A 72,089-nucleotide genomic window follows, 5' to 3' on the forward strand; every position below is an offset into this window, starting at 1 on the left:
GAAAAATCAACGGGAGTGGTGGATGATGAAGAAGTTCCATGTCTGAAATTTAGGCTCAAGAATGAAGAGAAAGTAATCACCTATGGAGAAATAGGAAGTTTGCTCGGATTCAAAAGTAATGCATATGAAATGGTGCAAGTTGAAGATGGAGAGCTTGATGAATTTTGGACAAAAATAGCAAAAGATGTCAACCGCCAAAGGAAGAATATTAGTAATGTGACCCTCCAAATTTTCCACTCTTGGTTGAGCAAGAGAATTCTCGGGAGGATGAGAGAATCGAAGGTCACCGACCAAGAATTAAATTGGATGTATGCTGCATTGGTGAAGAAGCAAGTAATTGATCCCACCTACATCATGGTTGAAAGGTGGCTTTGTGAATCATCATCTGGCACGGGAGAAGTTGGTTCGGGATGTTATCTCACAATGATAGCCTGAGCCATGAATCCGAGGTTACGAGTGAACCAAAAATTTTATGTCCCGGGAAGAGATATTGGAATTGATCATTTGAGGCAGGGTCATTATATCGGAGGGGATGAAAAGAAGGGATTCACTATTTCTGAGATGGATATTTCCCTCCCCGATCAAAGGCTAAAATTATTTGCAAGAGCGAGAACTGATTGGCGAGTTGAAAATATTGGAAAAAAGGTGAAGAAATCAAAAAGAGAAAGGTTAATTGAAGGGACATCGGCATCAGCACAACAAGAAGACTTGGAAGTAAACCTTCCACCGCCAAGTTCCGCCTATTGGAGTAATGAATTTCAAGGTGCATCAAGTGGACAGGGATACCCGCAAGGATGGACGAGTCAATGGGAAGGAAGCCAAGAACAAGCATGGGGGCACGCTGCGGCGGCGCCCCCACCATTTAGCAACTACGGCTACCCACCCTCGTCATACCAAGGAGAGATGCCCGACCCGTCATTTGGAGCACAATATTTTGACCTCCCTCAACCAGAACAAGGAATGAGAATCATGGGTGCCTATGCAAGAAGAAACATGGAAGATATAGACGCCATCCGGAGGCACACAACCCAACTAGAAGATGGAACCACGGGAATTGCATATCAAATGGGACTTCTAGGCCTGGCGCCACCGGAACAATTTAATGGAGGAGCATTTCAGCAGTATTATGACCAAGGATACAACGCAAGAGCCAATCAAGGAGATTGATCGACAGCAAGACCATGAATAAAATGCTCGCACGTGTGGTTTGGATTTTTCTATTTCTTTTCATTTATTTTCAGCATGTGTGCAAGCTTGTGTGTGCGTAGCAATTTTCTGTTTTTATTTTTCAACATGTGTGCAAATTGTTTTCTTTTGCTTTCATCACCATGATAAATAAATGCAGCACACACGCTTTAATGTTATGGTTAGTAATGATGATAGAAAGTTTGTGCCATGATAAAATATGATGATCGTTGCCGCTTTGTCTACTTTCTTGTGCTTGGTTTATGCATGATTAAACTAATGCTCTCTCTAACATGATCTGAAAAGTAATTAAATGCCGGCTAATTCAATTGTGGAGGTTACGATAAATTAAGACCCATATCTTTTATTCTTGCTCTCTTACTTAAGCTTGCCAAGAAAAATTTAATTTGGATTTAATTCTGAGCTAACCTTGTCAATGATACTTTTTGCAATTGCTCTACCCTTCTACAAGCCTAAATGATATATCATAACAAACCATACAGCAAGAATTATTTTCAGGTGAATTAATTCTGGATTTATCTTCTTTGGTACGAGACTAAGAAGCTGACCATTCCATATTTTTGCGTACCTCTCTTTTGCTAGCCATTCTATCCATGCATTGTGTGTTTCTATACCGGGAACATCGCAAACCTCGCTGGATATCCACCCTTAACCAAAAACATCTTTTTGTGAAACACCTCCTTGACCACAACCTATATATTGAGTATATATTTATTTTGATGGCAAAACAGTGGAATCAAGAGCAAAATTCAGTAAAACATAAGCTTGGTAAGCATCAAAGAGTTGGAAGAAGAAGAATCAGAAGAAGTGGAGGCCTACAGGCAGTAGGCCGGCCGGCCCAACACCCCTAGGTCGGCCGGCCTGCCCCTTTTCCTCCTCTGTTGGCTTCAATCTTTCACGAGGAGATGCTCCATTGAATTCCAATGTTGAGTCCAGAGAATTGATAAAGGTTTTGTGCACTCACTCCATCAAGTTATCATCACTTCATTGCTTGAGGACAAGCAAAAGTTCAAGCATGGGGGGAGGTGGAGTAAGTGCATTGTGTTGCCAATGGTTCTGAGGAGCAAAAAGAAAGAAAGAAAAAAAAGGAGAGAAAAAAAAGAAAAAAATGATGAATGATTATGAAAAGCTCCTCGGTTCCATTAGCTTCATTAAACTCCAGGTACTTTGAAGATTATTCTATACCCAATTATTCCAACCATGTGCAATCCGATAACAAGGACTTCAGTCGTGCCTTGGGTTCAACCGTTGCCATTTGCACATGACCACCATCTAAAGTGTGTGTTCCATTCTCTCCCTCTCCACAAAGAAATTATTTTCCAATGGTCTTTTTGATGAGTCTCGGTAAATCCATAAGAAGTATTTCTTGTTTTGATAATATCTTGATTATAACATCTTTTGTTAGGACTAACCTTTCCAGAGTTCCAGATAAAGCCTCACATATACATATGAGAGAAAGAAAGGATGTAGTTCTAGCATGTTTGAGAAACAAGATGAGCTGAGAGTTTCCATGAGAAAATTGCAATGAGGTTTAAATTATTGATCTTGGTTTAGCATTACTTATGGAACTTACTTTCTTAATTCTGAGACTTGTTTAATTTTGAGAGCATGTGCTTAATAATTGTGGGGAAGCATTTAACTTGTATCTTCCTTCCACATTGAAAAAGCTTGTTACAACTTGAACTATTAACTGCAAAATATTTTTTGGGAGCATTGTGTTTTCTCGTGTATGATCAAGTGTAGGGATTGGACACTGAAAGGCAGCACTGATTTTAATCAAAGACTTACTCGAGGACGAGCAAGGTTTAAGCATGGGGGGAATGTTGGCGCTCCTTAAGTATCCATTTTATCCCCTGTTTAACTTTGATAATGGCATGAATTTAATATCAGAATCACTAACCATCCTAACCTCGGCCCAATTATTGGTCGTTTTCGCGTTTGCACATATATTTTGGAGGTACTTCGTTTTTGCAGGTTTTTGACCAATTTTGGAGCATGAAATGGTGAGGCCCACGATCACGCGATGACACAAAGAAAGACAAAGGCCAAAGCCCGAACAAAGGATCGAAGGCCACGATGATTAGAGGCCCGTTCATGCACATCCACCCTCCAATGAAGCCCAAAAGACAAAGCCCACAACATAAGATCAAGATACTTCGGGGCTAAGCAAAGCAAAGAGATATTTAAGGAAGGATTTTCCAACCTATCCTTCTCCTCGAAGAAATCTCGAAGATAACGACGTCTAATGGGGTGCAATCATGAAAGACATAAACTCTAGAAGATTCCAGGAGACTTGGGGAGAAAGATGAACACGAGCCGGCGAAGGAAAGAGCCAGGCCGGCCGGCCTAGGCTCATTGGGCCGGCCGGCCCAGCACTTTTTTAGGTCGGTTCGACCTCCCCTTTGACCGAGGGTTCCCTGAGGCTATTTAAAGACCCCCTCCCCAAGGTTCATGCAAAGATCAATTCGGGAGACGACGCCAAGGAGCATAGAAGATAGAGGGACACCTCTCGGAGAGCTAAGGGTCGTGCTAGTTGTCTAGGGTTTGCCCTAGCCGACGTGGGAAACTTGCAAGGCAGACCACGTCAGAGTTCTGGAGCTAGGATCATCAAGATGAAGGTAGGGCCCCGGTTGTGATCTTGTGATGTACTATCATTTATGGTGAATTTATTTGTGATTCCGAATGTTTATCGACCATGTTCTCTCTTTCGATTTCGTTCTTTTCTTTGGGTTCGCTTCATCCTAGATCTATTATCGAGATAGATCGCTTAGCATGATCTTGTAGTCATGGTGGCTAGAGGTTCATGACGGAACTACCAAAGGGGGTTCGACTTGCTTCAGGGTATTTCGTTCAAAAGGGGGGCGTCGTGACAGGCCGTCTCCACAGAGTAAGCGGAGTATCGAGGGATCGGATTGGAGATTTTGGGTTTAAAGAGGCTTTTCATTGAGATTCACATCTACCTTACTTCACTTCATCTAGCTGGAACTACAACATATGCATGATCTAGGTGATCTAGATTGGTTATCTCTAACTTTGTCTTGCTACCTTCGGTGTTTGTCGTTTTTAGTAGATTAGATTCGTTTTACACCACATCAACACAAAGAAATCTCTATGTTAGTAGATTGTTCCTTGTCTCTTTGGTTCCGTGGATTGATAAACCTTGGGGGAATACTCTGAGGGAAAAGCTACGCAAAACCGTGCGCTTGCGGTATATAAATCGGGGGCGCTAAGGAGCGTCAACAGTCCCAAAGTGTAACACCCTAATTTAAATTTCAGCAATTAATAATAAATTTAATTGGCTTTATTTAATTTTCTAAGGTTTATTATGCTTAGTTTTGCATTTAATCTAATTTTGTATCACAAGTAATTAAAATTTTGGCTAAGGTTAAATTTTTTTGTTGTTGCATTCATGCTGGAGCATCTCTCTTATTTGTTTGAGTGCTAGGGTTGAATTCAAATTTGATTTTGGATTCAAATAGTTGAAAGAGAGAACCCAGCTACGGCCAAGAACCCAGCCAGCCCAGTCCAAGAAACATCGTTGAAATAGGAAAAGTGAAAAGAAATAGAAACCCCAACCAGCCCAAGAACCCAGCTACGGCCCAGCCAGCCTCCTTCTTTCCCTCCCGTTCGGCCCAGCAATCAGCCCAGTCCGGCGCCTCGCTTCCACGTGCGCGCCAGCCTAACGCCCTCACCCCACTTGGCCCGCGCTCTCCCGCACCGCAACGGCCCAGCACTCCGCGCCCCGCTCGCATGTCGCCCTCGGGCCCAACCACGCGCAACGCGCGTCGCCCGCGCATCGTCCCCATCCCTTCCACTGACCGAGCGACCCCACCGGTCATCCCCTTCCCCGCGCCCTCCAATCGCGCAACAGCCATGCTCTTCACGCCGAGATTCCCGGTGGCTTCCATCTAGGGCACGCCTCCCCAAGATCACCTGAGCCGTGTTATAAATGGTGCCCCGCACCCTGGGACCCTATCCTTGCCTCTACAGCGCCGCCCAAACCCTAGCCGCCATGCCGCACAGCTCCGCCGAGCAGAGCAAAGCACTGCGCCGCCGCGCTCTCGCCGATCCACCCTCGCGGTTACTCCTTACCAACGAGATTTTTTGTAAAGGCCTCGTAGTGAGTTTTCTAGTCATCTCATCTAAGGAAGTGTGATGAACAACTAGCGTAGCTCACGACTTGTGGGTAAAGATGTGCAACCTCTGCAGAATGTAAAACTGGTATACTAGCCGTGCTCACGGTCATGAGTGGCCCAGATCCTCCTTTTGTTTAGTGGGGTTATCTTCCTTTGGTTAGGAGGGTTTCCCTGGGTGGTTTGGTTTGGTTTGGTTCTCAGTAGTATCATGATTAATTTTGATTAATTACTATGTAACTGGGTTTATGGTAATTCATCAACTTGTAGTAAATAGCTTTAATAAAATTTTGCCAAGATTAAAAGCTAATGCAGTTGAGTCAGCCAACCTTAGAGCCTCATAGTTTGTGTTATACTTGTTGAGTACAAGTTGTGTACTCACTCTTGCCTACTCTACTCTTTTTCCTCTTGGGGATACTCTACTGCTGCTCAATTCCTGCCGACGCGAGGGAGTTCGCTCAGCGCTACCAGGACTACGAGGACTTCTAGGCGTTCATCTCCCAGTCGACGTCCCTGTGGCGCCCTTCTTCCGAGAGCTTCTCGTATATGTTTTTATGCTTCCGCATACTCTGTATCAGACTTTTGTCATTAATGTAATAAATAACATTCGTACTTGTTTTATTATATCTTTTTACATGATATGTGCTGTGATATATTGTTCATTCTGTTGCATATACGTGTGACTTGATCCTGGCACGTATATGATTGCTCGGTTTATGTTCTTTTATAAACCGGGTGTTACACAAAGGACAGCAGTGGCAAAGGTATTGTACTCAACATTAACCATGACATTGTGCCTCAAGCAATAGGCAATACTCTAACAGGTGTAAGTGCAGATAAAGAATAAGCAAGGGTAATGCGGCACAGCACACATCCACACTCCAAGAGGAAGGAATAAAAGAGAGAAATGACAAAACAAAGGTCTACTCTATCCTACGTCAAGTCAGCTGGAGCTTAGGCTAGGTTAGGTGTCCTAGTGCTTCTATCCAAAGCTGGGGTCATGTTAGATCATGGTTAGGACTGCAGGTGCCAGGAAAATGGGATAGCGTAGAGAAGGTCCCGCACCGGAGTACATCCAGTCCCGTTACCTCTTTGCATGAACTCCTACGTCGAACCCGAACGTCGGGGAGTACGCTAAATGCAACAATGCTATTACGCCGGACGGACAGGGCTGTCACCACCTGCCGTCTACCCCAGTCACACCGTGGAGCACGGTCATATCCGAAGGATCCCGCAAAGCAACCATTTATCAAGATAGTAAAGCAACCATGGCAAAACTCTATATTATGAATAGAAGTCTAACAAGTCGGATACAAAGCCATACCAGGAGCCGAGGATTTCTCAACGACCCCGAGGACGACTTGCTCGCTAAAGAGAACTAGCCTAGCTCCACTACCTAGCTAAGAGAGCAAGAGAGAGGAGAGCCTTCTTGGAGAGAATGGAATGAAGTGGGAGGTGGAGGAGAGGCCTATTTATAGCTCTAGAGGTCGGTTTCCCACCAACGCACATATGGAATGTGATCAGGTGCCTTGGCAGCCACTCCTCCTCGAAGTGCACCTGGACGGGAACCAGGCTAGGTTTGGCCGACCCAGGGGGTCGGCCGACCCCACCTGGCAGCCTCTCGGTCTGATCTTCTGCTAGATGGTATATTCTTGGATCCCTATCCTTATCCTCTGGTGCATATTGCGTGGAGGCCCCGTTTCCTCTGACATGTGGGCCCTCTTTGTAAGGGTGTGACGCCGGATGCGATATTCTGCGTAGTTGTATGGCGTCTGCTGTGTGTTTTCGTCTTATTCCGTTCCTGCTCATATGAAATGTACAAAACTCGAAAACAACTGTGGAGCGATGTAACACCCTAATTTAAATTTCAGTATTTAATAATAAATTTAATTGGCTTTATTTAAATTTCTAAGGTTTATTATGCTTAGCCTTGCATTTAATCTAATTTTCTTTCACAAGTATTTAAAATTTTTCTAGGTTTAAACTTGTTTGTGCATTCATGCTGGTGCATAAGTTTTATTTGGTTGAGTTCTTAGGGTTTGAATTCAAATTTCATTTGAATTCAATTAGATTTGAGTTGGTTTGAAAAAGAAAGGAAAACCAAAAAATAAAAAAAACCGCTTTCAGCCTAGCAGAGCCCAGCCCAACCCGGCTTCCTTCTTTTACCTGACCCAGCCCGCAAAGACCCTCAGCTTCCCCACGTGCATGGCCTGCTTCCATTCGGCCCAATAGATCCGCGCTTCCGCATCCCGCGTCTCGCGCTCGGCCTGCTTCGCTCGCCCTCACCTCAGGCCCACTCGTCAGCACCTTCCCTCCTCCTTCCTTTCTTCCCCCCGGCGCTGGCCGTCCTCTGCTCCGCTCCGCTCGGCCGCCCGCGCCTCGCCTCGCCTGCCCGTGGGCCGTCCTGCCTCTGCAGGTGCACCAGTCAGCCACCGCGCACCCAAACCTTTCTAGAAGCTTCCCCCACACGAGCACGGATCGAGCCCAGAGCCGTTGCCGTGATTCGGTTTCTCTGCTGCCGTGATTGCCACTGCGGATATCTCGGTCACGCACGCCAAGATACCCGGTACCCTCCTTTAAACGCCCCCGCGCCCCTTTGCGCCTCATCTCCACCCCGCAGCCGCTACCCAAACCCTAGTCGCCACCGCATCTTGGAGCTCGGAGCGGAAGCCACCCCTGTGCTGCCATGTACTCGGCGTTCCATAGCACCTCCGCCAACCCAAGCTGTAATACCCTAATCTAAATTTCAATATTTAATAATAAATTTAATTGGATTTATTTAATTTTCTAAGGTTTATATGCTTAGTCTTGTATTTAAATTAATTTTCTTTCACAAGTAACTAAAATTTATTTTAGGTTTAACTTGTTTGTGCATTCATGCTGGTGCATAAGTTTTATTTAGTTGAATGCTTAGGGTTTGAATTCAAATAGTTTGAGTTGAGTTAGAAAAAGAAAAGGAAATAGAAAAGAAGAAGGAAAAGGAGAAAACCAGAACCGGAAAGCAGCCCAACAGCCCAATCAGCCAGTCCAACCCGCGACCTCTCCCTCCTCATCCCAGCACCGCGGCCCAGCTGAGGCCAACCCATGCCTCCGCTCCTTCCCTGTTGGCCTGCTCTGGGCCCGGCCCAGCTTCTCCCCGCTTCAACCGCGCACACGCACCTAACAGCCGAGCCCCATAGCTCAGCGACCCAGCGCTTCTCCCCGCGAACGCAACAGTTGCACCTCCCTCCCTGCTGCTGACAAAGTGCCCCACCTGCCAGAGCCAGCACACGCGCTTCCTCAACAAACTGGGTCACTGCCATCCCGGCCCCCTCTCTCAGTCTCCTAGCGCGCGCGGCCCAGCACCCACATTGGCCCAGCTCGCCAGCGCCGCGTCCTGCTCAGCCCAGCGCCGCGTCGGCCCGCTCGCTCGCCCTCGCTCAACCTCAGGACGCAACCCAGCTTCCACGTCACCCGCGTCCGCCCGCTTCGCTCGCTCGCCTACCGCTGACAGGCGGGGCCTGTTTGTCGGCCTCGTCTTCTCCACCGTAACCGCTCCGAGATCCTCTTGCTGTAATCTCCAACAATCGCCTTCCGTGGCACCGCGCCGCAATCACCGGCCTCCTCCCTTTAAAAACCACCCCGGCCTCCCGTGCGCCGCATCTTGCCCAACTCAGCGCCCCAGAACCCTCGCTCAGCCCTTGCCTCATCGGAACAGAGGCTCTGCGCCGCCGCGGGCACGCCGCTCCGCTGCACTCCAGCCCCACCGGATCCGTGCAGAAGCCTTGCCTCGACTCCAGGAAGTTTGCCGGGCCCTTTGTCCTCGACCACGACCCCTGCTGTGCCGAAATCATACCGGACACCGCCGTAGCAGGTAATCTGTCCGCCACCGGGATTCCTCACCGCCGGCGACTCCTGAGCCCCCCTGGCCCCGGTAGCTCCTCCGCAGGAGCTCCACGAGTCGAATCACGGGATCCAGAGGCCTGGAAGACCCCTGCAGCAGCTTCTTCCCCGACTCCGTCCATGCACCGCCGCCTGTCCGCGACGCCGGCGACCCTGCGTCGAAGCTCCGCCCAATCCAGGCCCTCGGTGAGCACCACCCCGACCTCCTACACCATTTTCACTAGCTGTTATAGCCCCTAGCGAGCCCTAGGTGCTAGAGCACCACACGCCGGTGCGCCGCCGCCGCACGTAGCGCCACTCCGCCATGGCGAGCACGCTACTGCGCAGTAGAACCCCGCGCAAGCCACGTTCAGGCCCGCTCTTGCACCACACGCACTCACTGACTCGATCCTGCCCAGAACCTAGACCGGAAACGCGAGAACACGCGCACGCCGACGAGCTCCGCCGTGCAGAGCCGCCGCCGTCCTTGCGCGCGCTGCCCAGAACCTCGCCGAGCCTTGGTAACACCCCAGGTGGATTACGCGTGTCACGCTGATCCTTCCCGACTCAAACCCGAGCCAACAAGACCCCCAGAGCACCGAGTTCGGTGAAGTCCGGCGACCTACCGAGCCACGCCGCCGCGGTAATAGGTTTCCAGGCGAGCCGCGCCGCCGCCGGCTATCGAGATCGATCCGATCCGCCCAATCAGTAATCAACGCACGGGATTAGATTGAGATCCCATCAAACCCGAGCCACGCGATCGCGATCCAATGGCCGAGAATCACCCATACCGGTTCAGCCTGGCGTTTTTGCTAAAGAACCCCTGAACTTTCCTAGATTCAACCCGCAGTCCCTACTAGTTGAAAAGTAATTCCAAATCCGCCCCTGCTTTTACGTTTTAGACCCTGAGCTTTATAAAAATAGAACCCGCCGTCCAGCCCAGGTCTTTTTGCACGTCAGCCCTCGGATCTTTCCAGTTTTTATAGATAAGTCCCTGGTTTTTGCGGAAAACCCCTAGAAACTTAGTTTTTCTTGCAGAAAAGACCCTAGACCTTGTTTTAAGCCTAATTTTCGCGTTCTAGCTCCGTTTTAGGCATTCTTTATGTCCACGCGATCGTTGTAACATTTAGAATAGTTCTAGCTTTGTTTTATTTGCTGTTTTTATGTATTGTTGTTCTGTTTTTTTAAGTGTTTGAATTTGTTTGCATGTATGTGTATGTGCTGGACTTCTTTTTGGCCATGTCTTCGGGAGTAGACGTTGAGCTACCGGAGGAGCACTAGTACCCGGAGCAGCCACCTTCCTTTGAGTAGTTTGAGTAGCAGGAGAACTTTGAGGAAGGCAAGTATAACATGAACAACACCTATCACCTTTAAATACAAATTCATACTGCATTTTAATGTTGTATGCCTATAAGGACTTTCCTAGCTACTTTATATATATCCCTTGGGTTGCATTTTGGTTACTCGTGCTAGGTGCCGCTCTATAACACACTTGGTCCTTTTTAATTAATTTTATTAATGGTATATGCAACTTAATTCTGGGAGTGGCCCATTTGAGTGGCTCACGTCTCGTTAAAAAGTGTTTTTTCTAGAAACTTGGTTTAGGGGGCTCGCACTGTGTTTTGTGCTAGCTACTCTCCATAAGGACCGTACATCATTAGAGCGACAACCTAGGACAACCGCACAACCACAAGACTGGAATGGGACGGTCTTGGCTTACTAATTAGGTCTTTTTGGTTTGGAGTAACTTACATGTGGGGCAAGGGTGGTTAGCTTCTATGGCCCTCGTACTGAGTGGCCTCGTTTGTGCTTTTGTGTCTTGACGCCCACTAGACCTGCTCCATAGTCGCCAATCCAACCCTCGCGGTTACTCCTTACCAACGAGATTCTTTGTAACGGCCTCATAGTGAGTTTGCTAGTCATCTCACCTACGGAAGTGTGGTGAACAATTAGCGTAGCTCACGACTTATGGGTAAAGATGTGCAAACTCTGCAGAGTGTAAAACTGGTATACTAGCCAAGCTCACGGTCATGAGCGGCCCAGATCCTCCTTTTGATTAGTGGGGTTATTCTCCTTTGATTAGGGGGGTTCCCCGGGTGGTTTGGTTTGGTTTGGTTCTCTGTAGTTCATAATTAATTTTGATTAATTTCTATGTAACTGGGTTTATGGTAATTCATCCACTTGTATTAATTAGCTTTAATAAAATTTTGCTAAGATTAAAAGCTAATGCAGATGAGTTATACAACCTTAGAGCCTCATAGTTTGTGTTATACTTGTTGAGTACAAGTTGTGTACTCACTCTTGCCTACTCTAGTCTTTTGCTCTTGTTCTCTTTGGGGGACACCCTACTGCTGCTCAGTTCCCGGTGATGCGGAGGAGTTCACCCAGAGCTACCAGGAGTATGAGGACTTCTAGGTGGTCGTCTCCCAGTCGATGTCCCTATGGCGCTCAACTTTAGAGAGAGTTTCGTACTTGTTCTACGCTTCCGCATATTTGTAACAGGCATTTTGTCATTAATGTAGTAAATAACATTTGTACTTGTTTTATTATATCTTTTTACGTGATATGTGCTATGATATGCTGTTCATTCTGTTGTATATACGTGTGACTTGATCCTGGCACGTATATGACTGCTCGGTGTATGCCCTTTTGTAAACCGGGTGTTACAGAGTGGTATCAGAGCTATATCGACTGTAGGACGAAAGCCTAGATAGAACTGGTCGAGTTTTAGGTCTTCTTCTCTCTATCCTTGGTTGCTGAAATTATTTTGCTATTATATTCCTTGAATTCTAAATTTCTTGCTCGTCTTCCTTTGATTTTTCTCTATAGAATTAGTTTCCGTAGCTTTGTCCCTGAAGTATCTCACCGACCCTTTTCAGTCTAGGATTCCCTGACCTTAGCACGATAGAACATTTTGCGACGTGTTGTGTTAGTCGAGTCGTGTGCTAACCTCGACTAAAGTGTAAATTTGTATGCTTGTTATTATGCAAATTTTTTATTTGGATCTTTGGTTGATTGCATAGCTTAGTAGTTAAATTTGTTTAGTGAAAATCAGTTCCCAAGTTAAAGTTTAATCAATTAATAAAACTGAGTTACATCGTTGGGATTAAACCATGCACTCTGTTTCCCTCTACCTTATCATGCCTTGGGTTTCTCCTGTCTTGCTTGTTGAGAAGAAGGATAGCACGAAGAGGATGTGATATTCCAGGATTCACTGACGAGGACGTCGGTCTCTGAAGGGGGTAGGGATGTGACACCCCGGCCTACAGATAGTACGGGAGAATTTGAGGATTGCTCTGACGAGGTAGAAGAGTTATGCAAATTTGAGTTGAAGAAGTGCTTGAGAGTGCCAGAAGAACAAGCACCGTTGAAAGGATTGGGTGTGCAAGAAGATCTGACCTATACCGAGCATCCGTTGAAGATACTGGAGACATCAGAGAGAGTTACACGGAACCGGAAGATCAAGGCGTGCAGAATGCAATGGAGTGACCACACCGAGAAGATGAGCTGCGGAAGACCTATCTTGATCCCTTTGCTAGCCAGCCCTTAGAATCTCGGGACGAGATTCCTGTAAGGGGGTAGGATTTGTAACACCCTACTTTAAATTTCAGTATTTAATAATAAATTTAATTGGCTTTATTTAAATTTCTAAGGTTTATTATGCTTAGCCTTGCATTTAATCTAATTTTGTTTCACAAGTAATTAAAATTTTTCTAGGTTTAAACTTGTTTGTGCATTCATGCTGGTGCATAAGTTTTATTTGGTGAGTGCTTTGGGTTTGAATTCAAATTTCATTTGAATTCAATTAGATTTGAGTTGGTTTGAAAAAGAAAGGAAAACCTGAAAAAAAAACCGCTTTCAGCCCAGCAGAGCCCAGCCCAACCCGGCTTCCTTCTTTTACCCGGCTCAGCCCGCAAAGACCCTCAGCTTCCCCGCGTGCATGGCCTGCTTCCGTTCGGCCCAGCAGACCTGCGCTTCCGCAGCCCGCGTCTCGCGCTCGGCCTGCTTCGCTCGCCCTCACATCAGGCCCACTCGTCAGCGCCTTCCCTCCTCCTTCCTTCCCCCCCCCCCGGCGCTGGCCGTCCTCCGCTCCGCTCGGCCGCCCGCGCCTCGCCTCGCCTACCTGTGGGCCGTCCCGCCTCTGCAAGTGCACCAGTCATCCACTGTAACACCCGGTTTATAAAAGGACATAAACCGAGCAATCATATACGTGCCAGGATCAAGTCACACATATATACAACAGAATGAACAATATATCATAGCACATATCACGTAAAAAGATATAATAAAGCGAGTACGAATGTTATTTATTACATTAATGACAAATGTCTGATACAGAGTATGCGGAAGCGTAAAACAAGTACAAAACTCGGAAGTTGGGCGCCACAGGGACGTCGACTAGGAGACGAACGCCTAGAAGTCCTCGTACTCCTGGTAGCTTTGGGTGAACTCCTCCGCGTCGGCAGGAATTGAGCAGCAGTAGGGTGTCCCCAAAGAGAACAAGAGGAAAAGAGTAGAGTAGGCAAGAGTGAGTACACAACTTACTCAACAATAATAACACAAACTATGAGGCTCTAAGGTTGGCTGACTCAACAGCATTAACTTTTAGTCTTGGCAAAAATTTTATTAAAGCTAATTACTACAAGTTGATGAAATTACCATAACCTAGTTGCATAGAAATTAATCAAATTAATTAAGAACTTCTGAGACTACATCGAAACCACCAAGGTAACCCCACTAATCAAAAGGAGGATCCGGCCCACTCATGACCGTGAGCTCGGCTAGTATACCAGTTTTACACTCTGTAGAGGTTGCACATCTTTACCCACAAGTCGTGAGCTACGCTAGTTGTTCATCACACTTCCTTAGGTGAGATGACTAACAAACTCACTACGAGGCCTTTACAAAGAATCTCGTTAGTAAGGAGTAACCGTGAGGGTGGATCGGCGACTATGGAGCAGGTCTAGTGGGCGTCAAGACACAGAAGCACAGACGAGGCCACTCAGTACGAGGGCCATAGAAGCTTACCTCCCCTGCCCCGCAGGTAAGTTACTCCAAACCAAAAAGACCTAATTAGTAAGCCAAGACAGTCCCATTCCAATCTTGTGGTTGTGCGGTTGTCCTAGGTTGTCGCTCTAATAACGTACGGTCCTTATGGAGAGTAGCTAGCACAAAACACAGTGCGAGCCCCCTAAACCAAGTTTCTAGAAAAACCAATTTTTAACGAGACGTGAGCCACTCAAGCGGGCCACTCCCAGAATTTAGTTGCATATACCATTAATCAAATTAATTAAAAAGGACCAAGTGTGTAATAGCGCGGCACCAAGCACAACTAACCAAAATGCAACCCAAGGGATATATATAAGGGATATAATGTGGCTAGGAAAGTCCATATAGGCATACAATATTAAAATGCAGTATGAAAATGTATTTAAAGGCGATAGGTGTTGTTCATGTTATACTTGCCTTCCTCAAACTGCTCATGTTGCTCAAAGTGCTCAGAAGGTGGTGGCTGCTCCGGGTACTGGTACTGGGGCTCCTCCGGTAGCTCAACGTCTACTCACGAACACATGGCCAGAAACAAGGCAACAATATAAACATACATGCAAACAAGAGCAAACACTAAGAAACAGTACAACAATACATAAAAACAGCAAACAAAACTAAGCTAAAACTATTCTACGTGTTACAACGATCGCGTGGACATAAAGAACACCTAAAACGGAGCTAGAACGCGAAAACTAGGCCTAAAACAAGATCCAGGGGCTTAACTGTAAGAAAAATAGAGTTTCTGGGGGTTTTCTACAAAAACCAGGGACCTATACATAATTAACAAGTAGATCCAGGGGCTAACGTGCAAAAACTACTAGGCTAGACTGCGGGTTCAAAAAGGGAAAAGCGCAGGGGTCTAAATGCTAAAAACAGGGCCAAACTGGAATTATTTTTGAACTGGCTGGGACGGCGGGTTGATTCTTAGAAAGCGCAGGGGCTCTTTAGCAAAACAGGCAGCGTTGACCGTTACCTTCTCTGTTTGACCTGGGCTCGGGTTAACGCGGACCGCTAGATTCGCATCGGGCGGTTCAGGAGCGGGGTCGCGAGGGGGCGGCGGCGCTGACCGCCGGAGCATCGCTCCGCAGTGGCGAGCTCACCGGAGATGGCCGATCCAGCGCTATAGGAGTCCGTTCGGGCTGCGGTCTAGTGCAAAAGAACTAGCGCGACACGTGTAGTCCACTGGGGCCTCTTGCGCGGGTTGGGGATGGCCGGAGCGACGTGCGCGGCGAAGTGGGTGGATCTGTGCGGCGGCGCCCGCTGGCGTGCGATGCCTGGGCTGTTCTGGTGCCGGTTAGTGTGTACAAAGTGAGCAGGGAGAACGCGCAGGGCTAAAGCAAAGTGAAACAGGGTTTGTGCGGGGTTGTGCGAGGCTGCAGGGCATCCACCACGGCTGAACCATGGCGCGCGCGGCGGCAGATGTAACACCCGGTTTATAAAAGGACATAAACCGAGCAATCATATACATGCCAGGATCAAGTCACACGTATATACAACAGAATGAACAGTATATTACAGCACATATCATGTAAAAAGATATAATAAAGCAAGTACGAATATTATTTATTGCAATAATGACAAAATGTCTAATACAGAGTATGCGGAAGGGTAAAAACATATACGAGAAACTCTCAGAAGCAGGGCGCCATAGGGACGTCGACTGGGAGACGAATGCCTAAAAGTCCTCGTAGTCCTGGTAGCTCCGGATGAACTCTCTCGCATCGGCAGGAACTGAGCAGCAGTAGAGTATCCCCAAGAGGAAAAAGAGTAGAGTAGGCAAGAGTGAGTACACAACTTGTACTCAACAAGTATAACACAAACTATGAGGCTCTAAGGTTGGCTGACTGACTGCATTAGCTTTTAAGTCTTGGCAAAAATTTATTAAAGCAAATTAATACAAGTTGATGAACTACCATAAACCCAGTTACATAGTAATTAATCAAAATTAATCATGTTACTACTAAGAACCATACCAAACCAAGCCACCCGGGGAACCTTCCTCGTCAAAAGAAGATAACCCCACTAATCAAAAGGAGGATCTGGGCCGCTCATGACCGTGAGCATGGCTATTATACCAGTTTTACACTTTGTAGAGGTTGCACATGTTTACCCACAAGTTGTGAGCTACGTTAGTTGTTCATCACACTTCCGTAGGTGAGATGACTAGCAAACTCACTACGAGGCCTTTACAAAGAATCTCGTTGATAAGGAATAACCGCGAGGGTTGGATCGGCGACTATGGAGCAGTTCTAGTGGGCATCAAGAATACCACAGACGAGGCCACTCAGTACGAGGGCCATAGAAGCTTACCACCCTTGCCCCACAGGTAAGTTACTCCAAACCAAAAAGACCTAAATATTACGCCAAGACCGTCCCATTCCAGTCTTGTCGTAGAGCTGTTGTCCCAGGTTGTCGCTCTAGTGAACCGGTCCTTATGGAGAGTGGCCAACCCAGCAGTAAGCACCGTGCTGTCCCCTAAACCATGTTTCTAATAAAACCATTTTATAACGAGACGTGAGCCACTCAAACGGGTCTCTCTCAAAATTAAGTTGCATATACCATTAATCAAATTAATTAAAAAGGACCAAGTGTGTTATAGCGCGGCACCTAGCACAACTAACCAAAATGCAACCCAAAGGATATATATATAAAGGATATAAAGTGGCTAGGAAAGTCCTTACAGGCATCCAGTATTAAAATGCAGTATGAAAATGTATTTAAAAGTGATAGGTTGTTCATGTTATACTTTCCTTCCTCAAACTGCTCCTGCTGCTGCTCAAACTGGTCTGAAGATGGCTGCTCCGGGTACTGGTACTGGGGCTCCTCAGATGGATCAACGTCTACTCACGAACACATGGCCAAAAACAATGCACAACATAAACATACAAGCAAACAAGAGAAAACACTAAGAAACAGTACAACAATACATAAAAATAGCTAACAAAACTAAGCTAAAACTATTCTACGCGTTACAACGATCGCGTGGACATAAAGAACGCCTAAAACGGAGCTAGAACGCGAAAACTAGGCCTAAAACAAGATCCAGGGGCTTAACTGTAAGAAAAACGGAGTTTCTGGGGGTTTTCTGCAAAAACCGAGGGTCTAAATGTAAAAACTAGAAAGGTCCGAGGGCTGACGCGCAAAAAGGCCCTAACTGGACGGCGGGTACTAATTTGGGAAAGCTCAGGGGTTAAAACAATAAAAATAGGACTAAACTGTAATTACTTTTACACTATTATGGACTGCGGGTTGATAACCAATAAACCGAGGGGCTCTTTTGCAAAAGTACCAGCGAACCGGTACGCTTGTTCTAATCTGGGCTGTTCCCTCAGATCTGACGACCCAGATCAGATCGGCGCGTGTGGCGGCGGCGGAAGGTCGCCGGAGACCAAGCTCCGCGGCGGCGCTGTGCGGGGCCTCGCCGGACTTGGCCAAACTTGGCTGTCCGGGGGTTAAATCGACCCGATTTTGGGTCTTGGGTGACCTACGCAGCACGTGTAGTCCACCTGGGGCCTTTACGGGCCTCGAGGAGGTCCGTGGCGGTGCTAGCAAAGGCGGCGGCGGCTCTGCACGGTGGCGCATCACCGGCGCGCGTGTTTGCGTGGTTCTGGGCCTGGCTCAGGGGTGCAAAGCGTGCGCAAGGGCTCTGTGCAGCACGGGCGAGCCCGTGGGTGACTCGTGCGGGGCTGTGCTGGGTTGCAGAAGGCCCGCCACGGCGAGTTCATGGTGCGGCGGCGACGCTGCACCGGCGTGCCGGTGTTCGGGTACCTGGGGTGCTCTACCAAACCTAATAGCTAGCGCAAAAGGCAGCGGAGGCCGACTGATTGCTCACCGAGGGTCGGTATCAGATTGGGTCAGCGCTCAGGGTCGACGGCGTCGAGTCCAGCGGCGGCGAGGAACAGAGCTTGCGGTCCGAGCGTGGCGTGCCCCTCCGGTCTCCGGATCTACACTGGCGGCCTCGTGGGGTTCCTGCGAACGCGTGCAGGGTGTCAGGAAGGCTCGGAGATGGCCGGCGGCGAGCAATCGCGGTGGCGGGTCGACTTACCGCAGCGGAAACCCGGGAGAAATTCCCGTGAGTGCGTAACAGGAGTCAAGGATGGCTGCCTCGGGGTTGATCCTGGGTAAAAGGTGGAGCCCGCGCGAGGGTTTGCAGGGGCTAGGGCGCTGCGGTGTGGTGGGTTCACGGTGGCGCAGGGGCGTGGCGCGGCGGAGCAAGGTGGCGTGGTGGAGCTAGGGTTTGGGGCGGCACTGGAGTAGTAGATGAGGTGCAGGGGGCCGTTGGGGGTGCGATTTAAGGAGGTGTCCGCTGATCCTGGGCGTCCGTGCCGTTGGGCGCGGGCGAGATCTCCGGCGGGGAGGTCGGGCTCTGCTGGCATGCTGGAGAAGGAAGGGAGCAGGGAGGACGATGAAAGGTGGACCCGGGAGCGTAGCGAGGGAGGCGGGGATGTGGAGACGCGCGTGACGCGGTGACGGGCTGAGAGTGGCGTGTGTGCCGAACGCGTGCGGGTTGGAGCCGGCCCAGGAGAGAGGGAGCGCGGGGTGAAGCTGGTCCGCGGGGTGCTGGGCCCGAGGGGAAGGGAAAGAAGAGGAGGTGGGCTGGGCTCAGGGAATGGTTGGGCTGGGTTGGTGTGGGTTTTTCTTTTCTATTTCTATTTTCCTATTTCAAATACTACTCAAACCTAATTGAATTCAAATACAAATTTGAATTCAACCCTAGCACTCAAACCAATAAAAGAGATGCTCCAGCATGAATGCAACAACCAATTTTAAACTTAGACAAAATTTTAACTACTTGTGATACAAAATTAGATTAAAAGCAAAGCTAATCGTAATAAACCTTAGAAAATTAAATGAAGCCAATTAAATTTATTATAAAATGTTGGAATTTAAATTAGGGTGTTATAGACCCTACCCCCTTAAAGAAATCTCGTCCCCGAGATTTAGCTGGGCTGGCTAGCAAAGAGATCTGGATAGGTCTTCCTCAGCTCATCTTCTCGCTCCCATGTAGACTCAGCTTCACTGTGGTGACTCCACTGAACTCTGCACATCCTGATGCGCTTGTTCCGAGTAACCCTTTTTGATGTCTCCAGAATCTTCACCGGATGCTCAGTATAAGTCAAATCTTCCTGCACATCTACTCCATCCAGTGGTGCCTGCTCCTCGGGTACTCGCAGACACTTCTTCAGCTGAGATATATGGAAGACATCGTGAACTCCTGAGAGGCTGGGAGGTAACTCCAGGCGATAAGCAACTTCGCCTTTCCTCTCTAGCACCTTGAATGGACCAACATACCGAGGTGCTAACTTCCCCTTGACATTAAACCTGCGGATTCCTCTCATTGGAGACACCTTCAGGTATACATGATCACCAACACTGAAAGTCAGGTCTCTCCATTTGCCATCTGCATAGCTCTTTTGCCTACTCTGTGCAATCCTCAGATTTTCCCGCATAGCTTGTACCATCTGCTCTGCATCTTCTATAATGTCAGGGCCAAAGAGCTGCTTCTCACCAATCTGATCCCAATAGAGAGGAGTCCTGCACTTTCTACCATACAATGCCTCGAAGGGGGACTTCTTCAGACTGGCCTGGTAGCTGTTGTTATAGGAGAACTCAGTGTACGACAGGCACTTATCCCAACTAGTACCATACTGAATAGCACAAGCTCTCAGCATATCCTCCAACACTTGGTTGGTTCTCTCTGTCTTCCCATCTGTCTGAGGATGATAGGCGGTACAGAAACGCAGCTTCGTGTGCAGCGAATCATGGAGCTGCTCCTAGAACCGTGAAGTGAACTGAGATCCTCTGTCAGATATGATCTTCTTGGGCACACCATGCAAGCAGACAATCCGGGAGATATACAACTCTGCAAGCCTAGCACCGGAGTAAGTAGTGTTCACCGGTATGAAGTGAGCAACCTTCGTCAAACGATCCACTACTACCCATATAGAGTTGCACCCTTTCTGAGTACGAGGCAATCCAACGATGAAGTCCATAGTGATTTCCTCCCATTTCCACTCTGGAATCTTCAAAGGCTGTAACAGACCTGCTGGCCTCTGATGCTCAACCTTGACACGCTGACAGGTGTCACAAATAGCCACGTACTCTGCCACTAAACGCTTCATTCCATACCACCAGAAACGTTCCTTGAGGTCATAATACATCTTCGTGCTGCCCGGATGAATAGAATAAGCTGTATCACGAGCTTCACTCAGAATCAACTTCCGGAGATCCTTCACATCTGGCACACAGATCCGGTTCTTGTACAACAAGGTACCCTGATCATCCTCTCTGAAATGAGGAGCCTTGCCCTTCTCGAGCAACTCACGGATCTCCTGCAGCTTCTCATCTTCTTTCTGATGCTGCCGGATCTCTGCCTCTAGAGTGGGCACTGCCTCGAATGCTGTACTCGAAGTATGATGCAAGAAACCCAGACTCAACTGCTCAAACTCCTCACATAACTCCTGAGGCATCTGGAAAGCAACAGCCATGTTGACATAGCTTCTTCTGCTCAGAGCATCTGCCACAACATTGGCCTTACCCGGATGATAGTGAATCTCCAGGTCATAATCCTTGACCAGCTCTAACCATCTCCTCTGCCACATGTTCAGTTCATTCTGCGTGAAAATATACTTGAGGCTCTTGTGATCAGTGTAGATATCACACTGCTGCCCATACAAGTCATGCCTCCAAATCTTCAGAGCATGCACAACTGCAGCTAACTCAAGATCATGAGTGGGATAGTTCAGCTCATGCCGACGTAACTACCGTGAAGCATAGGCAATCACTCTGCCCTCCTGCATCAGAATACAACCAAGACCATCCTTCGAAGCATCACAGTACACCGTGAACCTCTTGCTCTGGTCTAGCAGAGTAAGGACTGGCGCCGTAGTCATCCTCTTCTTCAGCTCATCAAAGGCCATCTGATGCTCATCTGTCCATATGAATGCTGCATTCTTCTCTAGCAAGGAAGTCAAGGGCTTCGTGATCTTGGAGAAATTCTCAATGAACCTCCGATAATATACCGCTAAGCCCAAGAAGGACCGGACTTCCTTCACTGTCTGCGGTGTCTCCCACTCGAGTACATCCTTCACCTTGCTCGGATCAACTGCAATACCTCCCTTGGAGATGACATGACCGAGGAATGGAATCTCGTCAATCCAGAACTCGCACTTGCTGAACTTAGCGTACAGCTGATGCTCCCTCAATCTCTGCAACACGAGCCTCAGATGCTCTTTATGCTCTTCCTCTGTCTTCGAGAAGATCAGAATATCATTAATGAAGATCGCCACGAAGACATCCAGATAATCCATGAAAACCATGTTCATCAGATGCATGAAGAAAGCCGGGGCATTAGTCAAGCCGAAGGACATGACCGTGTACTCATACAGCCCGTACTTGCAGGTGAATGCCGTCTTCGGAATATCCTCAGGACGGATCCTCAGCTGAAAATAACCCGAATGCAGATCAATCTTCGAGAATATGCGAGCACCTCAAAGCAGATCAAAGAGATCCTCAATACGGGGCAGTGGATGCTTGTTCTTGATGATAACTGCATTCAGCTCCCGATAATCGACACACATTCTCTTCGAGCCATCCTTCTTATCTACTAGCAACAATGGAAAAGCCCAAGGAGAAAAGCTGCAACGGATATAGCCCTTGGCTAGCAACTCATCAATAGTCTTCTTGACTTCCTCATGCTCTATTGGTGCCATGCGGTAGGGCCGCTTTGCAATAGGAGCTGTGCCAGGCAAGAGATCAATAGAAAACTCAATGTCGCGTTCAGGCGGCATACCTGGCAAATCATCCGGGAAGACATCCGGGAATTCGGACACCACGCGAATACCGTCCGGGGGTCTAGCCTCCATCTGATGAAGAAATCCCGAGGGCTCTGAAGCACTGACTGTCACCTCTTGGCCATCAGATGCTGACAAGTGAACAGTCCGCTGAGCACAATCAATACGGACTCCCCATCTGGTAAGGGTCTCCATGCCCAAAATCACATCTATCCCCGTGGAATCAATGACGATCAAACCAGTGCGGAACTCTGCCCCCCCTTATGACAATACTAATTCTGGAGCATATAGAACATGTGTGTATCTGGCCCCCAGGTGAGGTAACTACCATAGCTGTCCTCATACAAGAAACTGGAATACCATGCTTCTCGGCAAATGACTTGGAAATGAAAGAATGAGTAGCACCGGTATCGAAAAGCACTGTAGCTAGATGAGAGTTGACCATGAACGTACCAATAACCACGTTAGGAGCCTCGGCCACTGACTCGGCCATCACGTGGTTCACACGACCCTGTGCTGGCGCCCTGGGCTGAGCTGGGCGCCCCTGCTGTCCCACCTGCGTCTTTCGGGGGCAAGAGTTGGCGTAGTGCCCCGGCTGGCCGCAGTGATAGCACACGCGAGGAGTTGCTAGAGCCTGCTGTCCGGCAGAAGGAGCTGCCTGCCGTGGAGCCTGAGGTGCTGGCAGAGCTGGTGGAGCGGCACGAGCCGGAGGTGCCGGTAACCTCGGGCCCTGACCTGCCTGCTGCTGTTGTCGAGGCGGGTACTGCTGCGGCCTCTGCTGGTACTGCTGGGGAGGCCTGTACTGCTACTGCTGGTACTGCTGGGGTGGCTGAAGACGAGGATGGGTGTTGCTGCCGGAAGCAACGGGAACAATCTTCATGTTCTTGTCCTCCATCTCCAGGTGCTTGCGCTCTGTGTTGAGCGCGCTGTCAACCAGATGGTTGAAGTCATTGAAGCGGAGGTTGAGCAACGCGTACTGGATGTAGTCCTCCAGTCCCTCCATGAAATGCTCCTGCTTCTCGCGGTCATCCACGACCTCGGCAGGGGCGTAGCGAGCGAGCTGAAGGAAACGATCACGATACTCCGTGACCGTCATAGTTCCCTAAAGTGGAAAAGATAGATGTGTGACGATTGATTAGCTCATGCTTCAAAAAGATAGAACAAGGGGGAATACTAGCTCAAAAGGAAATATTGAATGATATATCTGAGTTTTACCTACTTAAGCGCAAGGAACTCCTTCTTTGTCTTCATAACGCCCGCGGGGACGTTGTGGCTGCAGAACCGCTCCCGGAACTGGATCCAGGTGAAAGCCTCGCGGTCCTGAACTGGGTGGGACTCCCACCAGTCCAATGCTGCCCCTCGCAGCTGTCCTGCTGCGTACAAGACTCGCTCTCGATCATTGCACAAGGCGATGTCCAGCTGGCGCTCCACTGCACGGAGCCAGTCGTCCACCTGGAGTGGGTCAGACGTGTGAGAGAACGTCGGCGGGTGACCCCTCAGGAACTCAACACGCCTGTCACGGTTCTGCGGCGGTGGAGGAGGCGGAGGCTGAGTGTGAGCCTGCTGAAGTGCCTAAACAGTGTTGTTCAGGGTAGCCATCATCTGCATCTGGAGCTGGAAGTACTGCTCCGGGGTCAGAGACGGAGGCATCGGGATCCCAGTACCCTGGTTGTTCTGCCCCTGCTGGTCAAAACCACACCTGGTGTTCACCACCTGATTTTTGGACAAAAGATTTCATGAGTAAAGATATTACAGAAATAAATTCAGATGGATACGATATTTTTCTGCAAGGAAACTTGGGCATGATAAAGTAGACAGGATAGAGTGGACGATTTTACCCCCAACGATCTAACTCGTTTTATTAATTAATTAACTTTAACTTAAAACTGATTTCATTAAACAAAATTTAACTACTAAACTATGCAATCATTCAAAAATCCAAATCAAACATGTAGCATAATAACAAGCATACAAATTTCACAACTTAGCCGAGCTTATCACACGACTCGACTAACGCGTCGCAGAACGTGCTATCGTATTATTATAAAGGGGTCATTTAGCTTGCACCTATGATGGTCAGTCGACTTATTTCAGGCCAGAATCTACGCAAACTATTCTATAGAGAAAAATCAAGACAAGACGAGTAAAAGTTTCAGAATTCAAGGATATAATAGCAAAATAGTTTCAGCAGACAAGGCTAGAGAGAAGAAAACTTAAAACTCGGCCAGTTCTATCTAGGCTTTTGTCCTATGGTCGATACGGCTCTGTTACCACTCTGTAACACCCGGTTTATAAAAGGACATAAACTGAGCAATCATATACGTGCCAGGATCAAGTCACACGTATATACAACAGAATGAATAGTATATCACAGCACATATCACGTAAAAAGATATAATAATGCGAGTACGAATGTTATTTATTACAATAATGACAAAATGTCTGATACAGATTATGCGGAAGGGTAAAAACATATACGAGAAACTCTCGGAAGTAGGGCGCCACAGGGACGTCGACTGGGAGACGAACGCCAAGAAGGCCTCGTAGTCCTGGTAGCTCCGGATGAACTCCCTCGCGTCGGCAGGAACTGAGTAGCAGTAGAGTATCCCCAAGAGGAAAAAGAGTAGAGTAGGCAAGAGTGAGTACACAACTTGTACTCAACAAGTATAACACAAACTATGAGGCTCTAAGGTTGGCTGACTGACTGCATTAGCTTTTAAGTCTTGGCAAAATTTTATTAAAGCTAATTACTACAAGTTGATGAATTACCATAAACCCAGTTACATAGTAATTAATCAAAATTAATCATGTTACTACTGAGAACCATACCAAACCAAGCCACCCGGGGAAACCTGCCTCGTCAAAGGAAGATAACCCCACTAATCAAAAGGAGGATCTGGGCCGCTCATGATCGTGAGCACGGCTAGTATACCAGTTTTACACTCTGCAGAGGTTGCACATCTTTACCCACAAGTCGTGAGCTACGCTAGTTGTTCATCACACTTCCGTAGGTGAGATGACTAGCAAACTCACTACGAGGCCTTTACAAAGAATACCACAGACGAGGCCACTCAGTACGAGGGCCATAGAAGCTTACCACCCTTGTCCCGTAGGTAAGTTACTCCAAACCAAAAAGACCTAATTATTACGCCAAGACCGTCCCATTCCAGTCTTGTGGTAGCGCTGTTGTCTCAGGTTGTCGCTCTATGAACCGGTCCTTATGGAGAGTGGCCAACCCAGCAGTAAGCACCATGCTAGCCCCCTAAATCATGTTTCTAACAAAACCATTTTATAATGAGACGTGAGCCACTCAAACGGGCCACTCTCAGAATTAAGTTGCATATATCATTAATCAAATTAAATGCAGTATGAAAATGTATTTAAAAGTGATATTTAAAATGCGGCACCGAGCACAACTAACCAAAATGTAACCCAAAGGATATTTATATAAAGGATATAAAGTGGCTAGGAAAGTCCTTACAGGCATACAGTATTAAAATGCAGTATGAAAATGTATTTAAAAGTGATAGGTTGTTCATGTTATACTTGCCTTCCTCAAACTGCTCCTACTGCTGCTCAAACTAGTCTGAAGATGGCTGCTCCGGGTACTGGTACTGGGGCTCCTCAGATGGATCAACGTCTACTCACGAACACATGACCAAAAACAATGCACAACATAAACATACAAGAAAACAAGAGCAAACACTAAGAAACAGTACAACAATACATAAAAATAGCTAACAAAACTAAGCTAAAACTATTCTACGCATTACAACGATCATGTGGACATAAAGAACGCCTAAAACGGAGCTAGAACGCGAAAACTAGGCCTAAAACAAGATCCAGGGGCTTAACTATAAGAAAAACAGAGTTTCTGGGGGTTTTCTGCAAAAACCGTGGGCCTAAACATAAAAACTAGAAAGGTCCGAGGGCAAACGCGCAAAAAGGCCCTAACTGGACGGCGGCTACTAATTTGGGAAAGCTCAGGGGTTAAAACAATAAAAACAGGACTAAACTGAAATTACTTTTACACTATTATGGACTGCGGGTTGATAACCAATAAACCGAGGCTCTTATGCAAAAGTACCAGCGAACAGGTACGCTCGTTCTAATCTGGGCCGTTCCCTCAGATCTGATGGCCCAGATCAGATCGGCGCGTGGGGCGGCGGCGGAAGGTCGCCAGACTTGTCCAAACTTGGCTTTTCGTGGGTCAAATCGACCCGATTTCGGGTCTGGGGTGACCTACGCGGCACGTGTAGTCCACCTGGGGCCTTTGCAGGCCTCGGGGAGGTCTGTGGCGGTGCTAGAAAAGGCGGTGGCGCATCACCGGCGCGCGTGGTTGCGTGGTTCTGGGCCTGGCTCAGGGGTGCAAAGCGTGCGCAAGGGCTCTGTGCAGCACGGGCGAGCCCGTGTGTGACTCGTGCGGGGCTGTGCGGGGTTGTAGAAGGCCCGCCACGGCGAGTTCACGGTACGGCGGTGACGCTGCACCGGCGTGCCGGTGTTCGGGTGCCTGGGGTGCTCTACTAACCCTAATAGCTAGCGCAAAAGGCAGCGGAGGCCGAGGGATTGTTCACCGAGGGTCGGGATCAGGTTGGGTCGGCGCTCAGGGTCGACGGTGTCGAGTCCAGCGGCGGCGAGGAATGAAGCTTGTGGTATGGGCGTGGCGTGCCCCTCCGGTCTCCGGATCTACACTAGCGGCCTCGTGGGGTTCCTGCGAACACGTGCAGGGGGTCAAGAAGGCTCGGAGATGGCCGGCGGCGAGCAATCGCAGTGGCGGGTCGACTTACCGCGGCGGAAACCTGGGAGAAATTCCTGTGCGTGCGTAGCGGAAGTCGAGGATGGCTGCCTCGGGGTTGATCCTGGGTCCAAGGCGGAGCTCGCGCGAGGGTTTGCAGGGGCTAGGGCGCTGCGGTGTGGTGGGTTCACGGTGGCGCAGGGGCGTGGCGCGGCGGAGCAAGGCGGCGTGGTGGAGCTAGGGTTTGGGGCAGCACTGGAGTAGGAGATGAGGTGCAGGGGCCGCGGGGGGTGCGATTTAAGGAGGTGGCTGCTGATCTTGGGCGTCCGTGCCGTTGGGCGCGGGCGAGATCTCCGGCGGTGAGGTCGGGCTCTGCTGGCGCGCTGGAGAAGGAAGGGAGCGGGGAGGACGATGACAGGTGGACCCGGGAGCGCAGCGAGGGAGGTGGGGATGCGGTGACGCGCGTGACGGGCCGAGCGTGGCGTGCGGGCCGAACGCGTGCGGGGTGGAGCCGGCCCAGGAGAGAGGGAGCGCAGGGTGAAGCTGGTTCGCGGGGTGCTGGGCCCGAGGGGAAGGGAAAGAAGAGGAGGTGGGCTGGGCTTAGGGAATGGTTGGGCTGGGTTGGTGTGGGTTTTTTCTTTTCTATTTCTATTTTCCTATTTGAAATACTACTCAAACCTAATTGAATTCAAATACAAATTTGAATTCAACCCTAGCACTCAAACCAATAAAAGAGATGCTCCAGCATGAATGCAACAACCAATTTTAAACTTAGACAAAATTTTAACTACTTGTGATACAAAATTAGATTAAAAGCAAAGCTAATCGTAATAAACCTTAGAAAATTAAATGAAGCCAATTAAATTTATTATAAAATGCTGGAATTTAAATTAGGGTGTTACAGCAGAGGACCGGTGGCCGGTGTTCCGGGTGCCGGGGTGGTCTACAGGCTAAGCTACCTAGCGCAATAGAACAAGGGAGGCTCTGGGGTGATTACCGAGGTTCTAGCCCGGGCCGAGACGGCGTGCAGGGCGTCAGCGTCGAGGTCCGGCGTCGGCGTGTGCGGCGGAGCTCGCAGAGGTGGCGTTGCAGCGGTCCTCTAGGCCTCGGGACGTCGCGGATCGAGGCGTGGGGCTCCTGTGAGGGATTCACGGGGGTCAGGATGGCCGGAGGTACACTGGCGGCGAGAAATCGCCACGGCGGACAGAGTTCACCTGAGTTACCCTCTTGTGAAATTCCGACGCGAGCAGGGCCGGGGTCGATGGCAGCGGGCTCGGGGAATCTCCTGGAATCGAGGCGAAGCTCCTGCAGTGGTCGGTGAAGGCTGGGAGGCGGTGGAGTGGTGGGTGCACGGCGGCGCAGGGGCCTCTTCGCGGCGGAGTAGGGCGGCGGGGTGGATCTTGGGCTCCGGGCGGTGCTGGAGTGGAAGTGCGGCGCATGAGGTTGCGAGGGGGAAGGTTTAAAGAGGAAAGCTGGGGATCCTGGGCGTGCATGCCCGGCGTGATCCCAGCGAGGATCGCGGGATTGACTCCGCGCGCGGTGAAAGCGGTTTGAGCCAACGGCCTCGCGCGATCCCGGCTCTGGTGGCGAGGCTTCTAGAAGGAGCGAGCTCGGATGAGTGGTCCACAGGGCAGCGGGGTGAGCGGAGAGGAGCGGAGCGGGCGGAAACAGAGGAGGGAGTCAGCGCGGGGAGAAGAAGGAAGGAGAAAGGAAGGCGCTGACGAGTGGGACCGGTGGGGTCAGACGCAGAGCGGGGTGAACGACGAGCGGGAGGGAGTTGGGCCGCGGGACACGGGCTGTGCGAGAGGGACTGGGCCACGGAAAACGGGCAGGCAGGCCGGGCCAGGGAAGAAAAAGAACAGGCCGAGCCCAGGGGAAAGATTAGAAAGGGTCCGCGAGCGGTTTGGGCCGACTGGGCTGTTTTGCTGGGTTGGGCTTCATTGCTAAAGGGTTGGGTTTTCTATTTTTCTGGTTTTTCTTTCTCTTTTCTTTTCCTAATTCAAACCAAACCAAACCTATTTGAATTCAAATTTGAATTTGAATTCAAACCACACTCAATCAAATAAAATTATGCACCAGCATGAATGCACAAACATGTTTAAACCTAGAAAAATTTTAATTACTTGTGAAAGAAAAATTAAATTAAATACAAGGCTAAGCATATAAACCTTAGAAAATTAAATAATGCCAATTAAATTTATTATTAAATGCTGAAATTTAAATTAGGGTGTTACAAACCCTCCCCCCTTATAGGAATCTCGTCCCCGAGATTCAGCTGGACTGGCTAGCAAAGAGATCTGGATATGTATTTTTCAACTCATCTTCTCACTCCCATGTAGCCTCAGCTTCACTGTGATGACTCCACTGAACTCTGCACATCTTGATGCGCTTGATCCATGTGACTCTCTCCGATGTCTCCAGAATCTTCACCGGATGCTCAATATAGGTCAGATCTTCCTGCACATCTAACCCATCCAGTGGTGCCTGCTCCTCAGGTACTCGCAGACACTTCTTCAACTGAGAAATATGGAAGACATCATGTACTCCAGAGAGATCAGTGGGCAACTCTAGGCAATAAGCAACTTTGCCTTTCCTCTCCAGCACCCTGAATGGACTAATGAACCTTGGTGCTAATTTCCCTTTTATATTAAACCTGCGGATTCCCCACATTGGTGACACCTTTAAGTACACATAATCGTTCACCTTGAAGGTCAGGTCCCTCCTTTTGCCATCTGCAAAGCTTTTCTGCCTAGTCTGTGCAATCCTCAGATTTTCCCGCACAGTCTATACCATCTGCTCTGCATCTTCTATAATGTCAGGGCCAAAGAGCTGCTTCTCACCAATGTGATCCCAATAAAGAGGAGTCCTGCACTTTCTGCCATACAATGCCTCAAAGGGGGACTTCTTTAGACTGTCCTGGTAGCTGTTGTTGTAGGAAAACTCAGATACGACAGGCACTTATCCCAACTAGTACCATACTGAATAGCGCAGGCTCGCAACATATCTTCCAACACCTGGTTGGTTCTCTCTGTCTGCCCATCTGTCTGAGGATGATAAGCGGTACTGAAGCGTAGCTTCATATCCAACGAATCATGGAGCTGCTCCCAGAACCGTGAAGTGAACTGACATCCTCTGTCAGATATGATCTTCTTGGGCACACCATGCAAACAGACAATCCGGGACATGTACAACTCTGCAAGTCTGGCACCGGAGTAAGTAGTGTTCACCGGAATGAAGTGAGCAACCTTCATCAAACAGTCCACTACTACCCATATAGAGTTGTACCCCTGCTGAGTACGAGGCAATCCCACTATGAAATCCATCGTGATCTCCTCCCATTTCCACTCGGGAATCTTCAACGGCTACAACAAATCGGCTGGCCTCTGATGCTCTGCCTTCACATGCTGACATGTGTCGCAGATGGCCACATACTCGGTAACTGAACGCTTCATCCGGGCCACCAGAAACGTTCCTTAAGATCATAGTACATCTTAGTACTGCCCGGATGAATAGAGAATGCCGTATCATGAGCCTCATTCAGAATCAACTTCCTGAGATCATTCTCCTCTGGCACACAAATCCGGTTCTTGTACCACAAAGTACCCTGATCATCCTCTCTGAAATGAGGAGCCTTGCCTTTCTTGAGCAACTCACGAATCTCCTGCAGCTTCTCATCTTCTTTTTGATGCTGCCGGATCTCTGCCTCTAGAGTGGGCTCTGCCTCGAATGTCGCACTCAAAGTATGATGCAAGAAACCCAGACTCAACTGCTCAAATTCCTCGCATAACTCTGGAGGCATCTGGAAAGCAACGACCATGTTGACATAGCTTCTTCTGCTCAGAGCATCTGCCACAACATTGGCCTTACCCGGATGATAGTGAATCTCCAGGTCATAGTCCTTGACCAGCTCTATCCATCTCCTCTGTCGCATGTTCAGCTCATTCTGCGTGAAAATATACTTGAGGCTCTTGTGATCAGTGTAGATATCACATTGCTGCCCATACAAGTAATGCCTCCAAATCTTCAGAGCATGCACAACTGGGGCTAACTCAAGATCATGAGTGGGATAGTTCAGCTCATGCCGACATAACTGCCGTGAAGCATAAGCAATCACTCTGCCCTCCTGCATCAGAACACAACCAAGACCATCCTTCAAAGCATCATAGTACACCGTGAACCTCTTGCTCTGGTCTGGCAGAGTAAGGACTGGCGCCGTAGTCAACCTCTTCTTTAGCTCATCAAATGCCATCTGACGCTCATCTGTCCATATGAATGCCGCATTCTTCTCTAGCAAAGAAGTCAAGGGCTTCGCGATCCTGGAGAAATTCTCAATGAACCTCTGATAATATCCTGCTAAGCCCAAGAATGATCGGACTTCCTTCACCATCTGCGGTGTCTCCCACTCGAGCACATCCTTCACCTTGCTCGGATCAACTGCAATGCCTCCCTTGGAGATGATATGACCGAGGAATGGAACCTCGTCAATCTAGAACTCGCACTTGCTGAACTTAGCATACAGCTGATGCTCCCTCAATCTCTGCAACACTAGCTTCAGATGAACTTCATGCTCTGCCTCTGACTTGGAAAAGATCAGAATATCATCAATAAAGATCACCACGAAGACATCCAGATAATCCATGAAAACCATGTTCATCAGGTGCATGAAGAAAGCCGGGCATTAGTCAGGCCGAAAGACATGACCGTGTACTCATACAGCCCATACTTGCAGGTGAATGCCGTATTGGGAATATCCTCAGGACGGATCCTCAGCTGAAAATAGCCCGGACGCAGATCAATCTTCGAGAATACACGAGCACCTCGAAGCAGATCAAACAGATCCTCAATACGGCGCAGTGGATGCTTGTTCTTAATGGTAACTGCGTTCAGCTCCCGATAATCGACACACATTCTCTTCGAGCTATCCTTCTTATCTACTAGCAACAATGGAAAAGCCCATGGAGAAAAGCTGCGACGGATATAGCCCTTGGCTAGCAACTCATCAATAGTCTTCTTGACTTCCTCATGCTCTATAGGTGCCATACGGTAGGGCCGCTTTGCAATAGGAGCAGTGCCAGGCAAGAGATCAATAGAAAACTCGATGTCGCGTTTAGGCGGCATACCTGGCAAATCATCCGGAAAGACATCCGGGAATTCAGACACCACGCGAATACCATCCGTGGGTCTAGCCTCCATCTGATGAAGAAATCCCGAGGGCTCTAAAGCACTGACTGTCACCTCTTGGCCATCAGATGCTGACAAGTGAACTGTCCGTTGAGCACAATCAATACGGACTCCCCATCTGATAAGGGTCTCCATGCCCAAAATCACATCTATCCCTGAGGAATCAATGACGATCAAACCAGTGTGGAACTCTACCCCCATTATGACCAAACTAACTCTGGAGCATATAGAGCATGTGTGTATCTGGCCCCCAGGTGAGGTAACTACCATAGCTGTCCTCATACAAGAAACTGGTATACGATGATGCTCGGCACATGACTTGGAAATGAAAGAATGAGTAGCACCGGTATCGAAAAGCACTGTAGCTGGATGAGAGTTGACCATGAACGTACCAATAACCAGATTAGGAGCCTCGACCGCTGACTCAGCCGTAATGTGGTTCACCTTCCCCTGAAGTGGCGCCCTGGGCTGAGCTGGGCGCCCCTACTGTCCCGCCTGCATCTTCCGGGGGCAAAAGTTGGCGTAGTGCCCCAGCTGGCCGCAGTGATAGCAGGTGCGAGGGAGTCCTAGAGCCTGCTGTTCGACAGGAGGAGCAGCCTGCCGTGGAGCCTGAGGTGCTGGCGGAGCTGGTGGAGCAGCACGAGCCGGAGGTGCCGTGAACCTCTGGCCCTAGCCCGCCTGCAGCTGCTGTCGAGGCGGGTACTGCTGCGGCCGCTGCTGGTACTGCTGGGGCGGCCGGTACTGCTGTTGTTGTTGGTACTGCTGGGGCGGCTGGAGGCGAGGACGGGTGTTGCTGCCGGAAGCAACTGGAGTGATCTTCCTCTTCTTATCCTCCATCTCCCGGTGCTTGCGCTCAGTGTTGAGCGCGCTGTCAACCAGATGGTTGAAGTCATCGAAGTGGAGTTTGAGCAACGCGTACTGGATGTAGTCCTCTAGACCCTCCATGAAGTGCTCCTGCTTGTCGCGGTCAGCCCCGACCTCGGCAGGGGTGTAGCGAGCGAGCTGAAGGAAACGATCACGATACTCCGTGACCGTCATAGTCCCCTGAAGTGAAAAAGGAAAGATGTATGATGAATGATTAGCTCCAGGTTCAGAAAGATAGAACAAGGGAGATCTTAGCTCAAAAAAAATGCTGAAAGATTATATCTGAGTTTACCTGCTTAAGCGCAAGGAACTCCTTCTTCTTCATCTTCATAACACCCGCGGGGATGTTGTGGTTGCGGAACCGCTCCCGGAACTGGATCCAGGTGAAAGCCTCGCGGTCCTGAACTCGGTGGGACTCCCACCAGTCCAAAGCTGCCCCTCGCAGCTGTCCTGCTGCGTACAAGACACGCTCCCGATCATCGCACTGGGCGATGTCCAACTGACGCTCCACTGCACGGAGCCAGTCGTCCGCCTGGAGTGGGTCAGACGTGTGGGAGAACGTCGGCGGGTGACCGCTCAGAAACTCCGCACACCTGTCGCGGGTCTGCAGTGGTGGAGGAGGCAGAGGCTGCGCGTGAACCTGCTGCAGTGCCTGAACAGTGTTGTTCAGGGTGGCCATCATCTGCATCTGAAGCTGGAAGAACTGCTCCAGAGTCAAGGGTGGAGGCATCGGCATCCCGGTACCCTGGTTGTTCTGCCCCTGATGGCCAGAACCGGAACCGGTGCTCCTGGTGTTCACCATCTGATTTGAACAAAAGATGTATGAGCAAAGATATTGCAGAAATAATTTCAGACGGATACGATATTTTTCTGCAAGGAAGACTTAGGCATGATAAAGTAGACAGGATAGAGTGCATGGTTTTAACCCCAACGGTCTAACTCGTTTAATTAATTAATTAACTTTAACTTAAAACTGATTTTCATTAAACAAATTTAACTACTAAACTATGCAATCAACCAAAAATCCAAATCAAACATTTGCATAATCACAAGCATACAAATTTATACTTTAGCCGAGTTTAACACACAACTCGACTAACACAACACGTCGTAGAACGGTCTATCGTGCTATTATAAAGGGGTCATTTAGCTTACACTTATGATGGTTAGTCGACTTACTTCAGGCCAGAATCTACGAAAATTATTCTATAGAGAAAAGTCAAGGAAAGACGAGTAAAAATCTTAAAATTCAAGGAATATAAAAGCAAAATAGTTTCAGTAGACAAGGCTTAGAGAGAAGGAGACCTAAAACTCGACCAGTTCTATCTAGGCTTTCGTCCTGCAGTCGATATAGCTCTGATACCACTCTGTAACACACGGTTTATAAAAGGACATAAACCGAGCAATCATATACGTGCCAGGATCAAGTCACACGTATATACAATAGAATGAACAATATATCACAGCACATATCACGTAAAAAGATATAATAAAGTGAGTACGAATGTTATTTATTACATTAATGACAAATGTCTGATATAGAGTATGCGGAAGCGTAAAATAAGTACGAAACTCGGAAGCTGGGCGCCACAGGGACGTCGACTGGGAGACGAATGCCTAGAAGTCCTCGTACTCCTGGTAGCTCCGGGTGAACTCCTCCGCGTCGGCAGGAACTGAGCAGCAGTAGGGTGTCCCCAAAGAGAACAAGAGGAAAAGAGTAAAGTAAGGAAGAGTGAGTACACAACTTGTACTCAACAAGTATAACACAAACTATGAGGCTCTAAGGTTGGCTGACTCAACTGCATTAGCTTTTAGTCATGGCAAAATTTATTTCAAGCTAATTACTACAAGTTGATGAAATTACCATAACCTAGTTGCATAGAAATTAATCAAATTAATTAAGAACTTCTGAGACTACACCGAAACCACCAAGGTAACCCTACTAATCAAAAGGAGGATCTGAGCCGCTCATGACCGTGAGCACGGCTAGTATACTAGTTTTACACTCTGCAGAGGTTGCACATCTTTACCCACAAGTCGTGAGCTACGCTAGTTGTTCATCACACTTCCTTAGGTGAGATGACTAACAAACTCACTACGAGGCCTTTACAAAGAATCTCGTTGGTAAGGAGTAACCGCGAGGGTGGATCGGCGACTATGGAGCAGGTCTAGTGGGCGTCAAGACACAGAAGCACAGACGAGGCCACTCAGTACGAGGGCATAGAAGCTTACCTCCTCTGCCTCGCAGGTAAGTTACTCCAAACCAAAAAGACCTAATTAGTAAGCCAAGACCGTCCCATTCCAGTCTTGTGGTTGTGCGGTTGTCCTAGATTGTCGCTCTAATGACATACGGTCCTTATGGAGAGTAGCTAGCACAAAACACAATGCGAGCCCCCTAAACTAAGTTTCTAGAAAAACCAATTTTTAACGAGACGTGAGCCACTCAAGCGGGCCACTCCCAAAATTTAGTTGCATATACCATTAATCAAATTAATTAAAAAGGACCAAGTGTGTTATAGCACGGCACCTAGCACAACTAACCAAAAATGCAACCCAAGGGATATATATATAAAGGGTATAAAGTGGCTAGGAAAGTCCTTATAGGCATACAGTATTAAAATGCAATATGAAAATGTATTTAAAAGTGATAGGTGGTGTTCATGTTATACTTGCCTTCCTCAAAGTTCTCCTGCTACTCAAACTGTCCCGCGCAAGATTGCACCTGGTACTCCTCCGACGGATCAACGTCTACTCACGATCGCAATGCCAAAACAAGTCCAGCATATACTCATACATGCAAACAAAAGCAAACTCTAAGAAACAGTACATCATTACATAAAAACAGCAAACAAAACTAGGCTAAAACTATTCTACGTGTTACAACGATCGCGTGGACTTAAAGAACACCTAAAACGGAGCTAGAACGCGAAAACTTGGCTTAAAACAAGGTCCAGGGACTAAACTGCAAGAAAACTAAGGTTCCAGGGGCTTCTGCGCAAAAGACAGGGACTAAAATGTAACTAAAGATTAGATCCAGGGTCTAACACATAAAACTTACCGGCCAGGACTGCGGGTTCTATTTTTAAAAAGGTCAGGGGCCTAAATGTTAAAAACAGGGCTGTTCTGCAATTATTTTTGAAAGCGCATGGACCGCGGGTTGATACAGTGTACACGCAGATCTCGGCCGTTGGATCACGATCCGGTGGCTCGGATCAAAGGCACGTGGGTCCGGTGGTGCTGGGTCGCCGGAGGTGGCTACTTCGCGGCGGTGTGGGCTGATGCTCGCCGGAGTTCGTCGAATTCGACACTCCGGGGGTAAAATCGGGCAGGGCTTTTGCTTGGGAGGAAGAGCACCGCATGTGTGATCCACCTAGACCAACAGCGAGGCTTGGCAAGGCTTGGAGCTGCGTGTGCGACGGTGGCGGCGGCTCTGAGCATCGGGAACACGCTGGCGTGTGGCATTCTGGCATCTAAAGGGCGATACAACCTACGAGAACTTGCGCAAAAGGGAGAGGAGGTCGGGGTGTAGCTCACTGAGGCTCGAATCGAGTGAGAAGACCGTGCAGGGAGGTCTGCGGCGAAGACCGGCGGCGAGTCGATGCTGCTCACGTGGACGGGTCGACGCAGAAGTGCTCCGGGCTCCTAGGCTCCGCAGGTCCGCTCGTGGAGTGCCTGCGAGGGAGTCACGGTGGTCATGGCGGTCCGAGGTGCTCTGGCGGTGTGCAATCGCCACAGCGGTCCGAGCTCACCTGAGCTGCGCGCCGTGCAATTCCTAGCGTTGTAGTGGTCGGGGTCGGAGTTGACGGCTGCGGTGTTGCTCCTGTAGCAGGGTGTCGGGTCGGCGGTGGCGCAGGACCACGGCGAGGAGGGGCTATGGTGGGGTGCGGCTACTAGGGTTACTGGCAGCTGCGGAGGCTAGGATAGGGCACATGGAAGGGCCGGGGTGCGTTTAAAGGGGATGTCCGGGGATTTGGGCGTGCGTGATCCTGGCGAGGTTCGGAGCGGGTTGTTACCGCGCGGGGAAAACGGATCGTGCACCGGCGTCCGTGTGATCCAGGCTCGGTGGGGAGCTTCTAGAAGGGTGAGGGCGTAGGGCAACTGATCGGTGGGCCAGTGGGGTCGGGGCGGTCCACGAGCAGCGAGGTTGCGGCGCGAACGGAGCGGCGGTCCAGCGACAGCGGGCTCGGGCGCCAGGAGGAAGAAAGGAAGGAGGAAGAGGGGTGCTGACGGGTGGGGCCGGACCGGTCAGACGCAGAGCGGGGGGGGGGGGGGGGGACGGGCGAGCGGCCGAGCGCGAGTGAGCGGGCGCGCTGGCTGACGAGTGGGGCCGCCTTGTCGGTCGGGTGCGAGTGCGCACCGCGCGTCGGGCTGAAGCGGGGGTCGGCGCTGGGCTGAGGAAGTGGGCCACGAGCGGGAAAGGGAAGGAGGAGGAAAAGGCTGGGCCGCCTGCGGTTTGGGCTGGGCCAACTGGTTTCGAGTTTCTTTTTCTTTCTCCTTTTCTATTTCCTTTTCTTTTTCAAACACACTCAAAACTATTTGAATTCAAACACAAGTTTGAATTCAAACTCTAGCACTCAACCAAATAAAACTTATGCACCAGCATGAATGCACAAACAAGTTTAAACTTAGAAAAAATTTTAATTACTCATGAAAGGAAATTAATTTAAATGCAATGCTAAGCATATAAAACCTTAGAAAATTAAATAAAGCCAATTAAATTTATTATTAAAAGCTGAAATATAAATTAGGATGTTACATTTAGGCCATTGTTCCCCGCAGTTCCGCGCAAGATGGTTCGCCGGGACGCTGCCGAGCCGCCACGCCGTGGCGTGTTCCCTTTTTCCTGTGCCATAGCATCGCATCGAGCCTCCAGATAGCTTACCTGTGTTGCGCATGATCTCTCAGTAGTTCATAATTAATTTTGATTAATATCTATGTAACTGGGTTTATGGTAATTCATCCACTTGTAGTAATTAGCTTTAATAAAATTTTGTGAAGATTAAAAGCTAATGCAGTTGAGTCAGCCAACCTTAGAGCCTCATAGTTTGTGTTATACTTGTTGAGTACAAGTTGTGTACTCACTCTTGCCTACTCTACTCTTTTCCTCTTGTTCTCTTTGGGGGACACCCTACTGCTGCTCAGTTCCCGGCGACTCGGAGGAGTTCACCCGGAGCTACTAGGAGTACGAGGACTTCTAGGCGGTCGTCTCCCAGTCGATGTCCCTGTGGCACCCAGCTTCAGAGAGAGTTTCGTCCTTGTTCTACGCTTCCGCATATTTGTAACAGACATTTTGTCATTAATGTAATAAATAACATTCGTACTCATTTTATTATATCTTTTTACGTGATATGTGCTGTGATATACTGTTCATTCTATTGTATATACGTGTGACTTGATCCTGGCACGTATATGACTGCTCGGTTTATGCCCTTTTGTAAACCGGGTGTTACAAGCGAGGTTAGTGATACAAATATGTGAGTAAGGCATGTAGTTTTCCTTTATTATTGAGTATAGTTGACGGGTGAAAATGGCACTTAAGCACCGTCAACAGTAAGCCAGATACAGAGATAAGATAATTGGCCAGTCTATGACCGAGTGACACACGGAGGCTCAACTCCTTAGAGAGGTAGCAGCTGGGAGGACAACAAGCGAGATAAGACACCTGATACACTTCTGAACTATCGAGCTAGCCTCTCTAGATCAGACTAACTATATAACTAATCTTCGAGAAGGTAGAGCTTACTTTCGCGGCCTCAGGGAAGGACTCAAACTGGGATGAGAAGGGAATCCAACGGCAGTCGGCACTACTGCTATGAATGCACTCGAACGTGGTGGACTAAGAGGGACGGATAGGGCTGTCACCACCTGCCATCTACCACAACGGTACCGTGGGGTGGAACACACTTTCTAGCTAACACTAAGCTCAGACACCACACCTGCACTCGGTGTTAGGATTTCTCTCGAGGCCTTCGAGAGAAATCCCCCTCAACCTAGTCCGGGCGAGAAAACCCGTAAGATAGATTCCCGAATATCAGAGAGATAACTTAGCCTAAGCTAAAGGATACAACTTCCATGCTCGAGCTGAACACTCAGACTCGAGAAGATAAAAGAAAGCGGAAAGTAAAGCTGACTCAGAAAAGTAGAGAAGATATTTTATATTAATAACTTCGAAAGAAGGATACAAGAGCTATACCAGACTTCTGAGGACTCCGGAATCCCGAGCAAGCTCGACTCGACTCTAACTCCCAAACTACTAATCCTTCTCTAGAAAGTGAAGAGAGAATGAGCTCCAATGGTGTGTGTCACAAGTGAGGGATGAGTGCTCTATTTATAGCCTTCCAGGGTCGGTTCTGAGCAGGTGAAGCACGTGGCGTCGACTGGAGGCGGTTGTGACAGTAGAGCTTAACTTCCACGCGAAGCCGGGACGCCAGAGGCCGCCATGTTGGGCCAGCCGGCATCCCCTAGGCCGGCCGGCCTAGGAGTGTGGCCACGTGGCCACCGCCTTCTCCTGGATGCTTCAGATCCTCTCCTGGTGTCGGTGACAGTTGCGTAGTTTAAACGCCTGCACGTGCTAGGCCGGCCAACCTAGGGGAGGCCAGTCGGCCTCCCTCTGGCGCTCCTTGACCCTCCGTTGCACTGACGTTGCAAGTGTACACTTGTGATCTTCCTGGGAGGTGGATTGCTGACTTGGACGTATCTTTGCACTGAATTGTGGGTCCTTTTGATCCTTGTGCAAGCCTTTCGGTCCATTGTATTGAACCGACATCCAATCCTTGGCTCAAAGACATTTGAGTGCATGACATTGCCCCTGGATCGAAGATGTGGCAGGGTTTGTGGAGGTGCCAGGCCGGCCGGCCTAGGAGAGGCCGGTCCGCCTGGGTTTTTGCCCAATTTTGTCCTCTTTTGGCATGTGTTCTCCTGAAATCAAAACTCATCCAAAACTTGTGGAATTTATTAGAATTAAATAAAATATGAATGGAACATAGTGTAAAGCTCGATTTATTTCCAAGAAGTTGACGGTCAGAGTGTGAAATAATGGCTGTCAACAATACTACTTTTTAATTCCAGGGTCAAGCTATTTAGGCAAAGAAAACTCCGAAGCAAATGGAAGGGGCCATACACCATCATCCAAGCATCCCCACATGGGGCAATCACAGTTCAAGATGACGGAGGTAAGATTTTCAAGGTAAATGACCAACGTTTAAAAGTATTTCTTGAACCCTTTAATTCAAAAGAAGAGGTAGATGTAATTAATTTAATTGATTTCTGTTTTCTACCTTAACTTCCTGCCCACATAACACCTTTAAAAAAAAGGGTAAAAATAAAAATTTAGAATCCCCGGTATTTCAAAACTGGCAGAGTCCTTTCTTGTTTCGACCTTTGTGTTTCTTTGAATAAAAGCAGCTACAAGAATAAGTGTGGGGGAGGTCTGCCAAGAATCACGAGAAGCAAACTCACTCGAGATCTCCCCACCACATGATAGACCAGCACCGTGTGATGCGTCCAAGGCAGGATCTCCCAGGCAGCTCCTGCATCATCCATTACGCTGGTTTGCACTTCCGAATTCGCATACTTCCCTGTTCAAATTTCCAATCTAAACAAAAATGTTATGCAGTCCATGCACTTCATGATAAACTTGCATACTCTTTATTCCTAGACTTTCGCCTTGCTCTTGTGAACAAAAACATGAGAGGGAACCCATGCTATCTAATAATTGACTTTTTAGATATGGTTGAACAAATGGAACCTAGCTCTTCCTTGCAAAGTACTTGGAATTTCTTTTATAAAGTTATCAAAAATAAAAAAACTGCAGCAAGGCTCCTCACCTGTCAATAGAATTCCTATCCAAGGCCATATATTGTTCGAAATTGAAAACCTTCCACATATGCAACTGTTTTTCTCATTGAGCTTTGTCAAATTATTATGACCCTTTGATAGATTCATTTCATATTCCTATGATCAAGATCACGTACACATCTCCACTCAAATGCTATGCTTCTACACTTGAAGAAAGCAAGCATTCTCATCCACCACAAAATAAAACTCCAAGTCAAACCATGACTCTCTCTCTCCAAAGATACCATCAAGGATGTGGGCTACAAAAAAAATAATAAAAGATGCATACCCAAAGAAGGTATGCCACATGCACAAAAGGCATGTTGAAAAAAAAAGAAGTTGGACACATGAAGGTCCAAGTATTCAAAAGAAAAAGAGAGAGATAGCCCAATGTTCAAAAAAAAAGGAGTTCATACACCATCCACGAAAAATATTCACACACATGCACATCTTGATCAAGGAATATGACTTGTTTCTCTTTTTGATCCAGTCTTTGGCTTAGCAACATATAAGGAACAGGTATGCCTCCAATTGTTCCCCTACCGTGAGCTCCACACAAGCCTTTTTAGAGGTAGGAGAAGAAGAAGGCATCACTTTGCCTTGGCGAGGAAATACAAAGAATGATCCGTGAGGACAAGCTGAGGAGCAAAGCTATTTTTTCTCTTACAAAAAAAATTAATTAAACACCCAAGTTTCTAAGCAAGGAAGGCTAAGGAACCTGAAGTTTAAACCATTCCAAGTTTCAATTATCAAGATGAGTGTGGGAGACACTCAAAAGTTCACAAGTCCAGGAAAAGCTTGGAATAACTTGTATGCAGGATACAATCAAGGAGATGCATCCACCTTAGTCCTTCAACCTTTACTCGAGGATGTGCAAAGGACTAAGTGTGGGGGTGTTGTTGGCGGCTCTTAAGTTGAAAATCCAACTGCCAACTTCTGCAGCATTTCATAACATTTGAGCACCAAACTTAGTTATAGGGCTTATTGCTAATTGATTCCATGAGTTTTGGTGAATTGTGATCTGCAAGCACCCACAGGTTAAATACAAAAGAAAACACAAGTGAATGCACAAGAAAAGCACAGAAGATTGCTACCTGCATTTCACCTACACAAAGGGCCCACAAACCAGACGAAACGGGCGTGCCAAGCAAGATGCACCCAAGGGATAAGACCAGGGCCCACCTGTCAGATAGCCAGATGAAGATGGGCCTGGGGAAGCACCATCTGGGGTCGGCCAAACCCAAATGAGCTCCCGTCCAGGTGCGCCTTGGCGGGAGATTCGATCTTATCCTCTAGAAGGCGGTGCCCACATGTTTCCTTTTTAATTTTGGCGGAAACCGACCTCCTTGTGCTATAAAAGGGGCCTCCCTCACCCCCTCAAACACACAACACATTAGAGAGAAAGAGGAGAAGGGGAGAGTCCACCCTTAGAGTTGCTTTGTAGATTAGGCTAGGGAGTGTGTGAGAAGCTCGGAGGAGTGCCGGAGTTGTCAGCTACCCTCTACTTGTACCTCGGCGGGTACGAACCTCTTTCAAGTAAGTATCCGGGTCTTTGTCTACTTGTTGAGTTCTTATCAGAGTTAAGCTTTTGTTATCTTTTGCTTGCGGGATCATCGTCCGTCCTCGTGACAGATGTTCTAGTCTAAGGGCTCTAGTCATGGACGGAGTCGGGGCTAGAGCAGTAATCAATAGCGTAGACGTGGTGTCTAGGCTAGAGGTTACCTTTGTTAGAATACCTTCACCACGGTCTGTCGGGGTAGGCGGCAGGTGGTGACAGCCCTATCCGTCCTTTGTAGTCTCCCACGTGAGGGTTGGGTGTAGAGCTAATAGCCGGATACTCCTGGCAGACTAAGAGTCAGCCGGTGCCTGAAGTAAGCAAGTGAGAGCGGGTTTACCTCTCTTAAGTATCTCTTCTCTTAGACAACCACACTACCCAACGGCCACCCTTCTCTCTTCCTCCGGGTAACACAGTTAGAAGACCGGTACACCTCTATTCCCCGTAGAAAATACGATACCCTGAATACTCCCGGGTGAAGTGCTACAACGATATTTCCGTGCGCTTGCGGATTTCTCTGTGAGAGTTAAGAAGTATCAACATACACTTGAGATCTCCCACAACATGTGCACAACACCGAACGAACCAGCACGCAAAAGGCCAAGTCAAACTGGAGCTAGCATGGTTTGGCCAACCAAAACTACCACCGTTCGTTCTTCATCGCGATGGTTTGCGCACTCTAACCCTCACTCTCCCCAACATATGAGTTAATATGGAAGCTGTGCTTAATCATTAAAATTAAACTCAAGGTTATCCTCTGGTTCTGTGCTTCTCAATGATTGGCTTGCATACTTTTTATTCTTTGCTAAACCTGAGCTTGTGAATCATATTTTAGGGAACCCATAATTGTTAAGTTGTTGACTAGTGAGTTATGGTTTGATGGAAGAATCCTTGCTTTATCTAGTTATGTGTCTGGGAAATTCTTATCAAAAAGAAAACCTCCATAGTTTTACAACTCCAAATGTTTGTCCTACCAAAGCCATATGTTGATCTTCATGATACAAATCTTTACACATATGTGCCTTGTTGTTACATTGAGCTTCTTCAAACTTTGTGACCCTAGTGAGATGTCTTTCATACTTGCTTGATCAAGATCATGTGCACTCCACTAGCTAAACTTCTACACTGGAAGTTAGCAATGCCATTCCATCCATCCACAAAATAAAATTTCATGTTTAATGATCTCTCTCTTTGGTATCTTTCAAATGAGGCATAGGCATTCAAAAAAAAGAAAAAAAAGATGGCATGCCCAAGAAGCATGACCAAAAAAAAAAATGGGCACAGGAAGGTCCAAGAAAAAAATCAAATAAAGGAGAGACATATTCATAAAAGGAGTATTTCATTCCATCATCCACCTTCCACACATGTGCACAATCTTGATCAACTTGTTTGATTTGTCGTCTCCATGGATCCATTATTTGATTTTGAAATATAAGTGACACAAGTGCATGCTTCCATTTCTCCTACCATGAGCTCCACATAAGCTATCTTCAGAAGTAGGATGAAAAGAGGCAATGCCTTGGTGAGGATATATATACACAGTGAGCGACATGAGAGATCCTATGGAGAAGTAAAGCTATGGTTGGTCTTTGCAACTATATTTTCAAAACCCCAGACATATGGCAGGAAAGTGGAGGAAACTAAAGTCAACACCATTCCACTCTTCAACTTCCCAAACAATTCATGGTAGACACATCAAAATTCATAGGTAAGGGTGAAGTTTAGAATAATCTGTGTAGACACATCAAAATTCATGAAAAATCGGGTCCGCCTTTGTTCTACCCTTTACTCAAGGACGAGCAAAGAACTAAGTGTAGGGGATCTTGTTGACGCTCACTAACAACTCATTTTAAGCATCACCTAGAGCCTGAAATCATGAGAATAAAGTCTCATACCTGCCTATGTTATCCAGAAAGAGCCAATTCCATATTTTCTCTTAGAAATATTGCTATATTGGAATTCAGGCATAAATGCAGGTAAAATAGGCTTCAAGCATCAAGATACAAACCTGACCATTAGAGCAAGCTATCAGCTCCTACATGAGCATATGAAAGACGAGCGTCAACACTAGTGGTAGGAGTTATTGCTAACAAATTCCACAAAGTGTTGGTGAACATTTATGTGCAGGATTGCCTATGCTTGGAAATGAGAGGAGAATGCACCCCAAAAGCAAGGTGACACATCGTTGATCCGAGGCAACAACTTCTCGATGAATCAGGCGCATTCACGGGAATCTATGGGCCCACTAGAGCACCCAAACCGACTCAAGACAAGCCCGTACCCATATATATGACATGAGGGCCCACCTAGCAGCCTTCAGACCAAGAATCGGGCCGAACGGGCTCAGCCCACGGTCGGCCGACCATGTGGTGGTGGCCCACAGGCCCCACCGACTCTCAGTGACACATGGTGAGGAATGGTTGGTCCCCAATGGCGGTTTGGCTCAAGTCCCAGGCAAGAGGAGGGTGGTTCCCTCCTATAAATATAAGGGGAGGGGCTCCAAATGAAGACACACTACACACTTCACACATCACACCAAAACATCTTCTCTTGAGTTCTCACTTGAGTGAGAGTTGTCTTAGGGAGTTTAGGAGTAGAAGTACTCAGGAGGGGTGCCGGTAACGGCGCTCTTCTCCAGTTTGTACCTCTACAAGAGAGTGAGAAGGAGTCAGGGGAAGTACCAACAGATGTCTGAAGCAAGGAGAATAAGAAAAGAAAAGATGAATGCCAAGATTAAATAGAAGGCAGGGAAGGTGATGAAGAAGAGAATCAAGGAAGAAAAGGAAAAACATCCTTACTATGGAATGCTTCAAGTTCCTCCCAACTATGCCCAATCACAGTATCCTTCTTCTCAATTTCAATCCGTTAACTTGGGAAAACCGCTTTTCTTTGATGGGACAGATTATCCCAAGTGGCAATTTGATAAGAAAGTGCACCTCTATGGCCTTCACCTTTCTATTTGGGAAGTTGTTGTTTTAGGTGTGACTCCACCCAAGAATGACATACCCACGGCTGAGCAAGCTGAAGATTACTACCGCAATGCTCAAGCCAGTGAGGGTCATAACAAGCTCTCTTTGTGTCCGTGAATTCAACAAAGTTCGTGGGATTGAAGTAGCCAAGAAGATTTGGGACACATTGAAAGAAGCTCATGAAGGAACCTATGAAGTCTGAGAAGGCAAGGTGGATTTGTTACAAGGAGAATTAGAGCACTTTGTCATGAATGATGGGGAAACTGTGACCGATATGTATGAGAGACTCATGGTTCTTGTGTCCGATATTACTGCTCTTGGAAGCATGGAGTGGGATGATCACAAAGTTACAAAGTAGTTGCTTAGAGCCTTCACACTAAGAAACCTCACTCTTGCAACTATGATTAGAAGAGATCCCAAGTTCAAGACCAAGACAGCAAATCAACTTCTTGGTGAAAATCTTCGTCAAGAGCTAGTTGAGAGAGATGTGGCTAAATCACTTAGTCACAAAGTGACCACAAATGTAGCATTCAATGTCACTCCATGTTTGAGAGTTGATTCAAGTTCCAAAGCTCCAAAACCAACAAAGGCCGAATTAAGTGATGGAGGTTCAACCGATTAAGAGATGGCTTTGGTTATGAGAAACTTCAAGAATTTTATGAAGAAGAAGTATTACAAGAAGGATGGCAATGACAAAAAGAAGTCATCACAAAGAAGATGCTATGAGTGCAAAGACTTAGGTCATTACATTGCCGATTGCCCAAAATTGAAGAACAAGAGTAATGAAGAGAAGAAATACAAGGAGAAGAGCAAGGAATTCAAGAAGAAATATCAAGGTTGTGCTCATGTTGGTGAAGAGTGGGATTCCATTGATGAAAACTCCAAACAAGAAGGTATGGCAACCGTAGCCATGCCCAAGTTAATATGGAAGCTCTTCAATAACCTCTCCGATGATGACCATGACACTCATTTTTGTCTCATGGCAAAAGGGTGTAACACCCGGTTTATAAAAGAACATAAACCGAGCAATCATATACGTGCCAGGAATCAAGTCACACGTATATACAATAGAATGAACAGTATATCACAGCACATATCACGAATAAGACATAATAAATCAAAATATGAATGTTATTTATTACATTAATGACAAAAATGTCTGATACAGCGGAAGCGAAGTACATATATGATAAAACTCTCCGAAGCTGAGTAGGGCGCCACAGGGACGTCGACTGGGAGACGAACGCCTAGAAGTCCTCGTAGTCCTGGTAGCGCTGAACGAACTCCGTCGTGTCAGCAGGAACTGAGCAGCAGTAGCGTATCCAAGAGGAAAAGTAGAGAAGAGGCAAGAGTGAGTACACAACTTGTACTCAACAAGTATAACACAAACTATGAGGCTCTAAGGTTGGCTGACTCAACTGCATTAGCTTTTAAGTGTTGGCAAGATTTTATTAAAGCTATTTACTACGAGTTGATGAATTACCATTAACCCAGTTACATAGTAATTAGTCAAATTTAATCATGATACTACTGAGAACCAAACTGAACCAAGCCACCCGGGGAAACCTGCCTCGCCAAAGGAAGATAACCCCACTAATCAAAAGGAGGATCTGGGCCGCTCATAACCGTGAGCACGGCTAGTATACTAGTTTTACACTCTGCAGAGGTTGCACATCTTTACCCACAAGTCGTGAGCTACGCTAGTTGTTCATCACACTTTCTTAGGTGAGATGGCTTGCAAGCACACTACGAGGCCTTTACAAAGAATCTCGTTGGTAGGGAGTAACCACGAGGGTGGATCAGCGACTATGGAGCAGGTCTAGTGGGCATCAAGACACGAAGCACAGATGAGGCCACTCAGCACGAGGGCCATAGAAGCTTACCGCCCCTGCCCCGCAGGTAAGTTACTCCAAACCAAAAAGACCTAATTATTATGCCAAGACCGTCCCATTCCAGTCTTGTGGTAGCGCTGTTGTCCCAGATTGTCGCTCTATGAACCGGTCCTTATGGAGAGTGGCCAACCAAGCACTAAGCACCGTGCTGGCCCCCTAAACCATGTTTCTACAAAAACCATATTTAACGAGACGTGAGCCACCCAAGCACGAAGCACAGAGGGCCACTCTCAGAATTAAGTTCAAGTAAACCATTAATCAAATTAATTAAAAGGACCAGAGTGTGTTATAGCGCAGCAACCTAGCACAACTAACCAAAATGCAACCCAAAGGTATATATAAAGGATATAAAGTGGCTAGGATAGTCCTTATAGGCATACAATATTAAATGCAGTATGAAATTATATTTAAAGTGATTGGTGGTGTTCATGTTATACTTGCCTTCCTCGTACTGCTCCTGCTGCTGCTCAAAGTGCTCGGAAGACGGCTGCTCTGGGTACTAGTACTGGGGCTCCTCAGATGGATCAACGTCTACTCACGAACACATGGCCAAAACAATGCACAATAATAAGCATACAAGCAAACACTAACAAAAGCTAAGAAACAGTACATCAATACAGAAAAACAGCACACTAAACTAGTCTAAATCTATTCTACGCATTACAACGATCGCGTGTATATAAAGAACGCCTAAAACAGAGCTAAAACGCATAATCTACGCTAAAAACAAGTTCTAGGGGCTTATCTGCGAGAAAAACTACGGTTCCAGGGGGTTTTCTGCTAAAACCGAGGGCCTAAACATAATTAACCGTTAACTCCAGGGTCTAACTTGCAAATCTACCAGAGCAGGACGGCGGGTTCTATTTTAAAGAAGCTCAGGGGTTAAAACGTTAAAAACAGGACCTAGACGCAAATACTTTTGAATAAGCCTAGACTGCGGGTTGAATAGGAAGAAACCGGGGGTCTCTTTAGAAAAAGATCCAGGCCGAACCGTTACGCACGATCCTAGGCCGCTGGATCGAGATCTAGCGGTCCAGATCTAATGGCTTCGTGATCTAATCGTAGCCGTCGCTTTCCGATCTGGCGGCTCCGGAGCGATGGGGGCGCGGGCCGGCGGTGGAACCCGCCGGAGTTCGATCTCCGCGGCGGCGCGCGGCTCGGGCTCACCGGAGTTGGCCAAATCCGGCACTCCGGGGGTCGGTTTGAATCGGGAATGGGCCAAGGAGGGTCAGCGTGGAACGCGTAAGCCACTGTTGGGGTTATCGGGGTTCGGGGGGTCCGGAACGTGGAGGGCAAAAGCGGTGGCGGGTCGGCGTGGCAGCACATCGCCGGCGCAAGGCGGTCGTGCAGCGAAGATGGCCCACGGCTATGCTAGCATGTCAAAAAGGAAGAGTGGACGTAGGGGGTCCTCACCGAGCTCCGGATTGAAGAGGATAGCCGGCGCAGAGGGCTCGACGGCGAAGACCGTCGGCAGCGCCCGTCTGAGCTCGGGAACGGGCCGGCGGGGTGGTCCTCCGGTTGCCTGGCTCTCCGTGTTCGACTCCTGGTAGGCCAGGGAATGTGCAGAGGTGATTAGGTCGGCCCGAGATACCCCGGTGGCGAGGAATCGACACGGCGGAGGTGCTCACCAGCGGTGGGTCGGGGTGGAAATACGGCGCTGCACCGGTCGAGGTCGAGCAAGGAGACTCCGGGGAGTTTCCAGGCGTTGAGGCGGAGCTATCGCGCCGCTTGGCCGGGGCTCTGGAGCAACGGGGCGGCGTGGCCGCGGCGGCGCAGAGGAGCGGCGTGGGGCGGAGCTGGTGGAGGCGGCTGCTAGGGTTTACGGCGGCGCGTGGGATGGATGGGATGCGGGGGGTCCGCTGGGCGGTTTAAAGGGGCTAGCGCGGGGATCTCGGCGTCCGCGCCGGAGTTTGGAATGCCGGCGAGCGTCTCGGCGGGGATCGCGGGATCCGTTGCAAGCGCGCGGCGCGGGGGAGACGAAGCTGGCAGGCAGGGCCCACGGGTCAGCGGCGGGGCACACTGCGAGCGGGCTGAGCGGGCGACGCGGGCGACGCGCGGGTGTGCTGGCGTGCGGGCCCAGGCGGTCAGCGAGTGCGGGCGACGCGCTCGCGGGCTGATGCGGCGGGGAGAGCGGCTCGCTGGGCTGGCGCTGGGGGAGCCGGGTGGGCTGAGCGGTTGATCGGGCCGAGCGCTTTGGGCCGAGCTGGCGATACTGGCTGGGCCGCGGGAAAGAAGGAGCCGTTGGGCTTTGCGGGTGGAAGCAAACTGGGCCGCGGGATTGGGTTTGAGTTTGGGTTTTGGGTTTTGGGTTTTCTTTCTCTTTCTAATTCTTTTCTATTCCCTTTCTAAAGCAAACAGTCAAATTCTAATTGAATTCAAATTCCAATTTGAATTCAAACCTAGCACTCAAACAAAAAGAACAATGCACCAGCATGAATGCAACAACAAAATTTAAACCTATGATAAATTTTAATTACTTGAGGAACATTAGATTAATTGCCAACTAAACACAATAAATCTTAGAAAATTAAATAAAGCCAATTAAATTTATTATTAAAAGTTGGAACTTAAATTAGGGTGTTACAAAGGGTCTAAGGTACTAGAATCATCCATCACCCCTTCTCTTCCTTCATCTACATCTAGTAGTACTCAAAATGATCTTGAGAATGAGTAAAAGCAACATGAAGCTTATATGATAAAAGAATTTGGAAAGAAAGGTTTTAATGAAATTAAAAAGCTTATGGAGAACTTGGAGAAAAAGAAAGAGATTCTTTATAGGCTAGAAGACTTGCTCATCCTTGAGTAGGAGAGAAACCTTGCCTTAGAGAAATCTCTTACTGAGGAGAAAGCTATAGTTGAGAAGTTGGCCATAGACTTGTCTTTGGCTAATGACTGAAATAACAGGTTGCTAAACGATAATACTTTGGCTAATGATTCTCTTGCTTCCGTAAAGGTCACAAATAGTGAACTTCAAAAAAGCTTTTCATGCTTGACGATCAGATACAACGACCTTGATGTCAGCTATAGTGCTCTTTGGGAAAGCACAAAAACCAACTCCAAGGCAACTCTTAACTCCAACCGGCCAAGGATGTTCAACTCAACCGGCTCAATATATATGCTTGTGAGAAAGGGCTATGAAGGTAATGTTAAGCCCAAGCCTAAGACAAGTTACAAGGATGGGAAACTTCCCATTAAAAAGGATGGGCTTGGTCATTACAAGGGAGAAAAGGTAAATGAGAGGAAAATAATCAAAGGTAAAGAGTGTGTGCCTTTCAACAAGGGTGGTAACCTTGGTGATTTGATGGACATAGCACATGGTGTGACCACCATCATTCCATCTCAACCCAAGAAAAAGGTTGAAGCTCCCATCACAAGCAAGAATGTTACACATGAGCCATCACCTAGCTATAATACGGACTACATGGTAACAATGGACCACAATGGTAAAATAGTGGTGAAGCATGTTGGAGCTTACACTAACAAGGCCGTGTTTAAAAGTGTGTGGGTACCCAAAATGTACCCTTCTAACCTACATGGACCCAAATCTCTTTGGGTACCTAAAATTGAAGCTTAACTTGTTTTGTAGGCATATTCCTTCGGTGGCACTGCATGGTTCCTTGATAGTGGATGCTCAAATCATATGACCGGAGAGAAGAATTTGTTCACATCAATTCAATATGACAACATTCCAAAAGAAACAATTGTCTTTGGAGACAATAGCAAGGGTGAGGTAATTGGATTGGGTAAAATTGCTCTCACTCATAAAAAGACAATTACTAATGTTCATTTGGTTGAAATTTTAGGGTACAATTTGTTGTCGATCTCACAACTTTGTGGGATGCGATACAATTATCTCTTTACTAACGAGGGTGTGATTGTCACGAGAAGGGATAATTCCTCAATTGCTTTTACCGGTGTGTTGAAAGTCAAAGTCTATATTGTGAATTTTTCAACAGAAAAGGTTGAGCCCAAGACATGCTTGGTGGCAAAGTCCAACATGGGTTGGCTATGGCATCGCTGACTAACTCATGTTGGAATGAAGAATCTAGCCACACTTGAAAAATGCGAGCACATCGTAAGACTAACCAATGTTGTTTTTGAGAAAGATAGGATGTGTAGCGCATGTAAAGCCGAAAAGCAAGTTGGCGATCCACATCCCGCCAAGAACATCATGACTTCAAATAGGCCATTGAAGCTTCTACGCATGGATTTGTTTGGACCCATTGCCTACATAAGCATTGGCGGTAATAAATATGGTCTTGTAATTGTTGATGATTTTTATCGTTTCACTTGGGTATTCTTTTTGCAAGATAAAAGTAAGGCCCAAGGAATTATCAAGAAATTCATTAGAAAGCCCAAAATGAGTATGGGCTGAAAATCAAGAACATAAGAAGTGAAAATGGCTCAGAATTTGGGCAAGATACCCTATGAAATAATCACTGGTAAGAAACACAAGGTGCATTACTTTAGAGTTTTTGGATGTAAGCATTTCATACTTAACAAGAAAACCAAAAGCTCAAAGTTTGCACCAAAGGTAGATGAGGGTTTTCTTCTTGGTTATGGTACTAACAAACATGCCTATTGTGTTTTCAAGAAAACCACTGGTTGTGTTGAGATCACAGTAGATGTGACTTTTGATGAATCCAACGGCTCACAAGTAGAGCAAGTTAATAAAAGTTTTGTAGATCAAGAAGAGCCTCCAAGTGTCTTAATCATGAGAATGGGCTTGGGTGAAGTGAGACCACGTGAAGAGAACACTCAAGCCCCCGTTGAAGTAAATGTCAATGATCAACCATCATCATCAACAAGAGTAGACCCACTGTTAGGTATTTTAACGATGCGAATTAATCTGCAAGCGCACGGATACCATCGTAGCTTTCACCCGTGAGTATTCAAGGGTATCATTTCCACAGGGAACGTGTGTGCACTAACTCCTAACTCAGTCGGTCCAAGGACACACCAAGGATAGGTGGCAAGACTGGAGAGGATTCCTATGGTAGCACTAAGGATGAGTTAAAGGTCGATCTCTCGGGTAAGAATACTCACTTCAGGCACCGGATTACACCTGAAATGGTCAGGAGACTCCAGCCAACAGCTCTACGCCATATCTGAACATGGAGGATCACAATGGACCAACAGGGTTGTCACCACCTGCGGCCTACCTCTACAAACCATGGGATATAAGGCAAATAAAGGTAACCCTTAGCCTAGATACCACGTCTACGCTACTGATTACTACCGTAGCCTAACTACGTCTGAATTCTCGTAGCAACCTAAGGCACTCTGTATAAATACAGAGCGATGAACCCGCAAGGAAGAAAACTAATCTCACTCAAACAAAAGTACTATGCAAGACAGGAATCACAAATACTAACTTACTCATACTGAAGGAAGCCAGTATCTGTAGAGGTACAAGTTGGAGAAGAGCACCGACAGGCCGGCGCCCCTCCGAACTACTCCTCACCCTATTGCTACTCTAAGCACTAGCCTAGGCATGCATCGCCTTTACAATGGAGCACAAGTTCTACATCTTGGTGGTGTGTGAAATGAGGGGTGAGGGAGGCCCCCTTTTATAGCCCAAGGAGGCCGGTTCCCACCGTATGCATATATGGAAGGAATCAAGGTTGAGTAGGCGCTACTCCTCCCCAAGACGCACCTAGACGGGTGCCCATCTGGGTTCGAGCGACCCTAGGGGTCGGCCGGCCCTAGATGCCACTCCCCAAGGCCCTCCTTCCTCTGGCTGGCTGGCAGGTGGGCTCTAACCTTATCCCTTGGGTGCATCTTGCTTGGCACGCCCGTTTTCTATGGATTGTGGGCCCTTTTTGTAAGTGTAACGCAGGACTGGATCATCTGTGCATTTCTTCTGCGTTCACTTGTGTTTTCCTTTGTATTTCAACTATGGATGCCTGCAGACTATGATTCACCAAAACTCGTGGAACTTGATTAGATATAAGCCCTACAACTAAGTTTGGTGACAAAATGTTATGAAAGGCTGCAGGAGTTGACGGCTGATTTTAGGACTTAACAGCCATCAACAACACCCCCACACTTAGCCTTTGCTCGTCTTCGAGTGAAGGAGAAAGGACTAAGTTGGATGCCACTCCGTGGATGTAACCTGCATACAAGTTATTCCAAGCTTCCTCCAGTCTTGTGAACTTTGAAGTGGCTACCATGCTTTCTTGGGTAATTGAAGAATAGAACAATGTAGACTTCAGGTTCCTAGCTCTTCCTACTTGGAAACTTGGGTTTTATATTCTGAAATAAAAGAATAGTCTTGCTCCTCAAATTGTTCTCTCGAATCACTCTTTTTGTTTTAGATCCTCACCAAGGCAAAGTTGCTGCCTTCTTTTCTCCTATCATCTAATCAGGCTTATGTGGAGCTCAGGGTAGGAGCAAAGAGGCATGTTTGCTTTGCTTATATTGTTAAGTCGAAAATAGGATCCAAGCAGAAACGAGTCATACAATCTGATCAAGATGTTCAAGTGTGTGGGATTTTTTTTTGTGCAGGGTGGATGAACTCCTTTGCATGATCCATCTCTCTTCTTTATTTTCCATGGATGTGGACTATCTTTCTCTTTTCTTTTTTTTTGACATGCCTTGTGGGCATGTGGCATACCTTCATTGGGTATGCATCTTTCTTTTTTTATCTTTTTTTTTCTAACATGCCTTTTGAGCATGTGGCATACCTTCTTTGGGTATGCATCTTTTATTTCTTTTTGCATAGCCCACATCCTTGATGGTCACTTTAGAGAGAAAGAGTCATGGTATGTCATGGAGTTTTATTTTATGGGTGGACGTCAATGTTTTGGAATCTTCCAGTGTAGAAGAGTAGCATATGAGTGGACGTGTATGTGATATTGATCATGAGAATATGACAAGTCTTTAACAGGGGTCAAAGAATTTGACAAAACTCAAAGCAAAGTCAAACTGCATATGTAGGTTTGAGCATGAACATCTGACTTTGGCTTTGGTAGGAACTTTCATTTATTTGAAGAGACAAGCTATTGATGATTTTTTTTTGAAAAGAGTATCCCAAGTACTTTGCAAGGAAGAGTATGGTTCCATTCATCCAATCATATCACATTAGTCAATTACTTAGATAGCATGGGGTCCATATGAAGATAGATGTTCACAAGAACTAGAAAAAATGCGAGGAATAAATAGAATGCAAGTTTATTCATGGAAGCTCTTGGAGTGCACAAGGTGATTGGCAAGGTTCGTTGAGTTTAATTTTAGTGATCAGCATGCAATTTGTTTAAACTCAAGAAAGAGGGAGTTTGAGGGTAGTGTTGCACAAACCTTCGTTTGTAGAGGAATAAGAGGGAACTGAGTGAAATCAGAGGTGGTTTGGTCGAACCTCTTTCGACCATCCTTCCCTGGATTTCATCTGTCCTAATCTTCAGCATGTTGGACCATCGATGATGTGCAACATGTTGGGGGAGAGATCACGAAAGAGTTTGCTATTGGTGATTTTGAGAGATCCCCCCCACACTTATTCTTGTACCTGTTTTTATTCAAAAGGAAAACAAAGGAGGAAAGAAAACAAAAAAAGGACTCTACCGGTTCTGAACACCGGGGTGTCTAAACTTTATTCAATAAAGTTTTTTTTGGAAAACTAACTTTTAGTTTTTTTTACTTTTAAGAGAATCCGGGCTATCTCCCGGCATTGCTTTGTTTATGGTCGCAAGCTCGACCATGCAGGTTCATCCTGCAGCTACCATGGTGATGTAGTTCCCAGCTTCACCACCATTTTATCGATGTATCATCATTCAAGATGCAAGGTTAGTGCACAAATACAACTATGAGCCTGGCAAAGATATTATGATAAGCAAAACCAAATACAACCATCGTAAAGTGTGTTAACCCTGAGACGATGGTAAGACTCGCAGCGACTTGGCACAAAAGACCTCGGAGATGTCAAGGAGGAGCATGATCTTTGTGATGAAATTTCATGCTCATGTAGTAAGTGGCTTGATCTCCGGATAGAAAAACTCAGGAATGTTCATGGCCCCATAGTGAATGAGGATGTGTAACTCTGTGGGCCAAATGAACAATTCTGAGTTTGGGTCATGAGGGGAATGAATTTCTTTCAACTCACCCCTCCTTAGGTAGGAGGCATCGCATTTCATCAAAGATGAACGTGGTGGCAAAGCCATCCATCCTAAGCTTCCAATAGAAGTTCATTTGATAGGAAGGGTGAACATAACTTCTATTGGGCATCAATTAGAATCAAGGAATAAGAAATGAACTTTGATTCACTTGATTCGATTGGCATCGATCGATAATCGAGGATATGAATGTGAATTTATTTCACTCGATTGGATCGGTTAGGCGTGAGGGTGAATCTCGCAGCCTGATGAGGAACTAAGTCCAGAGATGATGGCTCTAAAGACTCACCCCACAGGGATGGAAGGTGTGTACGAGGATAACCATCCAAAGATAGCGGGGGTAGAGGTAGAAATAAGAAAAGCAAAAAGATACGAGACTAGAATGGGTGGTAGAGCTAAAGAAAAAGAAAACAGATTTTTTTTTGTTTTTGAAAATATACGAGGACCAACTAGGTTCGAAGTTAGAACAGCAACCGTTCCCCGACAATAGCGCCAGAAAGCTTGTTGGGTATTTTAACGATGCGAATTAATCCGCAAGTGCACGGATACCGTCGTAGCTTTCACCCGTGAGTATTCAAGGGTACCATTTCCACAGGGAACATGTGTGCACTAACTCCTAACTCAGTCGGTACAAGGACACACCAAGGATAGGTGGCAAGACTGGAGAGGATTCCTGTGGTAGCACTAAGGATGAGTTAAAGGTCGATCTCTCGGGTAAGAATACTCGCTTCGGGCACCGGCTTACCCCTGAAATGGTCAGGAGACTCCGGCCAACAACTCTATGCTATATTCGAACGTGGAGGATTATAAGGGACCAACAGGGCTGTCACTACCTGCGGCCTACCTCTACAAACCGTGGGATATAAGGCAAGGTAACCCTTAGCCTAGACGTGTCTATGCTACTGATTACTACCGTAGCCTGACTGCGTCTGAATTCTCGTAGCAACCTGTGGCACTCTGTATAAAAACAGAGCGATGAACCCGTGAGTAAGAGAACTGATCTCACTCAAACAAAAGTACTATGCAAGACAGGAATCACAAATACTGTATTACTCATACTGAAGGAGGCCAGTATCCATAGAGGTACAAGTTGAAGAAGAGCGTCGACAGGCCGGCACCCCTCCGAACTACTCCTCACCCTGCTGCTACTCTAAGCACTAGCCTAGGCAGCGCCTCGCCTTTGCAATGGAGGACAAGTTCTACATCTTGGTGGTGTGTGAAATGAGGGGTGAGGGAGGTCCCCTTTTATAGCCCAAGGAGCCGGTTCCCGCCGTATGCATATATGGAAGGAATCAAGGTTGAGTAGGTGCTACTCCTCCCCAAGACGCACCTGGATGGGTGCCCATTTGGGTTTGGGCGACCCTAGGGGTCGGCTAGCCCCAGATGCCACTCCCCCAGGCCCTTCTTCCTCTGGCTAGATGGCAGGTGGGCCCTAACCTTATCCCTTGGGTGCATCTTGCTTGGCACGCCTATTTCCTATGGTTTGTGGGCCCTTTTTGTAAGTATAACTCAAGACTGGGTTATCTGTGCATTTCTTCTGGGTTCACTTGTGTTTTCCTTTGCATTTCAACTGTGGGTGCCTGCAGATCATGATTCATCAAAACTCATGTAACTTGATTAGATATAAGCCCTACAACTAAGTTTGGTGACGAAATGTTATGAAAAGCTGTAGGAGTTGACGGCTGATTTTAGGACTTAACAGCCGTCAACAACCACCAAGTTCTCAAGTCCCTCATGATCAAAGTCAAGCTCATGATGACGATCATGATTATGGCATGGATCAAGGGGAAGCACAAGGTGAAGAAGCTCAAAAAGAAGCTCCTCAAGCCGAAAATGATGATGATGGTGGCAAACCTATTCAACCTCAACGTCAAGTATCTCATCCAAGAGTGCATCAAAGTATACAACGAGATCATCCCATTGACAACATCCTTTGGAGTATTCGAAGAGGGGTAACTACTCGTTCACGTTTAGCAAGTTTTTGTGAACATTACTCGTTTGTTTACTCTTTGGAACCTGTCAAGGTAGATGAAGCACTTGATGATCCGGATTGGGTAATTGCCATGCAAGAATAATTAAATAACTTCACAAGAAATGAGGTATGGGAGTAGGTTGAGCGCCTAAAGCAAAATGTGATTGGCACCAAGTGGGTTTTCCGCAACAAACAAGATGAACATGATGTCATCACAAAAAACAAGGCAAGGTTAGTTGTATAAGGTTTCACCTAAATTAAATGTTTGGGTTTTGGTGAAACCTATGCGCCGATAGCTAGGCTTGAGTCAATTCGAATATTATTAGCCTATGCTACTCACCATGATTTCAAGTTTCATCAAATAGATGTGAAAAAGTGCTTTTTTGAATGGCCCCCTATCCGAGTTGGTATATGTGGAACTACCGCCGGGTTTTGAAGATCCCAAGCGTCCAAACCATGTGTACAAGCTCCATAAGGCGCTCTATGGGCTCAAGTAAGCTCCTAGAGCATGGTATGAATGTCTTAAGAATTTTCTTCTCAAGAACGGTTTTGAAATAGGCAACACCGACTCTATTGTCTTTACTCACAAATTTGATAATGATATTTTTGTGTGCCAAATATATGTCGATGACATTATATTTGGCTCAACTGACCAAAAGTTTTGTGAGGAATTTAGTAGGATCATGACAAAGAGATTCGATATGTCTATGATGGGTGAATTGAAGTTCTTCCTTGGGTTTCAAATCAAGCAAATGAAGGAAGGGACTTTCATATGTCAAACCAAGTACGTAAAGGATATGCTCAAGAAGTTTGACGTGGCCGATGCAAAGCCCATCAAGACACCCATGGCACTAAATGGTCATCTTGATCTAAATGAAGAAGGGAAGTCGATCGATCAAAAGGTAAATTGCTCCATGATTGGCTCCCTCCTTTAACTTTGTGCATCTAGGCTCGATATTATGCTTAGTGTGTGCATGTGTGCAAGATTTCAAGCCAATCCTAAGAAATGTCATTTAATGGTTGTTAAGAGAATTTTGAGATATTTGGTACATACTCCTAATCTTGGCTTGTGGTATCCCAAAGTCTCCACTTTTGATCTACTTGGCTATTCTGATTCGGATTATACTGGTTGCAAAGTAGATAGGAAGAGTACAATGGGGAAGTGTCAATTTCTTGGTCGTTCTTTAGTATCTTGGAGTTCCAAGAAACAGAATTCGGTTGCTTTATCCACCGCCGAAGCCGAATATGTTACAGCGGGTGCATGTTGTGCCCAACTTTTGTGGATGAAGTGAACCTTGAGTGACTTTGGGTGTGAGTTTAGTAAGATTCCACTCTTGTGTGACAATGAGAGTGCTATCAAGCTAGCTAACAATCCAGTGCAAAACACTAGAACAAAGCACATAGATATAAGACATCATTTTTTACGGGATTATGAGGTTAAGGGAGATATTGCTCTACGTCATGTGAGCACTGAATGACAACTTGCCGATATTTACACTAAGCCACTAGATAAGTGAAGGTTTTGTGATTTGAGGAGTGAACTAAATATCTTGTATTCTCATAACCTGGCTTGACTTGTTGCACTATTGGAATTCAAGGAGTATAATAACAAAATAGTTTCAGCAGACAAGGCTGAGAGAGAAGAAGACTTAAAACTCGACCAGTTCTATCTAGGCTTTCGTCCTACAGTCGATACGGCTCTGATACCACTCTGTAACAACCGGTTTATAAAAGGACATAAACCGAGAAATCATATACGTGCCAGGATCAAATCACACGTATATTCAATAGAATTAACAATATATCACAGCACATATCATGTAAAAAGATATAATAAAGCGAGTACGAATGTTATTTATTACAATAATGACAAAAGTCTGGTACAAAGTATGCGGAAGCGTAAAACATAATGAAGCCTCTCGGAAGCTGGGCACCACAGGGACGTCAACTGGGAGACGAACGCCTAGAAGTCCTCGTAGTCCTGGTAGCGCTGAGTGAACTCCCTCGCGTCGGCAGGAACTGAGCAGCAGTAGAGTGTCCCCAAGAGGAAAAAGAGTAGAGTAGGCAAGAGTGAGTACACAACTTGTACTCAACAAGTATAACACAAACTATGAGGCTCTAGGTTGGCTGACTGACTGCATTAGCTTTTAAGTCTTGGCAAAATTTTATTAAAGCTATTTACTACAAGTTGATGAATTACCATAAACCTAGTTACATAGTAATTAATCAAAATTAATCATGTTACTACTGAGAACCAAACCAAACCAAGCCACCCGGGGAAACCTGCCTCGTCAAAGGAAGATAACCCCACTAATCAAAAGGAGGATCTAGGCCACTCATGACCATGAGCACGGCTAGTATACTAGTTTTACACTCTGCAGAGGTTGCACATCTTTACCCACAAGTCGTGAGCTACGCTAGTTGTTCGTCACACTTCCTTAGGTGAGATGACTAACAAACTCACTACGAGGCCGTTATAAAGGACACGTTGGTAAGGTGTCACCGCTAAGGAATCAGGCTCCGCAACGATGGGGCCCACCTCGAGGGGTACGCAGACCAAGCCTTGTAGCGCAGGGACCATTGAAGCTCACCACCCCTCCTGCCCCGTCGATAAGTTACTCCCGAACCAAAATGACCTAATTAGTAAGCCAAGACCGTCCCGTTCCAGTCTTGTGGTAGCGCTGTTGTCCCAGGTTGTCGCTCTATGAACCGATCCTTATGGAGAGTGGCCAACCAGGCAGTAAGCACCGTGTTGGCCCCCTAAACCATGTTTCTAACAAAAACCAATTTTAACGAGACGTGAGCCCCTCAAACGGGCCACTCTCAGAATTACGTTGCATATACCATTAATCAAATTAATTAAAAAGGACCAAGTGTGTTATAGCATGGCACCTAGCACAACTAACCAAAATGCAACCCAAAGGATATATAAAGGATATAAAGTGGCTAGGAAAGTCCTTATAGGCATACAGTGTTAAAATGCAGTATGAAAATGTATTTAAAGTGATAAGTGGTGTTCATGTTATACTTGCCTTCCTCGTACTGCTCCTGCTGCTGCTCAAAGTGGTCGGATGACGGCTGCTCTGGGTACTGATACTGGGGCTCCTCAGATGGATCAGCGTCTACTCACGAACACATGGCCAAAAGCAAGACACACAATAAGCATACAAGCAAACACTAACCAAAAGCTAAGAAACAGTACATCAATACATATAAACAGCACACTAAACTAGTCTAAAACTATTCTACGCGTTACAACGATCGCGTGGACATAAAGAACGCCTAAAACGGAGCTAAAACGCAAAATCTAGGCTAAAATCAAGATCCAGGGACCTATTTGTAAGAAAACTGGAGTTCCAGGGGGGTTTCTTGGCAAAACCGAGGACTAAAATGAAATAAACTAAAACTCTGGGATCTAACTCATAAAAACAACAGACCTGGATGGCGGGTTCTATTCTGAGAAAAGCTAAGGGTTTAACTGCTAAAAAACTGGGCCAAACTGTAATTAATTTTGAACTAACCAAGACGGCGGGTTGAATCTGAGAAAACTCAGGGTCTCTTTAACAAATGTGACAGACCGAACCGGTATCTAAGGTTCTGGGCCGTTGGATTCGGATCTGAGGGTTTGGATTTGGTGACCTTTGGATCTAATCTGGGGCGTAGGTCTAGGATCGGACGGTTGGGAGGCCTTGCGCGCAGGAGCGGCGGCGGGACTCGCCGGAGGCATGCTCCCGTGGCGGAGGATCGCCGGCGACAGCCAATCTCGGCCTTCCCGGGGTCGAGAAGGGCGAGATCTGGGTTGGGAGGCATCTAAGCGGCACGCGTGATACAACTGGGCCAAAAGCTGGGCACGAGCGAGTCCGTGGCGGCACGAGCAATGCCGGCGGAGGCTCTGCGCGACGAGGCTTGCTGGCGCAGGCCGTCCGGGGGTCTCTGGTGTTCAGAAGGGCGGAAAAGGCCCGTGGGAACTGCTCAGTGCAAGGGCAACACAACAGGGAGGCTCGTGCGGGGCTGTGGGGCACGGCAGCATGCTCGCCATGGCGAGGCTGCAGCGCAGGCGGCGGCGGAGTGGCGGCGAGCGCCGTTTCGGCCTCTACAGGGGGCTATGATCTTTGGGACTACGTGCAAAAGGAATGGGGGATCGGGCTGGTGCTCACTAGGGTTCAAATCGAGCAGAGGCGTCGTGCAGAAGTCACAGCGGCGAAGCTCGATGGCGGCGCACGGTCAGAGTCGGGGAAGAAGTCGCTGCAGCGGCCCTCCTAGCCTGCTGATCCGTCGGGAAGGTGCACAAACAAGCTGCGAGCAAGGACTGGGGATCAGCAGGACCCGAAGGTTGGCGACGGAGAGAAATCGGCGGGCGGCACGACTTACTGATGACGGCTTTGGGTGAAATCATGGCGCGATAGCAGCGGAGCTCGAAGATGGCTGCCTCGGGGTTGATCCTGGATCCAAGGCGGAGCTCACGTGAGGGTTTGTAGGGACTAGGGCACTGCGGTGTGGTGGATTCACGGTGGCGCAGGGGCGCAGCACGGTGGATTAGAGAGGCGGGGTGGAACTCGGTCTCCGGGCTGCGGAGTTGTGTGGGGTAGGGAGCAGGGGATCACGGGTGGCTTAAAGTGCCCGGACCGAAGATCCTGGTGTGTGGGATAGGGAGGGAAGGTTGCGGAGATCGTGGCCGGGGATCGCGGCAAGACGTGGTGTGGCCGTTGCAGCGCAGGGAAAGCGGGAGGTGGGGGATGACAAGTGGGGCCGGCGTGTCAGTGAGCGCGGGAAACGCGCGAGCGAGCGGAGAGAGACGCTGGCAAGCGGGCCTTGCGGTGCGCGGAGAGCGGGCGGGGGTAGGCCGCGGCGTGGGCGGGCCAGACGCGGGGAAAATGCGGGGAAGGCTGGGCCGCGCGTTTGGTGACTGGGCCGCCGGGAAAGGGAAGGAGATGAGCCACGGGGAAGAAAAGGGAAACGGGTTGGGCCAAGCCGTTTCATGGGTTGGACTGGGTTTTGGTTTTCCTATTTCTCTGGTTTTCTCTCCTCTTTTCTTTTCCAAACACACTCAAACTATTTGAATTCAAACACAAGTTTCAATTCAAATCCTATGCACTCAACCAAAATAAAACCATGCACCAGCATGAATGCACAAACATATTTAACCTAGAAAAATTTTAATTACTTGTGAAACAAAATTAGATTAAATGCAAGACTAAACATATAAAACCTTAGAAAAAAATAAAGCCAATTAAATTTATTAATAAATGCTGGAATTTAAATTAGTGTGTTACAGACCCTACCCCCTTAAAGGAATCTCGTCCCCGAGATTCAGCTGGGCTGGCTAGCAAAGAGATCTGGATATGTCTTCCTCAGCTCATCTTCTCACTCACATGTAGCCTCAGCTTCACTGTGGTGACTCCACTGAACTCTGCAAATCTTGATGCGCTTGCTCCGTGTAACCCTCTCTGATGTCTCCAGAATCTTCACCGGATGCTCAATATAGGTCAGATCTTCCTGCACATCTAACCCATCCAGTGGTGCCTGCTCCTCGGGTACTCGCAGACACTTCTTCAGCTGAGATATATGGAAGACATCATGAATTCCTGAGAGGCTGGGAGGTAACTCCAAGCGATAAGCAACTTCGCCTTTCCTCTCTAGCACCTTGAAAGGACCAACATACCGAGGTGCTAACTTCCCCTTGACATTAAACCTGCGGATCCCTCTCATCGGAGACACCTTCAGATATACATAATCACCAACACTGAAAGTCAGGTCCCTCCGTTTGCCATCTGCATAGCTCTTTTGCCTACTCTGTGCAATCCTCATATTCTCCCGCATAGCATGTACCATCTGCTCTGCATCTTCTATAATGTCAGGGCCAAAGAGCTGCTTCTCACCAATCTGATCCCAATAGAGAGGAGTCCTGCATTTTCTGCCATACAATGCCTCAAAGGGGGACTTCTTCAGACTGGCCTGGTAGTTGTTGTTATAGGAAAACTAATCATACGACAGGCACTTATCCCAACTAGTACCATACTGAATAGCACAGGCTCTCAGCATATCCTCCAACACTTGGTTGGTTCTCTCTGTCTGCCCATCTGTCTGAGGATGATAAGCGGTACTGAAGCGCAGCTTCGTATCCAAAGAATCATGAAGCTGCTCCCAGAACCGTGAAGTGAACTGAGATCCTCTGTCTGATATAATCTTCTTAGGCACACCATGCAAGCAGACAATCCGGGAGATATACAACTCTGCAAGTTTGGCACCAGAGTAAGTAGTGTTCACTGGAATGAAGTGAGCAACCTTCGTCAGACGATCCACTACTACCCATATAGAGTTGTACCCTTTCTGAGTACGAGGCAATCCAACAATGAAGTCCATAGTGATTTCCTCCCATTTCCACTCTAGAATCTTCAATGGCTGTAACAGACCTGCTGGCTTCTGATGCTCAGCCTTGACATGCTGACAGGTGTCACAAATAGCCACGTACTCTGCCACTGAACGCTTCATCCCATACCACCAGAAACGTTCCTTGAGGTCATAATACATCTTCGTGCTGCCTGGATGAATAGAATAAGCTGTATCATGAGCCTCACTCAGAATCAACTTCCGCAGATCCTTCACATCTGGCACACAGATCCGGTTCTTGTACCACAAGGTACCCTAATCATCCTCTCTGAAATGAGGAGCCTTGCCTTTCTTGAGCAATTCACGGATCTCCTACAGCTTCTCATCTTCCTTCTGATGCTGCCGGATCTCTGCCTCTAGAGTGGGTACTGCCTCGAATGTCGCACTCTAAGTATGATGCAAGAAACCCAGACTCAACTGTTCAAACTCCTCACATAACTCCTAAGGCATCTGGAAGGTAACGGCCATGTTGACATAACTTCTTCTGCTCAGAGCATCTGCCACAACATTGGCCTTACCCAGATGATAGTGAATCTCCAGGTCATAATCCTTGACCAACTCTAACCATCTTCTCTGCCGCATGTTCAGCTCATTCTGCGTGAAAATATACTTGAGGCTCTTGTGATCAGTGTAGATATCACACTGCTGCCCATACAAGTAATGCCTCCAAATCTTCAGAGCATGCACAACTGCGGCTAACTCAAGATCATGAGTGGGATAGTTCAGCTCATGCCGATGTAACTGCCGTGAAGCATAAGCTATCACTCTGCCCTCCTGCATCAGAACACAACCAAGTCCATCCTTCGAAGCATGACAATACACCGTGAACCTCTTGCTCTGGTCTGGCAGAGTAAGGACTAGCGCCGTAGTAAGCCTCTTCTTCAACTCATCAAAGGACATCTGACGCTCATCTGTCCATATGAATGCCGCATTCTTCTCTAGCAAAGAAGTCAAAGGCTTTGCGATCTTGGAGAAATTCTCAATGAACCTCCGATAATATCCTGCTAAGCCCAAGAATGACCGGACTTCCTTCACCGTCTGCGATGTCTCCCACTCGAGCACATCCTTCACCTTGCTCGGATCAACTGCAATGCCTCCCTTGGAGATGACATGACCGAGGAATGGAACCTCGTCAATCCAGAACTCGCACTTGCTGAACTTAGCGTACAACTAATGCTCTCTCAATCTCTGCAACACGAGCCTCAGATGCTCTTCATGCTCTTCCTCTGTCTTGGAGAAGATCAGAATATCATCAATGAAGATCACCACGAAGACATCCAGATAATACATGAAAACCATGTTCATCAAGTGCATAAAGAAAGCCGGGGCATTAGTCAAGCCGAAGGACATGATCGTGTACTCATACAACTCGTACTTGCAGGTGAATGCCGTCTTCGGAATATCCCCAGGACGGATCCTCAGCTGAAAATAACCCGAACGCAGATCAATCTTCGAGAATATGCGAGCACCTCGAAGCAGATCAAAGAGATCCTCAATACGGGGCAGTGGATGCTTGTTTTTTATGGTAACTGCATTTAACTCCCGATAATCGACACACATTCTCTTCGAGCCATCCTTCTTATCTACTAGCAACAATGGAAAAGCCCAAGGAGAGAAGTTGCGACGGATATAGCCCTTGGCTAGCAACTCATCAATAGTCTTCTTGACTTCCTCATGCTCTATAGGTGCCATGCGGTAGGGCCGCTTTGCAATAGGAGCAGTGCCAGGCAAGAGATTAATAGAAAACTCGATGTCGCGTTCAGGCGGCATACCTGGCAAATCATCCGGAAAGACATCCGGGAATTCAGACACCACGCGAATACTGTCCGTGGGTCTAGCCTCCATCTGATGAAGAAATCCCGAGGGCTCTGAAGCACTGACTGTCACCTCTTGGCCATCAGATGCTATCAAGTGAACTGCCCGATGAGCACAATCAATTCTGACTCCCCACTGGCAAGAGTATCCACGCCTAGAATCACATCAATACCCTTGGTATCTAGCACCCTCAGATCAGCACTGAATTTTACCCCCCTTATGGCTATACTGACTCGAGGGCTAACAATATGGGATCTCAACTCCCCTCCCGGTGAAGAGACTAGCAGACACTTCTTTAATGGGGTGGTAAAGAAACTATGATGCACAACATATGACTTGGTGATGAATGAATGAGTAGCACCAGTATCGAAAAGCACTGTAGCCGGATGGGAGTTGACCATGAACGTACCAATAACCACGTTAGGAGCCTCGGCCGCTGACTCGGCCGTCACGTGGTTCACTCTGCCCTGAAGTGGCACCCTGGGCTGAGCTGGGCGCCCCTGCTGTTCCGCCTGCACTTTCCGGGGGCAAGAGTTGGCGTAGTGCCCCGGCTGGACGCAGTAAAAGCACGCGCGAGGAGGTGCCTGCTGTCCGGCAGGAGGAGCTGCCTGCCGTGGAGCCTGAGGTGCTGGCGGAGCTGGTGGAGCAGCACGAGCCGGAGGTGCCGGTAACCTCGGGCCCTGACCTGCCTGCTGCTACTGTCGAGGCGGGTACTGCTGTGGCCTCTGCTGGTACTGCTGGGGAGGCCGGTACTGCTGCTGCTGGTACTGCTGAGGCGGCTGGAGGCGAGGATGAGTGTTGCTGCCAGAAGCAACGGGGACAATCTTCCTCTTCTTGTCCTCCATCTCCAGGTACTTGCGCTCCGTGTTGAGCGCACTGTCAACCAGATGGTTGAAGTCGTCGAAGCGGAGGTTGAGCAGCGCGTACTGGAGGTAGTCCTCAAGACCCTCCATGAAGTGCTCCAGCTTCTTGCGGTCATCCGCAACCTCGGCAGGGGCGTAGCGAGCAAGCTGCAGAAAACGATCATGATACTCTGTGACCGTCATAGTCCCCTGAAGTGAAAAAGACAGATATATATCGAAGGATTAATTCATGATTCAGAAAGATAGAACAAGGGGGTATTAGCTCAAAAGGAATTGCTGAATGATTATATCTGAGATTACTTGCTTCAGTGCAAGGAACTCCTTCTCCTTCATCTTCATAACGCCCGCGGGGACGTTGTGGCTGCGGAACCACTCCCGGAACTGGAGCCAGGTGAGAGCCTCGCGGTCCTGATCTGGGTGGGACTGCCACCAGTCCAAGGTTGCCCCTCGCAGCTATCCTGCTGCGTACAAGACTCGCTCTCGATCATCGCACTGGGCGATGTCCAGCTGGCGCTCCACTGCACGGAGCCAGTCGTCAGCCTGAAGAGGGTCGGACGTGTGAGAGAACGTCGGCGGGTGACCCCTCAGGAACTCAGCACGCCTGTCGCGGGTCTGCGGCGGTGGAGGAGGCGGAGGCTGAGTGTGAGCCTGTTGAGGTGCCTGAATAGTGTTGTTCAGAATGGCCATCATCTGCATCTGGAGCTGAAAGAACTGCTCCGGAGTCAAGGGTGGGGACATCGGCATCCCGGTACCCTGGTTGTTCTGCCTCTGCTGCTGGCCAGAACCGGAACCGGTGCTCCTGGTGTTCACCATCTGATTTGAACAAAAGATGTATGAGCAAAGATATTGCAGAAATAACTTTAGACGGATATGATATTTTTCTGCAAGAAAGACTTAAACATGATAAAGTAGACAGGATAGAGTGGATGGTTTTACCCCCAATGATCTAACTCATTTTATTAATTAATTAACTTTAACTTAACACTGATTTTCATTAAACAAATTTAACTACTCAGCTATGCAATCATTCAAAAATCCAAAACAAACATGTAGCATAATAACAAGCATACAAAGTTCACAACTTAGCCGAGTTTAACACACGACTCGACTAACACAACGCGTTGCAGAACGTGCTATCGTATTATTATAAAGGGGTCATCTAACTTACACCTATGATGGTCAGATGATTTTCTTCAGGCCATAATCTACGGAAACTATTCTATAGAGAGAAGTCAAGGTAAGACGAGTAAAAATCTTGGAATTCAAGGAGTATAATAACAAAATAGTTTCAGCAGACAAGGCTGAGAGAGAAGAAGACTTAAAACTCGACCAGTTCTATCTAGGCTTTCGTCCTACAGTCGATACGGCTCTGATACCACTCTGTAACACCCGGTTTATAAAAGGACATAAACCGAGCAATCATATACATGCCAGGATCAAGTCACACGTATATTCAACAGAATGAACAATATATCACAGCACATATCACGTAAAAAGATATAATAAAGCGAGTATGAATGTTATTTATTACAATAATGACAAAAGTCTAGTACAGAGTATGCGGAAGAGTAAAACATAATGAAGCCTCTCAGAAGCTGGGCACCACAGGGACGTCGACTGGGAGACGAATGCCTAGAAGTCCTCGTAGTCTTGGTAGCGCTGAGCGAACTCCCTCGTGTCGGTAGGAACTGAGCAACAGTACAGTGTCCCCAACAGGAAAAAGAGTAGAGTAGGCAAGAGTGAGTACACAACTTGTACTCAACAAGTATAACACAAACTATGAGGCTCTAGGTTGGCTGACTGACTGCATTAGCTTTTAAGTCTTGGCAAAATTTTATTAAAGCTATTTACTACAAGTTGATGAATTACCATAAACCCAGTTACATAGTAATTAATCAAAATTAATCATGTTACTACTGAGAACCAAACCAAACCAAGCCACCCGGGGAAACCTGCCTCGTCAAAGGAAGATAACCCCACTAATCAAAAGGAGGATCTGGGCCGCTCATGACCGTGAGCACGGCTAGTATACCAGTTTTACACTCTGCAGAGGTTGCACATCTTTACCCACAAGTCGTGAGCTACGCTAGTTGTTCATCACACTTCCTTAGGTGAGATGACTAGCAAACTCACTACGAGGCCGTTACAAAGGACACGTTGGTAAGGTGTAACCGCTAAGGAATCAGGCTACGCAACGATGGGGCCCACCTCGAGGGGTACGCAGACCAAGCCTCGTAGCGCAGGGACCATTGAAGCTCACCACCCCTCCTGCCCCGTCGATAAGTTACTCCCGAACCAAAATGACCTAATTAGTAAGCCAAGACCATCCCTTTCCAGTCTTGTGGTAGCGCTGTTGTCTCAGGTTGTCGCTCTATGAATCGGTCCTTATGGAGAGTGGCTAACTAGCCAGTAAGCACTGTGCTGGCCCCCTAAACCATGTTTCTAACAAAAACCAATTTTAACGAGACGTGAGTCAATCAAACGGGCCACTCTCAGAATTAAGTTGCATATACCATTAATCAAATTAATTAAAAAGTACCAAGTGTGTTATAGCGCGGCACCTAGCACAACTAACCAAAATGCAACCCAAAGGATATATAAAGGATATAAAGTGGCTAGGAAAGTCCTTATAGGCATACAGTGTTAAAATGCAGTATGAAAATGTATTTAAAGTGATAAGTGGTGTTCATGTTATACTTGCCTTCCTCGTACTGCTCCTGCTGCTGCTCAAAGTGGTCGGATGACGGCTGCTCCGGGTACTGTTACTGGGGCTCCTCAGATGGATCAGCGTCTACTCACGAACACATGGCCAAAAGCAAGACACACAATAAGCATACAAGCAAACACTAACCAAAAGCTAAGAAACAGTACATCAATACATATAAACAGCACACTAAACTAGTCTAAAACTATTCTACGCGTTACAACGATCGCGTGGACATAAAGAACGCCTAAAACGGAGCTAAAACGCAAAATCTAGGCTAAAATCAAGATCCAGGGACCTATTTGTAAGAAAACTGGAGTTCCAGGGGGGTTTCTTGGCAAAACCGAGGACTATAATGAAATAAACTAAAACTCTGGGGTCTAACTCATAAAAACAACAGACCTGGATGGCGGGTTCTATTCTGAGAAAAGCTAAGGGTTTAACTGCTAAAAAACTGGGCCAAACTGTAATTAATTTTGAACTAACCAAGACGGCGGGTTGAATCTGAGAAAACTCAGGGTCTCTTTAACAAATGTGACAGACCGAACCGGTATCTAAGGTTCTGGGCCGTTGGATTCGGATCTGAGGGTTTGGATTTGGTGACCTTTGGATCTAATCTGGGGCGTAGGTCTAGGATCGGACGGTTGGGAGGCCTTGCGCGCAGGAGCGGCGGCGGGACTCGCCGGAGGCATGCTCCCGTGGCGGAGGATCGCCGGCGACAGCCAATCTCGGCCTTCCTAGGGTCGAGAAGGGCGACATCTGGGTTGGGAGGCATCTAAGCGGCACGCGTGATACAACTGGGCCAAAAGCTAGGCACAAGTGAGTCCGTGGCGGCGTGAGCAGTGCCGGCGGCGGCTCTGCGCGACGAGGCTTGCCGGCGCAGGCCGTTCGAGGGTCTCCGGTGTTCAGAAGGGCGCAAAAGGCCCGTGGGAACTGCTCAGTGCGAGGGCAACACAACAGGGAGGCTCGTGCGGGGCTGTGGGGCACGGCAGCATGCTCGCCACGGCGATGCTGCAGCGCAGGCGGTGGCGGAGTGGCGGCGAGTGCCGTTCCGGCCTCTGCAGGGGGCTATGATCTATGGGACTACATGCAAAAGGAATGGGGGATTGGGCTAGTGCTCACTGGGGTTCAAATCGAGCAGAGACGTCGTGCAGAAGTCGTGGCGACGAAGCTCGACGGCGGCGCACGATCAGAGTCGGGGAAGAAGTCGCTGCAGCGGCCCTCCTAGCCTGCTGATCCGTCGGGAAGGTGCACAAACAAGCTGCGAGCAAGGACTGGGGATCAGCGGGACCCGAAGGTTGGCGATGGAGAGAAATCGGGCGGGTGGCGTGACTTACCGACGATGGCTTTGGGTGAAATCACGGCGCGATAGCGGCGGAGCTCGAAGATGGCTGCCTCAGGGTTGATCCTGGATCCAAGGCGGAGCTCACGTGAGGGTTTGCAGGGACTAGGGTGCTGCGGTGTGGTGGATTCACGGTGGCGCAGGGGTGCAGCACGGCGGAGCAGAGAGGCGGGGTGGAACTCGGTCTCCGGGCTGCGGAGTTGTGCGGGGTAGGGAGCAGGGGATCACGGGCGGTATAAAGAGCCCAGATCGAAGATCCCGGCGTGTGCGATAGGGAGGGAAGGTTGCGAAGATCGCGGCCGGGGATCGCGGCGAGACGTGGTGCGGCCGTTGCAGCGCAGGGAAAGCGGGAGGTGGGGGATGACAAGTGGGGCCATCGTGTCAGTGAGCACGGGTGACGCGCGAGCGAGCGGAGAGAGACGCTGGCAAGCGGGCCTTGCGGTGCACGGAGAGCGGGCGGGGATAGGCCGCGGCGTGGGCGGGCCGGTGTAACACCCTAATTTAATTTTCCTATTTAATAATAAATTTAATTGGCTTTAATTAAATTTCTAAGGTTTATTGTGTTTAGACTTGCATTTAATCTAATTTTGATCCTAAAGTAATTAAAATTTATTTTTTAGGGCTAACTTGTTTGTGCATACATGCTGATGCATTTGTTTTATTGGTTTGAGTGCATAGGTGCTTCAATTCAAAGTTGTTTTTGAATTCAAATTGTTGAGTGGTTTGAGTTAGAAAAACAAAGGAAATAGAAAAGGAAAGAAACCCAAAACCAAAACCCAGCCCAACCCCAAGAACTGGCCCAACCCGCTCCCCTCCTTTTCCCGCTCGGCCCGACCCAGTCAGCCCCTCCTCGCGCACAGCCCAGCCACCGCGAACGCCTACAGCCCACGCTCCGCACGCTCGCATCCCTCTCCGACGTCGCGGCCCCACCAGCCAGCCGCTCGGCCTTCGCTCATCCACCCCGGCTCCCGCTCAACCCGAGCGCTCACGCGCCACGTCCCACTGACTGAGGTGGCCCAAGTGTCATCCGCACTCAGCAGCCCCGCACGCCAGATCGTCTCCCCCGCGCTGCGCCGCGCACGCGCAGGCCCACCCGCCAGCAGCACACGCTCCACCCACCTCCTTTCCCTCGGGCCCACCCTCCAGCGAAAGCGGCAGCGCCCGCACCTGCACGCGTCTCCCCTCCCCTCGCTGACTGAGCGACCCCACGCATCAGCTCTTTCTTCCCCGCGCGACTCTGCTCCACCCACTCCGCCGTGAAACCCGGTCATCCCGCCCGCCAGTGGACCACCCGACCCCGTAGGACACACCGGCCAGCCTCACCGGAGCCCCTCCCTTCTAGAAGTCTCCTCACCCGAGCCCGGAATCACGCAGAGCAACGGCTCGATCCGTTTTCCCCGCGCGGAGTCATCCTCGCCGCGATTCTCGCTGGTTTCCAAATCTGCGGCAAGCATGCCCAAATCCCTGGCTTCCCCCTTTAAACGCCAGCCCAAGCCTTCTCTATCTCACCATCCTCCACGCCAGACACGCCCGAAACCTAGCCACGCCTTCCACTCTTCCTCGCCGGCGCAGAAGCTATGCGCCACCACGTACCAGCCCCTCCACCGCACTCCGAGTCTCTGCGACCCCCGCTTTAGCTTCGCCCCCGTCCGGTGGAACTCCTCGAGACCTCGGCACTGAGCCTGTGCCGCTACATCAGCGGAATTGCGCCCGAACCGCCACAGCAGGTAGTTCGGTCCGCCGCCGCGATTTCACGCCGCCGGCAAAGCCCAGACCCTTTTGACCCCTGGACCACCTTCACAGGACCCGTGCGGACCGGAT

The sequence above is a fragment of the Panicum virgatum genome, chromosome 9K, assembly GCF_016808335.1.
Source record: "Panicum virgatum strain AP13 chromosome 9K, P.virgatum_v5, whole genome shotgun sequence".
NCBI lineage: Eukaryota > Viridiplantae > Streptophyta > Magnoliopsida > Poales > Poaceae > Panicum > Panicum virgatum.